Source organism: Lolium perenne, chromosome 4 (genome assembly GCF_019359855.2).
Source record: "Lolium perenne isolate Kyuss_39 chromosome 4, Kyuss_2.0, whole genome shotgun sequence".
Classification (NCBI taxonomy): Eukaryota; Viridiplantae; Streptophyta; class Magnoliopsida; order Poales; family Poaceae; genus Lolium; species Lolium perenne.
Window position 1 is genome coordinate 122,694,762 of NC_067247.2, and position 72,089 is coordinate 122,766,850.

General features: G+C 42.0%; 1 protein-coding gene across 1 annotated transcript; it reads left to right on the forward strand.

Moving 5' to 3' along the window:
- Positions 1–10,662: 10,662 nt before the first annotated feature.
- LOC127293792 (exocyst complex component SEC3A) lies at positions 10,663–23,204 on the forward strand. Its single transcript, XM_051323452.2, has 25 exons — positions 10,663–10,943; positions 13,083–13,159; positions 13,461–13,541; positions 13,643–13,710; positions 14,098–14,200; positions 14,357–14,520; positions 14,758–14,875; positions 15,046–15,150; positions 17,443–17,544; positions 17,630–17,767; positions 18,117–18,245; positions 18,339–18,419; positions 18,517–18,591; positions 18,765–18,938; positions 19,020–19,170; positions 19,260–19,324; positions 19,509–19,679; positions 19,785–19,864; positions 20,076–20,157; positions 20,387–20,484; positions 20,577–20,685; positions 20,775–20,843; positions 21,865–21,930; positions 22,508–22,597; positions 22,793–23,204. The coding sequence occupies exons 1-25, from the start codon at positions 10,772–10,774 to the stop codon at positions 22,901–22,903; spliced, it is 2,679 nt and encodes an 892-aa protein (XP_051179412.1). The 5' UTR covers positions 10,663–10,771; the 3' UTR covers positions 22,904–23,204.
- Positions 23,205–72,089: the final 48,885 nt, after the last annotated feature.

A 72,089-nucleotide genomic window follows, 5' to 3' on the forward strand; every position in this document is an offset into this window, starting at 1 on the left:
CCTAAGAAATTGATTAGAAGAAAGAAAAATGTGGTTGCAGTGTGTGGTTGTCTAGGAACAAGAAAAAAAATAAAGGAGGAGGAGGAGGAAACGGAAACGGAAAGGAGAAGGAGGAGAAGGAGGAAACGGAAACGAAGAAGACGAGCTTTGGGTGTGTGACTGCAAGCTAGTGCAGTGGTGCTTGGTGAGAGCACTGCTGCTTAGCACCACTGGCGGAGCTATGTTCACTTCAGGGGCGCGGCCCCCTCCCCCCAGGCCATGATCATTCACTGAAGAAATAGCAGGGATTTGGCCCATTCGCCCCCCCCCCCCCCATTTTGGCGGTCACACCGGCAAAAATCAGGTGCGAGTCTGGGAGAGAGTAAAAGCAAACAGTGTGCAAAGTAAACAGAGAAGGAGCTGGCTTTGGTTCGATGGGACTGCATTTGGCAAGGCATGTCGTGTGCGTGCGTGATGGGCGAACTCGAAAATGGTATACCCAATGTTCAAGAAATCGTTAATCTTAACTTATCGGCCAGCCTCAAAATGAAGATTAATCGCTTATCGTCCGATTAATCGATTTTATCGGTTGCCCATTTATCAGCTTAATTTTTTGTATATTCTAATTTGCAGCACTCAATTTTGTATAATATGCTATGTAAAAATAATATTGGAGCATTAAGCAGAAGTATTACCTTGATTATTTGCATTTGAATCAATCAAAATGAATAATTTGAGCTAATGCACAGTTGTACAAGACCATAGGAAGAAAATAACGACTGCCATACAAAATTTCAGTGAAATTTCACGGACAATCAGCCGAAATATCTGTCACTAGAGTGAAAATCGTGCGAAATATCGGCCCTCAGACGGAAAATCGGCCGAAATATCGGTGCAGCGATAAATTAGCCGATATGATGAAATCTTATCGGTTACCACCCGATTCACGATAAATCGGGTGATAAATCGGTATCTCGGCCGATTTTTTAAACAGTGGGTATACCTATGTCGATCTGTGTGTATAAAACTTGTGTGACGTGTCGACGCGCCAACAATCTACTCTCACTCAGGTATAACTATAACTGAACTATATTTGCACGTGAGATTCGTAATGGTGAAATATACCACACATAAAAAGCCAGAACAATTTTCTCAGATAGGGCACTGTCACGCCTGGCATGCGATCTACTCCTTGCTATGAAAATTGCAAAAGACAACCACCACAGTTTTCGGACCGGATTATGTTTTTTTTCCACGAAAACGCAAAAATCTTGCGTTTCGATGCATTGATAGATAAGAAGGTTATATGTACAAGTCTTCCTCAAGAAAAAGAAAAAAACTAATCTAGGGGAGTATATGGCGAACACACCGGGATCCCGCGTCCGCCCATTGCCGCGCCTCGGCCACAATGTCGTTGAACAAGGATGTTTCCGAAGGCCGTGAGTTGTCGAAGACCGCCGCGTTCCGGTGTTTCCAAATCCACCATACGGTAAACATGATAATCGACGAAGTGCCCTGATATGTCTCCAACGTATCTATAATTTCTGATGTTCCATGCTAGTTTTATGACAATACCTACATGTTTTGCTCACACTTTATAATGATTTTATGCATTTTCCGGGACTAACCTATTAACAAAATGCCGAAGCGTCAGTTCCTATTTTCTGCTGTTTTTGGTTTCAGAAATCCTACACAGGAAATATTCTCGGAATTGGACGAAACGGAAGCCCACGATCTTATTTTTCACGGAAGGTTCCAGAAGTCCGAAGGGGAGACGAAGATGGGCCAGGGGCCCCCCACACCATACCTGGGTGCGAGCCACCCCTTGGCCGCGCCACCAGGTGGGGAGGGCACCCTGGTGCCCCTCCGACGCCGCCCTTTCGCCTATATATTCCTCGCGACGCGAAAACCCTATAACAATCGACGATATTTCACGAAGAGTTCCGTAGCCGCCGCCATCGCGAAGACAAGTTTCGGGGAACAGAATCTTTGTTCCGACACACCGCCGGGACGGGGAAGTGCCCCCGGAAGCCATCTCCATCGACACCACCGCCATCTTCATCGCCATTGCTGTCTCCCATGATGAGGAGGGAGTAGTTCTCCCCCGAGGCTGAGGGCTCTACCGGTAGCTATGTGGTTCATCTCTCTCTCCCATGGTGTGATCTTTATGTGATCATGAGCTTTGTATCACTATTAATCTATGTGCTACTCTAGTGATGTTATTAAAGTAGTCTATTTCTCCTCCATGATGTAAAGTTGACAGTGTGTGCATCATGTAGTAGTTGGCGTAGGTTATGATTGTAATCTCTTGTAGATTATGAAGTTAACTATTACTATGATAGTATTGATGTGATCTATTCCCCCTTTCATAGCTATTGGTGACAGTGTGTATGCTATGTTAGTACTCGGTCTAAATTGCAACGGTCTATTATGCACTCTAGAGGTTACTTTCAAATGAACTCCGGACGTTGTGGAGCTTGTTTACTCCGGCTTGAGGTGTGCTTCTGTAGCCCTACACATTGAATGGTGTTTGTTATCTAACAAGAGGGTGTTTAAGAGTAGCATTTATTTATTCAGTTATGTGATCATTGTTGAGAGTGTCCACTAGTGAAAGTATGATCCCTAGGTCTTGTTTCTAAGCATTGAAACACTGTTTCCAACAAGTTCTGCTACATGTTTGCTTGCTGCCATTTTTATTTCAGATTGCAATTACTACTTATAATCATCTATATTACTTGTATTTCACTATCTCTTCGCCGAACTAGTGCACCTATATATCTGATAAGTGTATTAGGTGTGTTGGGGACACAAGAGACTTCTTGTATCTTAATTGCAGGGTTGCTTGAGAGGGATATCTTTGACCTCTACCTCCCTGAGTTCGATAAACCTTGGGTGATTCACTTAAGGGAAACTTGTTGCTGTTCTACAAACCTCTGCTCTTGGAGGCCCAACATTGTCTACAGGAATAGAAGCGTGCATAGACATCAAGCTATTTTCTGACGCCGTTGCCGGGGAGGTAAGGTAAAAGGTATTCACATCCTCCGACTACTAAGCTATTTCCTAGCACTGTTGCCGGTGTGTGAGTGCTCGAAGCTATTTCCTTTAGATCCTGCAATTGCATCTTTTTGTTTCTTGTTTTTATTTCACTAGTTAGGCTTAATGGAAAACAACAAAAAAAATTAGAGATCTTTATGAACTTTATATTGAATTAGGACATGATGTGTTTGAAGAGAGAATTAAAAAACCCATGAAACTTTGTTTGCAAAATAGTTGTAGCAATGTTATTAGCATGAACTCTTTGAACACTATTATTGTTAATGCTATGGAAGAATTTAAGCTTGGGGAAGCTGGTTGTGATATTTTTAGTCCCCCAAGTTTTGAGGAGAAAATTTTCTTTGATGATACTTTGCCTCCCAAATATGATGATTATAATGATAGTGGTATTTTGGTGCCACCTACTATGGAGGATAAAGTTTATTATAATTATACCATGCCTGCAATTTATGATGATTACAATGATGGTTGTGATAGTTTTACTCCCACTATTACTAATAAAATTGATTATACTTATGTGGAGAGTAGTGATACTTTTATGCATGAGAATAAGAATGCTTTATGTGATAGTTATATTGTTGAGTTTGTTCATGATGCTATTGGAAATTATTATGAGAGAGTAAAATATGGTTGTAGAAATTTTCATGGTACTAAAACATCTCTCTATATGCTGAAAATTTTGAAGTTACTCGTGTTTTATCTTTCTATGCTTGTCACTTTGTTCTTCATGAATTTATTTGTGTACAAGATTCCTTTTCATAGGAAGTGGGTTAGACTTAAAAGTGTTTCTTATTTCATTTTGATGCTCTCTTTTGCTTCAACTCTTATTTCTTGCGAGAGCATCATTAAAATTACTGAGCCCATCTTAATGGCTATAAATAAAGCACTTCTTGGGAGATAACCCATGTTTTTATTTTGCTACTATTTTGTTGTGTCTTGGAAGTTGTTACTATTGTAGCAACCTCTCATTATCTTTATTTTATTGCATTGTTGTGTCAGGTAAAGTCTTTGATAGTAAGGTTGATACTAGATTTGGATTTTTGCGCAGAAACATATTTCTAGCTGTCACGAATTTGAGTAGATGTCTCTGTAGGAAACTCAGAAAAATCTGCAAAAATTCATGAGTGATCCTCAGATATGTACGCAACTTTCATTAAATTTGAGCTTCTTCATCTGAGCATGTTAAGTGCCTCTAAAAAATTCGTCTTTACAGACTGTTCTGTTTTGACAGATTCTGCCTTTTATTTCGCATTGCCTCTTTTACTGTGTTTGAGTGGATTTCTTTCCTCCATTAAATTTCAGTAACCTTGGGCAATGTCCAGAAGTGTTGGGAATGATTGTGTCATCTCTGAACATGTGAATTTTTGATTATGCACTAATCCTCTAATGAGATTGTTTTGAGTTTGGTGTGGAGGAAGTTTTCAAGGGTCAAGAGAGGAGGATGATATAATATGATCAAGAAGAGTGAAAAGTCTAAGCTTGGGGATGCCCCCGTGGTTCATCCCTGCATATTTCAAGAAGACTCAAGCATCTAAGCTTGGGGATGCCCAAGGTATCCTCTTCTTCATCGACAACTTATCAGGTCACCTCTAGTGAAACTATATTTTTATTCCGTCACATCTTATGTGCTTTACTTGGAGCGTCTGTATGTTTTTATTTTTGTTTGTGTTTGAATAAAATTGGATCCTAGCATTCCTTGTGTGGGAGAGAGACACGCTCCGCTTGTTCATATGAACACTGGTGTTCTTAGCTTTACTTTTAATGTTCATGGCGAAGGTTGAAAACTGCTTCGTTCATTGCTATTTGGTTGGAAACAGAAAATGCTTCATGTGGTAATTGGTATATTATCTTGAATAATTTGATATTTGGCAATTGTTTTGAGCTCTCAAGTAGATCATGTTTAAGCTCTTGCACCATGTAGTTTAAACCTATTAGTGGAGAACTACCGTAGAGTTTGTTGAAATTTGGTTTGCATGATTTGTCTCTCTAAGGTCTAGATATTTTCTGGTAAAAGTGTTTGAGCAACAAGGAAGATAGTGTAGAGTATTATAATGCTTGCAATATGTTCTTATGTAAGTACGAGTAAGTAAAATGCGAGAGTAATAATTGCAGCGAGTGGCTCAATCCTTTTTAGCACAAAGGACAAGCCGGTTTGTTTACTTATAATGACCAAACGTTCTTGAGGACACACGGGAATTTAGTCTAGTGCTTTCGCTTCATATATTTGATTAATCTTCATTGTTTTGATAAGTGTTGTGTGGGTGAACCTATGCTAATGCACCGCCCTTCCTAGGACTAATACATACTCGTGATTATACCCCTTGCAAGCATCCGCAAATACAAGAAAGTAATTAACATAAATCTAACCACAACCTTAAACTCTGAGATCCTGCTATCCCTCCTGCATCGATATACCAACGGGGGTTTAGGTTTCTGTCACTCCGGCAACCCCACAATTGGCAAACGAATACAAGATGAATTCCCCTAGGCCCATAAAGGTGAAGTATCATCTAGTCGACGTTCACATGACACCACTAGAAGAATAACACCACAACTTAAATATCATAACATTGAATATTACCCAACATAATTCACTACTAACACTTAGACTTCACCCATGTCCTCAAGAACTAAACGAACTACTCACGAGACATCATATGGAACATGATCAGAGGTGATATGATGATGAATAACAATCTGAACATAAAACTTGGTTCAATAGTTTCACTCAATAGCATCAATAACAAGTAGAAATCAATACCGGGAGAGTTTCCCCTATCAAACAATCAAGATTCAACCCTAGATGTTACAGCGGTGACGATGTGCAGCGGTGGAGATGGCGGTGATGATGATGGAGATGATGGTGATGATGATCCCAATGATGTCCAACTCGATGACGATGACGATGGCGTCGGTTTCCCCATCCGGGAGGGAATTTCCCCGGCAGATTTCAGCCTGCTGGAGAGCTCTTTTCTCTCTGGTGTTTTCCGCCCCGCAGAGGCGGCTATGACTCTTCGCGACTATCCTCTGGAGCTTAGCTTTTCGGGACGAAGAAGTACGCGAAGGAGAGGAGGCCAGAGGGGGCTGTGGGCCCCCTCCCCACAAGGCGGCGCGGCCAGGCCTGGGCCCGCGCCGGCCTATGGGGGGGCCCATGGCGGCCCTCCTCGGCTCCTCCTTTTGGCTAGCTTCGTCTTCTGGAAAAATAAGATTTTCTGTGTAATTTCCGTCAATTGTTGGTCTTCCGAAATATTGCATTCTGACGGTCCTTTTTCCAGCAGAATCCTGACTCCGGTGCGCGATTCTCCAATAATCATGAAACATGCAAAATAGATGAAATAACATAAGTATCATCTCTAAATATGAAATATATCAGTGAATAACAGTAAATTACGATATAAAATAGTGATGCAAAATGGACGTATCAGCCGGCTGCTCCTGGCGGATCCGGCGGAAGTTCTGAAGCACAAAAGGAACATGTTAGAAAGAAATACTCGTGGTTATACCGGTAAAAGTTTCCCGAAAGTCCCGAGGTCTTACTCGCAGCGGAGGAGAGTTGTTGCGACTGTAAGGGGCCAGCCCGTACTTCCCGCTGGAGCTCAGCGGGTTTTGGCAAATTTGCTTGGCCTTAAGGACCAAGTCAGTGGGGCTCAACCGGTGAGTCCTGATCCTTGTCAGGTCCGTTGGTCCCGACATTTGGCTGATCTTGTGGGCGCGCCGCTGAAGGGGCACCTCCCGGCGCGCGAGAAAAACGCGGAACAGATCCTCTGCGCAGAGGTTGGTCTCCTTCTTGTTCGTCTCGATGAAGGAGGCGATCCGGACGGACTCCTGGTCATCCTTAGGGTTGTGGAGCCAATTCCTCATGCTGGCAGGCCCAGGAACATACGCTGGAAGGTTGATGAAGTCTTCCGAGCCGATGTTCCGGACGTAGAAAAATGTTTTCTGCCAAGTCCGGATAGATTCCAGACCTGACAGTTTGTAGAAGGTATCCCTTGGGCGGGGTGAAAGGATGCAACCCCCGCACCGGACGAACGGTTTGGGGGCCGGAAGTTTCCTATCTTGGATATAATTCTTCCGGAGGTAGTAGAAATAAGAGAAGTTATCTACAGAGGGAGTGATACCGACGTATCCCTCCATGAAAGCAACGAAAGAAGAAAGATAAAAGATAGAATTGCCCGGAAGATGATGGGGCTGAAGTTCAAAAAAGTCAAGAAGGCTCCGGAAGAAATCCGAAGCCGGAAGGCCTAAACCGCGTTCAAAATGAGCGGTGAAGACGACGTGCTCGTTGGGCTCGGGCTCAGGCTGCCGCTCCTTGCCCGGAATACGGCACCAGACCCTTCCGGTATTCTCCGGGATCGGTACAGCCAGTCAATCTCCGCTTCTGTCACGTTGGAGACCATCCAGGCGCCCCGCGTTTAGGAGTCCAGATCTATGCCGGCGCCCTGAGCCGAGCTACCGGCATCGTTGCCCATCTGGGCCAGATCCACTTCAAGCTCAGCGGTATGGTTGCTGCTGGAGCCGGATGACGAAAGGTACTCTTCGGAAGACATACCGGTCTAAGGTTCCAAAAGCTACCCACAAACAGATTTCCCAAGATCTAGCCTCGCGCGAAGATCTACGAGTAAGAGAAAAAGCAATAGAAAAGGAAAGGTAAATACCCTACCGTCCCAGGAATAATGCGACAAAAGGGGGAAGAAGAGTCTCGTTTGCGAAACTGACCTGAAGGCGGCGGAGAGCGATGATGACGGTGGTCGCCGGAGACGGGCGAGCTTGCGGACGGTGGCGATGAACAGAGAGGAAGAAGAAGGAGTGCCGTGAGGTGCTCGGTGCAGGAGAGGCGAAGGCGCGCAGAGAATCTCTGCGGAGCGAAGCACAGCGGAGTTTCTGCGGAAGTTCGCCGGAGGGCAAGGCTCTAGCGGCGAACGACGGCGGCGGGAGCGCAAAGGACGAGGGTAGTGAAGTGCTCGAGGAGTTGGAGAATGCGAAGAAGAAGAGGAGGTGGAACCGCATCGCCCTTAAATAGAGGAAAAGTTAGTGGGCCAGAAACCGCCAGGCCGCGGCGGTTCGCTTCGTGGGCCGCCACGTGGCGCGGTGATACACGCGCAAAAAACAGGATCCCACAGGGAGGCCACACGGATTCGGAACGGCAGCAGGGATCCGGTGTGGCGCCATAAATGCTAGCGCAAAAGTCGAAGGGAAGTGACCCCTGACACTGCTGCGCCAGAAACAGTGCGTATGTCTCTGACAGACACTGTTTCCGAGTTATTCTCGACTTCGTCGAGGAAAGATTTAATGACAAAGATACCGGAAAAGATCGGTACGATGAGATAAGTTCGGCAGAGACGCCGGAAAACTTGAACTGGATGCCGGAAGGTTTAAACCGGTACCTTGAGTGATGGGAACCTGGCATGGTCCATTGGATAGGATCCACCGGACTATACCAGCTTCGGGGACTAATGTTGGAGGGATGAACCCCGGTATGCCAAAGGCATGCCAAACCGGATGGTTTGAGTTATCGAGATACCGGTTTAAACATTGTTCCGGGCAATGAAGTTAGGCTTGGGGCTAAGTGAATCTACGCCGGTATCCCAGGAGGGGCACACCGGAATAAGCTAAGGAGGTACCGGATTACCGGTATAGGCTACACTGTAGCACATCGGCAAGCTGGTCAAAGATGCTCTCAAGAGCTAGATGACGAAGATGAGCGAAGCGCTTCAGCTTTAATCGAAGTCATGGGGCCAAAGCAGATGGTGACGTAAAAGGTACCGGAGGATGTCACCGTTCCTGATTAAAGGTCTACCGGTGTCACATGGGCCAAAGTGGCTTTGTAAAGTAGTTTGTCTAGTCAAAGATGCCATTAGGGTTTCCTAGGGTTTCTTCCCCTGTAAGCCACCCTCTCCCCTATATAAGGAGAGGGAGCACACCCATACGCGGGTAACCTGATGAGCACTAGAGAGACAGTTCATCATCTAGCTGTAGAAGGATAGTGCTTGCACTGTACATCGTCAACCACTGGCTAAGGCCAATTTCATCAATAAAGATACCAGAATCCATCCGGAGTTCATCCCATCCTTACCAAAACCCTTCCCCGAATCCTCTAGCGCACATTCAGCCCCAACATAAGACATCATATGGCATCTGTCTGTTCACCACGACGACATGAATTGAAAGGTGAATTTGACTTGATCACAACAGAGTTGTGGGAATGACACTAATGTTCCCACTTGAGTTAAGTTAGGAAAATGAAGCGTCTTTGATTACTAAATGCTTATGAAATAAAACTGGCTTTATGCAAATGAATCTAGAGCTTAGAACCCTCTTACTAAAATTGTTAGTATTTACACTAGTGTTAGTTTGCGAGTACTTTAAAGTACTCATAAGTACTCATGGCTGTGTCCCTGACTATTCAAATGTCCAGACTATGAAGAGAAGCAGCATGACGTCTACGATAACTAGGATCGTCTTCTAACGTCAAGCGTTGCGTGTGAAATAGAGACTTCTACTACGTATTTCCGTTATGTGTGTTGTAATTGATCCTTAGATCAACTATTGTATTAAGACTGGATCACGTGATCCTTTGATGAAAGACTATTATGGTTTGTAATGAATGATGTGCTGTGATATGAACTTATTATGTCTCGCAAAAACAATCTTCCTGGGATTGCGATGTATGGCATAATAGGCATCTGGACTTAAAAATCCGGGTGTTGACAAAACCTCGCCGAGCTCCGCAGGACAGAGGCGTTCGAGGAGGAGCAGCTCGCCGCAGACGCCCTTTAGGCCGAGTAGCTGAACTGAGGCGGAAGTTGCGGAGGCGGAGGCGACAGGGCGTGCACTAGAGCGTCAACGGCAGGTGGCAGAGGCGACATGGCGCGCTAGAGCGTTAGCAGCGGCCATGGCGGAACTCCGGGAGGAGCTCGCCGAGGCGCGGGCAGCGGCCATGGCAGATCTCCGGTGGCGGCTCCTCCGTTGCTGGCGGCCCCACCCGTGGACGCCGTGATCCACGACAACGAGGATGACCACCTCCGCTTCTAGTTTGGCTGCGACCAGCGGGCTCCGCCTGCGGAGGAGGAAGCTCGTAGACATGCGTTCGCCATGAGTTGGGCGTACCTGTGCTCCGACGTGGATTCGGTGGCACGGAGGGGACCGGAGCTCGCGCGGCAGGAGAACCGTGAGCTGGTGGACGCCATCACCGCTAGGGACGAAGCGGTGACGGCAGTGGCTAGGGACAAGGCCCGCTACCACGCCGATATGGTGGCGGCGGAGAGAGTCCACTGGAAGTCCTATCTGGCGGAGGCTCTCGAACGCCGCATGCGACAGGACGAGGTGTCTGATCGGTGGCGCATATTTAGGCCGTGTTTGCGTGGTCGGATGCATTTTTTAACCGTGAATCGCTTAGCATCCGTTGCGTTGAACACAATTTATGTCGCCTTGGACATGCGCTGGCGCTGCGTATCGGAAGAAACAGAGGATTTCCGACTGGAGCCACGGGAGCCCGAGTGAGTCGCGTCCGGTTCCACCGCAAGTCCCAACCAGGTCAACTTGAACCCAGCCCGCGGCTCCCTCGCCTCGCCTCAGCCTGTCCTAAAGGAAGAAGAAAATGATTTCCTGACTATACTAATCACAGCACGCTGCTCTTCTCTTACCAACCAGTTCCGTTCCCCTGACCCCTTCCGCTCCCCCCCACCTGCTCCCTCCCATCAGATCGGCGGGCCGGCGAAGAGGAGCGGCGCGCGTAAGAATGGCCAAGTCCAGCGCGGACGACGCGGAGCTGCGCCGGGCCTGCGCGGCGGCCGTGGCCGCCTCGGGCGCGCGCGGCGAGGAGGTCACCTTCTCCATCCGCGTCGCCAAGGGCCGCGGCATCTTCGAGAAGCTCGGACGACTCGCCAAGCCACGCGTACTCGCACTCACCTGTCAGTTGCTTCCTTCCTTCCTTTAACCCCCCCTCTCCCCCCTCGCGCTGGTTGCTGCCTAGCTTGCTGCGCGCTGCTTCGATTCTGCTTTGCTTCCTGCTGCCGCCAGGGTTGGGCTTGGCTTGGGGGTAGCCGCTTAGCGCGGCGCTGATTTCGTTGACTAGAGAAGGTACCTACTTCAACCAGCAACTTGTTTGGTGCTGTATTTTGCTGTTCTCCATTTATGACTCTTATTAGGAGGCCGTTGCTGTGATCTTGGTAGCTTGGATCGAACTAATGATTGTACCTGCGCTTGGTCTGGTTCTATAGATCACTATGCCTGGCGCTGGTTTCACCAGAGTATCTAGATCCATTTCACCTATTTGACGCGGTCAGCTCAAAATAACCAAACCTAGTCAACTTTCATGCATGTCGCACTGAAGCAAGCCCTAAGCAAAATCCCAGCGCATGCTGCAAGCCTGCAATGACACATAACTAAATATATATCTGAACCTGGGGCTGCAGCTGATGCACTCGAAGTAGCCTACATTCACTCACTAGCCAGATCCATCCAGTGTGCACACACACGAAGAACTTGCCACTTATTACAGCTCTCACCATCCAGAGAAACTAGTACATGGGTCGGTTGCAAAAACTTAGCAATGCAGCAGATTATAGCTAGAGTCGGCCGAGCTGTGTGCTGGAGCTAATTAGCTAAATCCATGTGAGCCACAGTTCGTTCGAGCTAGTGCAGTTGGTCAGAGATGACAATGAGCACTCGCAACATGTGAGACGAGATGGTCATCGTTGTTAGAGGGCAACCTATCAGGCGCACAAGCCTCAAATCGGTACACAAACTCATCCAACACGATTCCGTCCCACCTGCCCTGCATGGACAACGGCTTCTGCCTGCTCTGCAACATAAAAATAAACATGTTTGTGCACTCGACTTGCCAAAATATATCATTTGCAGTGTGCAGTAACAAGGAGCAGCATAGTTATGAATGGAAAAAATTACTAGAGGTCAAACTGACCTAGCAGAAAGGAAATAAAGGAAAATTTTCAAGAAAGTTCCCAAGTCAGCCCATGGAAGCATTCCAACATGAATGCCTTGTATTGGGATCAAATCCAGAATGTGTGGATGGCGTGTAACGTGCCATTGTTGGTCTTAGGGTGCATGAATGGGATTGGATGGCATCAGATAATTATTTTATTTGTTCACCAGTTGGGCCTTGTGCACCTGATTTGTTGCACTGTTAGAAAGTCTCTGCCATATTTTCTCACAAAGCGGGTTAGGGACTTGGAAGGTACATATTTTCTACCCGTGGATGAAATTGATCGACCCAGGAGTTCTCCAGTCCAGATTACCCAGACAGTCTCTTTCAACAATCCGTAGTTGAACGATCCACGCTAGCATAGGGTTCCCAAACTGGCCTTCAAAATTTATTCATATAAGTACAGGATCCGAGTTATGTTTCCCCACATAGTTTCTATTTTGGTCTTTTGACAGAGACTGCTGGGTTGCTTGTAGGATTGCCAGTGCAATTTTGGGTTCACAACATTTATGGTAGGATTAAAAATTTAAATACATAAATCCATATCTTAGTCAGGAATTTGTCACATGGAACTGTTCGAAAGGAAGACGATGATCTAGATGGCTCTGATCCCAGTGGTGACTTCTTTTTGTTTGAAGCACACTATTGAGTGCTCAGAGTTGGTTTGGATTGGTTCAGTGTTGTGTCACAATGGGCGGCATGTTCAAATCGCATAATGTAATTTCTGTTTGGTGCGCTTCACCCTTAGTTGCTGTTCAATTGTTGGTCCCAGGAGAGATTCGCTGCAGCAGGTTAATCGGATTGATTCAAGAATATAGTCTAATTCGAACAGATTTTCTTTTCGGAGTTAATCCCTGCCTCACTCGTTAACTGCAATCAGTTAGCTGTACGTCAGTCACGGTTGTCCGCACTTAAGATATGTACAAAAAGATGCATTGTTAGTTTCTTTAGTGGTGGAGATTGGTTAATATTTTTATTTATCAGCTGTAGCTTTGATGACCTTTGATTATGGCTCAATTGCTCTGTGCTAGGAAACTTCTAGGTAATAACTATTCTATTATACAAGATTTTACAACACCTGCTAAACAGTACCAACTTCATGCAGCTAAACATTCATCAAAAGGCGAGGCAAATAAAGCTTTTCTCCGAGTATTGAAATATTCATCAGGGGCAGTTCTCGAGGTTCGTTTCACAGTGTCTTGCGTAGTGGCATTAGTTATGTGATAGCTTTATACTGTTGTCCACCAGATTAAAAACTGTTTGATTTGTCTAGTATTTTTTTGCTAATGGTGCATATGCACATTTACCTTTCAATCATTGTCTACCTTATGATTCATGATAGTGCATGAACATTCCTACTATCTGATTATAATACGCATCATCAACCAACCGGATAACGGATTTGCACTATGTTCTGTGGTGGTACTTCTCCTCCACTCTTTCGGTCTTCTGATAGAAACTTAACCTGACCCTTTTGCTTCAGCCGGCCAAACTTTACAAGTTGAAACATCTTACAAAGGTGGAGGTTATTTCAAGTGATCCTAGTGGTTGCACATTTGTTCTGGTACTTCAGCTCCCCCTTGCATTCTTCTTCTGTTCAGTAGTTAAAGAGCTATTTGTTATATCCACTTCTAAGTTCTAACTCTTTGATAACCTGCACTGCAGGGGTTTGATAACCTTAGGAGTCAGACTGTTGCCCCTCCACAATGGACAATGCGAAACATTGATGACAGGTTGTTTCCTAGAAAGTTTGCTCTGTGGTGTTAGATTTGTTACTTTTGGTTAGCTGGTTTTGCCTCCTATTTTAAATTTAGCAAACAATAAATAGAGTTCTCTTTCTTAAGTGCTATCTACTCTGCTTTTAACTATTATTTTTCAATAACTTTTTTGCATCTTCTTTGCGCTGTATTTGCCTGGCACTATATATAAACTGAACTGTACATATGTAATGTCTGTTTGCTTTCTATCGTCATGTTGAGCTACCCAGTCAGGTTTATACATTACAAAAGACTAAAAGTAAAAGACTAACATGTGTCCATGTGGATGGTAAGGTTAAGGTACATCACATTCATGTGTTGACCTAGGAGACCTTTGACAATTGATTGTTATTTATTTTGCAGAAATCGCCTACTTTTTTGTATCTTGAACATGTGCAAAGAGATACTTAGTTATCTTCCGAAAGTTGTTGGGATTGATATTGTGGAGTTAGCTCTCTGGGCAAAGGTGCATATAAAACTTTGTTTCCTATTACCAAGACCTGCTTATGACCTTCCCTTGTACCCGCCGCCCTCTCCTTTCAAGCTGACGATAGTTTTTTCTGTACAAACTGAGGCACTCTAATTGTTGCCGGCTTGATATTTTTTAAATTATCTTTTGTAGGAAAATGCATTGACACTAGATAACCAAGTGAGTAACCAAGATGGCCAAGAAACATCTGTTGTTACTCAAACTGAGAGGAAAGTAACAGTAACAGTTACTGTCGAAAATGATCTTGTGTCTCAAGCAAAGGATGAGGAGGAGGACATGGAGGCACTTCTCGACACGTAAGAACCCGTTATATCTTACATTGAGTTTTCTTTTCCAATTCACACAGATTCTCAAACCGTATAATGTAGCTATTACTTATCATATTAATTTTTTGTAGCAAAGTTTTTCTGTCAAGCTTAATTTATGATATTTAAAGCTGCATATCTACTAATTAATTTATGTTCTATTTCTTGTTTCAACGTAGCATTGCTGACTTCTTGGCAGCACATATTTGACATGTCTAGATGATGCAGGTATGTTATGGGAATAGGTGAAGCCGATGCTTTCTCTGAGAGATTGAAGCAGGAGCTTGTTGCTTTGGAAGCAGCTAATGTCTATCAGTTACTGGAAAGTGAGCCTTTAGTAGAGGAGGTATATCATTCTATATTATTTACTTTCTGTCATCAAATTTCTTTGCAACGCTAATGGATTTTCTGTGGTATCAAACTGCCCTGCTGTGTATGTCACTTATTTAAAATCATGATTGTTGATTCTTCTATCACACTTTTATTCCATTGACTGACAACTGCTTGATTTTGCAGGTTTTGCAGGGTCTGGATTCTGCTAGTGCAGCCATAGATGATATGGATGAGTGGTTGCGGATTTTCAATCTGAAGCTGAGACATATGAGAGAAGATATTTCATCGGTATGCTTCATAAAATCTATATGATAAGTTGTAGATGTCATTTGGAAGTGAAGAATATACCAATCCATCCAATTGACATGTTTGGCAACCACAATATTACTGAGTCGAGTTCAGAATTGGCCCTTTTGCTTTGACTCCAAGGAATGTAGCTAGTTGGCTGGAGTATGGTTTCTGTGGCAACTAGTACTAATCCTGAACAGTTGCTAGTATGATATCAAAATGGTTTGGAGATTAAATTATCTCGAAGCAAACACTTAGCACTCTTGCAGAATATACCATGAACTGAAACTGTCTAATTTTAGTCATTAGCTGGCATGTTCTGCTGGTTTCCCCCCTTTGATTTTGGATGCTATGGTCTGGCTTAGTAAGGGTCCAAAGACCGGGTAGGGGCTCGCCCTCATCTAGCTGCCACATTGCCTGTTTCCTGCGATGATAACAGGACAGGCTTAATTGAACTATTGGTTCTTCATTGCTTGATTAAAAGGCTTACACGGTAGCTGTTTAGAAATATGATTGACTTGATACACATAGACAATTTGACTCCTAACCCAACCAGAAACCTGACCTTTCCAAGTGAAAAGTACTCCTTATAATTTTAATCATGTTTGTACAGATACATACAAAGAGCAAATGTATCAAGCACAAAGCAAGGTAGCTTTTTTAGAAAATGGAAGCTTTATTACCCCTGGCCTCTGCACCAACTAAGGATGCACGCAGCCAAATTATTACAAAGACCAAACAAAAATCTCACCAGAAAGTGCCAAGATAAGCGGTGAGTTACATATCGCGTAAAAAAATCAAAGCCTGGAACTATCAGTTCCTGCACAAGAAGCTTGCACTGGAAGTCTTCGAGCTGGTAAGACACTTCTGATGTCTTTGCCTGAAAGAGCACAGACCACTGCCACTCCTGGTGGGCATTCCGTCATGACTGGACCGTGTGTTGCACTGTTGGTGTTTGTCAGCACCAAAATTGGACAGTACTAAGTACGAAATTTCGAAGAATAAAGCTTGGAAGAGATTCATGTTGTAGGAATGTTTGGTTTTTGTTGACGCTGTCGGTCGTGCTTGGGGACGTGTTTGCTGTCTGGCTCATGCACCCCTGCCCCTTGGAGAATAGCAGCAGGTGGCGGGCGATCAATGAGGCAGCGTCCAGGTGTCCAGCGGTGTTGCGGGCTGGTGGCTAGTGCGGGCTGCGGTGCCTAGGGTTGCCTGTGGTGCTAGTAGTGGTCGGGTGGGTAGTGGCCGAGTGGGGAGGAAAGCCGAGATGTGTATGGCTGTGGCCTGTGGGTTGGGCAGCACGGGCCTAATTTGCGATGGACTTATGGGTGGGTTCAGGCCTCGGATAATTATGTTTTGGTCGTTTTGGTTAAATCGGTTACCGGAACTTGCTTACCGAATTGAATTGAATCATTCATATCTGCTACCCAAATTAATTTGTGTCTGGTCTCAGTTTTTTTGTTTCTCTTCTCGGCCTTTTTGGGTTCAGTTTTCGGTCATCGGCTTTTCTGCCCACTCCTAACTGCCACTCGGCCGACCCCGACACAAATCACTAGTAAACTCTTTCCTATGACACTTTCTAAAGACATATATGAGGCAGAAGTGTGTGAGTCCACTATAAGGCTGCAGCCTCATATGTGTGCCTTTCTTAATGCATAAGTATAAGGCTGCTAGTTATAGCATACATCCTTGCAGAGCTCGTGTTCATAACAGTAGATTATTTCTAGTCCATGGAACTTCGCTTATGACACTGAAATGTGATTCCACCCAAAAGAATTAGTGTAAACCTTACTATTTCACAAATCACAGCTGGCAGTAACCTGTTGAAATATATGAGCTGCTTTAACCGTCTTAATTGCTCCAACTGGTTTATCCTGTTACTGGCAGTAACTTTTTTCGATATACATTACTGGCAGAACTGCCTCCTTGTACTTGTTTCATACTCTGGGAAAGATCCTTTTTTGGGTATGACCATGGGACACTTGTAATCAGTTTCAGGCTCCCTCAAAATGTGGAGAACACAACTTTGAATAACAAGGAATTAATCCTTTTCCCATTGTCCCAGTTGCAAACAGAGCATTCTCATTTTTGTTTTGTGATCCTGTGTGACATTGTGTTATGTGTTTGTTGGTTCTATCGGTGAACTGTAGTCTGTGACATTTCCCTTACCAGTATCTGTAAGAAAATTTATTTAACATATCTCACAAATAGTGAAAGATCCATGTTTTATTGTTATTATAATATCAGCTTGCTATTTTGTTTGACAATATTCCTTATTATGCTCATATTTTGCAGATTGAATCGCGTAATAATGGCTTGGAGATGCAATCTGTAAATAATAAAGGACTTGTCGAAGAGCTGGAGAAATTGCTTGAGCGGCTGCGAATTCCACAGGAGGTATGGTTCAGAGAGGAAGGATATTCATCTCCCATAGTGAATTTATGATGTCTAATATTCATTATTTCATTGAAATAAAATGCAGTTTGCAGCATCATTAACCGGAGGTTCATTTGAAGAATCACGGATGCTGAAAAATGTTGAGGCTTGTGAATGGTTGACTGGGGCCATTCGCTCCCTTGAAGTGCCAAATTTGGACCCCTCCTATGTTAACATGCGGGCTGTAAGTTATCTCCCGCTGTACCCTTGTTTCGGTTATTATAGCATTTCTTCATAGTTTTTTACCAAGCCCAGTACATTTTTTTTTATCATGTTAATGATGGAATAGTGACAACCTGAACATCGAATAAACCGTAGCTGCAATTTGAATTGGTTATATTGGCAAAGGAACAGAGTTGCAGAAGCTTTTGATACTAAAATATTTTGTCTCAGAATACCATTGATGGGTTGAGTATTTGGGACCTGATGTTTCAGATGAGCACCCAATTTAAGTTTTACGTCCGTTGCATTAAGTTCATGTATGATTCTGCAACTCCAAACCAGAAATAAAGTAACTTCTTAAATGCTTTCAGGTTAGGGAAAAAAGAGCAGAACTGGAGAAGCTGAAATTAACTTTTGTTCGACGAGCATCAGAGTTCTTGAGGAACTACTTCTCTAGCTTGGTGGACTTTATGATAAGTGACAAAAGCTACTTTTCTCAGGTTTCGTGATAGCCTCATTGTTTGCAGTAATTTATTACATCTTCCACTTTTTTGGGTCGGATGACTTAGATATTCACTTTGAACTGAAAGTAGCGAGGGCAATTGAAGCGGCCTGATCACGCAGACCTAAGGTACAAATGCAGGACTTATGCCCGACTTCTTCAGCACTTAAAGGTCCCAATCCTCCTAGTTTTCATTGCTAATATGTCAGATTGTTATATATTCACATCAGTCCCATTTCTCACATTTATGGTTGCTCATTTGTGCGCAGAGTCTGGACAAGAGCTGTTTAGGCCCCTTAAGGAAGGCATACTGTGTTTCTCTTAATTTGCTACTTCGTCGAGAGGTCAGGGGAATATATGTTTCCTTTGCACTTTTACATTCTACCTACTGTTTTTAGTTTTGATATGCTCATTTTGCACCTTATCTTCAGTTATGCTCGATTTATAATGTGCGTCAAGCTCTTCCAGTTCGCAAGTTGTATACTATATAATTGTTTTTTCATGTAATTTGATTCAGGCACGTGAATTTGCCAATGAACTTCGTGCAAGTACCAAAGCACCCAAAAATCCAGCTGTTTGGCTTGAAGGTTCTAATAGTGGTGGCCAGAATGGCAGTAGTGCTGATACTTCAACAGTATCTGATGCATACTCAAAGATGCTTACAATATTTATCCCGCTTCTTGTGGATGAGGTTATACTTATTATCCTTGAATGCAGCTACTTATTATACTTGTTTGGCTTTCAGACAAACTAATGAATATTACATTTGCAGAGTTCCTTTTTTGCACATTTTATGTGCTTTGAAGTACCTGCACTTGTTCCAGCTGGTGCTCCTAATGTTAACAAGAACAGATCTGGAGCAAATGACCCAGATGATGACGACCTGAATCTTATGGATCCGGATGGCAATGATATCAAGCCAGGTACTGTTCTCATCCTGTGCTGAGGAATGTACACACTCCTTTTCTCTCAAATAACTATAGTGTGCAATCTGTTACAATTCTATTTCCAGATAATACATCTGTGGAACTGGGTACACTGAATGATGCTCTTCAAGAACTACTTGATGGAATCCAGGTATATTTCATGATATGTTGAAACGGAACTAGAACAAAAGAAAATTCAGTTTCTAAGACCAAAAGGGAGTAGTTCTATTATGCAAGTCAAATGCACAATCCGTTTAACATAACCAGCTGCTTATGAAGTATTACACCCTCCTTTTATTGATTGAAGAGTATAATTTTATTCCCGTCTTTTCCAGGAAGACTTCTATGCTGTTGTAGATTGGGCATACAAGATTGATCCCTTGCGTTGCATTTCAATGCATGGTATTACAGAACGTTACCTTTCGGGTCAGAAAGCTGATGCTGCAGGATTTGTTCGCAAACTACTTGATGACCTGGAGTCAAGAATATCAGTACAATTTGGCAGGGTTAGTGCTCCTGTTGAGGCTGAAAAGCTACATTATAGTTATTTAGTAGAGATTAGCTTTCTGTCTACTCCTTACTGATACCTTTTGGTTCTAATCTGATTCCAGTTCATTGATGAAGCGTGCCATCAAATTGAGCGTAATGAAAGAAATGTGCGTCAAACGGGAATTCTAGCTTACATCCCGAGGTACTTAACTTGATGAATTGGCATTATAAAGGACAATATGCATATACATTCCTCATCCCTAATAGCATGGTGCTATAATTTAATGCTACTTTAGATATTTGGTTACAGACATACTGATGGAACCTTCTTTGCTATAGTTGTTTGTTTTGTATCTATTTGCTAACATAAACAAACTAAGATCTGATCATTTTATGATCTTCTCTTTATTTAGATTTGCTGTCCTCGCGTCACGGATGGAGCAATATATTCAAGGACAATCTAGAGACTTAATTGATAAAGCATACACAAAGCTAGTGAGTATAACTTCTTCTAGTATTGCAACTAATTTTTTCGGTATTCTCTATGTTGCTAGTAAATTTATGCCTTATTGATTGAACTAGTTTCAGTCCTATTTTGCTTTTAGGAAATCGCCAGTTTGTACTTGCATATTTTGTAGGTGTATAAATTATACTTCCCTTGATAAATATATATTTCACTAGTCTGTTGATTTATGAATGAATTGCTCCTTGTACTGTGGTATAGGTTAGCACAATGTTCACAACTTTGGAGAAAATTGCACAAGGTGATCCTAAAACTGCGGATATTGTACTAATCGAGAATTATGCTGCTTTTCAGAACAGGTTACTCTTCATTGTCTCTTAAATCTTAGCCGATTATTTTTAGCATCAAAGGTCGTTCTAGGAGACTAACGAAATACTTGTGTTTTATGCAGTCTTTATGACCTGGCTAATGTTGTGCCAACTCTTGCGAAGTTCTACCACCAGGCTAGTGAATCTTATGAACAAGCCTGCACTCGCCATATCAGCTCGCTCATTTATCTTGTAAGTAAACACAGTTAAATTCTACTTGCCATGGATTTTCCTTTCTTTCTTACTTTCAAATCTAAGATCATCCTTATTTTTGTTGGCAGCAATTTGAGAGGCTGTTTCAGTTTTCTCGAAAAGTCGATGAATTGACATACACAATAGCTGCTGAGGAGGTGAGCTAACTTCGTAACATAATTTCTGTTTTGGACTTTTAAGTGCTCTACTATCCTCCATGGTTTCCAAACCTAGCTAGCAATCCTGAACCGAACTTATTTTGTTTAAGCTGGCATGCTTGAGGGATTAGAAAATGTGCCTTTTTAGTCTGCTACGAAACACAGTCTTCACAATACTTGTTGCATTTAGAGATACAAAATTCTTGCAACTATCATAACCATTAGGGTTGCACATGCAGGATTCCGCATATCCCGCAAAAGTCATTGTCTAGTTTAAGTTGTGCTGCAGCCGTCGATCCTAACTCTGGATGAATTGCACTCATCGGAAACCAATCCGTCCCGCTAGTTCTACTGCTTGCAGCCCTAATAACCATTAAGTTGATGGGTTTAATAGGATCCAGTTGGTTCCTGCCCTATTCAGCAGTTTCAAAGGTTGTTATCAGTTAGTAGTAATGCTTGGACAAGTATAACAATTAATCTAGTAACGTAATCTGTCAATAGTTATAGGGAGACTGCCCATGGCCATATAACACAACAAAACTGAAGGATTTGTGGTGGTTGTTGGGGGTTGAGCAGAGTAAAGTACTGAAGTATCCCATCAACAATGCAAATGAGTACAAGAGAATTTTCCAATCCCAAACTGTAAAACAGCCTCCTAGGAGGTGTGAATCTGTAACAAACTCTTCCATGCAATGAAAAGAAACGCATGCCATTGCGTTTTCTCGATTTGTTTTTAGCTAAACCTAAGGGTGGCCTCCGGACCCTGTAGGGGGCAACCCCAAATGTCATGCCCAACCGGAAAATCCCTCTTCTGCTTTCAAGCAAACCAGTTGTGGAAAGGTCTCTTGGCATGGATAGCCCTGACTTGAGGAGACCAAGAAGAAACGAAAAGGCCACGGGTTTTGTTACATAGTTATTCGCATGCTTTTCCTGCATTCTGTTAAGTTCTGATTGCTTGATATCCAATATCCCTGCCATTGTTTTAACGGAATGACTATTTTTTCTATCTTGAACTCCACAGATCCCTTTCCAGCTTGGGTTGTCAAAAACTGATCTAAGGAGGGTGCTGAAATCAAGTTTATCTGGGGTAAGTAGACACTGAAGTTGTTTCACGACTGCAATGTATTTCTGTGCTTTCTACTAAACAAATTGTAGAGAGCAGAAACTCGTCATTGACGTTTTAAAAAAATGATGAGCTTTTATGCCTGAGTGGTAGATAGGGTTGTCCTCGCATGTACTTCCATACCAATAACAGATTTTTATTTCTTCAAAATAGAAATAGCCCAAAGACTGAGCATCTTGCCATCGTGATTGGGGCCATTCATTTTTGGTCAAATGAAACTGGCATGTTCTTTTGGAATTTGCATGTTCTGAATGGTCGATGGTTTAATTCGATATGTACAAGAGCATGCAGTGTAATTCTGTTGATTTGGAAGGGTTCCTATTGTGTTGTATTTGGGTTCCTAACTCATTTTTTCTGCACTTGGTGCATGCCCTTTTCAAATGTGGCTTAAACATGTCCAGTATGTTTCACAGTGCATATTGGCCATGCCATAAATATTTGGAATATATTGATCACAGTTTCATGCCTCATATTCTATTTTGCTCAGATGGTGGTGTAACATGTCGACAATGTTTCCTCATGAAATTCTAAAACTGTGCAGATTGACAAATCGATTGGTGCCATGTATAGGAGATTACAAAAGACATTGACTTCTGATGAATTGTTTCCCTCGCTATGGGATAAATGCAAGGTATGCGGCTTAATATTGCCCTATTAATTTGCTTGTTTGAAATTATGGATTGGTTTATGATTTTCTAGAGCAGCAAGGTCAATCATTAGAGTTATGTGACGACGTGGGTTTAATACACAGTACGGTTTGTTTAGGAGGCTGCAAAATGTTATGATCACTCATGTTTTTTGAATGTTACCTTCACGATGTTTGCAGAAAGAGTTTTTGGACAAGTACGAGAGCTTTGTCCAGATGGTAACACGAATCTATGGAAACGAGCCCATAATGCCGGTTGCCGAAATGAGGGATGTCCTCGCCACCTTTTAGATACAACGAGTACAGTGCCATGTATCATTTCACAGTGCAGTAGCTAATCTATATTTAATTCATTCTATTAATTTTGTAGATCCACTTTTTCTTAGGCCTTGTTAGAGTTCTGTGTATGTTTCCTTGTCAAATTGTATGTGCGTGTGGCCCTTGTATAGAAGAGGATGTGAGCTGTTGCATCCTTAAATCAGGATCTCAAACCAGCTTCTCTGTTGGTGCAAAGGAGTATGAATGTAACAAGTCTGGAGAAATGTGTGCATGATTATCAGGAATACTGAAACGCCAAAAAGTTTCTTGTTCACGTCTCTCTTGTGAGTTCCTCTGCTCTGAATTCCTGGTGTGCGCGTAAAGCTAGCAATCCAACTTTACTGTGGCCAGCTTCACTTGGGCAAAGGTTCACGTTGGTCTTCTTTATTTTGTTTGCGCTGATAGACATTAAGCTGCCTATTGACGGCTAACATATCAGATTGGCTTCATTGACTTGGTACATTCAGAAGCTGAAATGCCCACGGTTGAGGTCGGTGACTGATTGAGATGTGATACTTCATTTTTGACGCCGTGAGTGAAAGACAAAACAAAAACTGGGACAAAAGGTAAAACAAGCTCAACAGTGCTTGAAATCAATCATGGTTCATTGGTTTGTCACATGGCAAACCTCATGATCTTACGATCCGTTGTTTTTTTTTTGTCTATCACTGGTTCACTTCTGCATGCCTGCATGGCTCGCTGGTCCATCTCGAAAAATAAGAAAATAATCCCATTCGAAAAGTTGAAGAGAACAAAAAAAATCCCTCTTCTGGACACGAGGACATGCAAAAAAAAAAAAAAAAAAAAAAAAACACACACACACACACAAACTTGAGTGGCTGGAAACGGTAACCAATGTTTCTAACTTGAAAACCATTTACAAAGAAATCAAGAAAGTGCCATGTACTGTAAACGAGAATACAGGAAGCAAGAGGGAGTAGCTTTCTTTCCTGAGACAAATGCCTCGATTTGTTCAGACGGGAAGTTCATGGATTTCGGGCGTGTCATCTAATATGTGTAATCATCACTTAGGAAAGCCCCACCACAGAAAAAATAAAGAGAAACTCGACCAAGAAAAATATCGAGATGGCAATGACCAACATAGGAGGAAGAAGCAAAGAAGACCATGAGATAAATGATGGAGAGGAGAAGCTGCCTGGCAAATGCTGAGCTGCCGGCGGAAGAGGGAACTGCAGATCTGGAAACTTCTAAGTATAAAAGCTCGAGTAATCTAGGGCTAGGAGCAGTTTGCTCTCTGAATTTACATTCTTTGTCCCTTAAACAGCACGATGCACTGATGTTAGTTGAGCGACATAGTTTGTTCGTTCCTGCCAGATCAATACTGATGTTAGTTGAGCGACATAGTTTGTTCGTTCCTGCCAGATCAATATATAGCTCTCGGAGGATGATAGTCGAACAAACAAATTACGTCAACAACTCTCCATTTGCGATACTCCTACATAAGAATCACAAAATGAAGTCAACAAGTGACCCCTGGTGCTGCTGCATTCTTGGATGCCTCCCAAACTCAGACCTAAAATGTGAGCTCCTACTACACAATGGTGGCCCAGTTTCACATCCATTGCCAAAGAAATTCTATACTAGCTTGTACATGTGGTTGGTATGCATGATATTTCCTCCGTCCCATCAAACTTATCTAAAATTTATCTAAACACTGAATAGTATCTACATACATCTAAATTTTGACAAACCTTCAACATGTCTCATGGGATGGAGGAAGTACTTGATATGTATTGCCTCTTCTTTGCGAAAGTTCACGCTGAGCTTTCTCCCGAGTTGATGAAGCATCTCATTCCAACTGCCCCTTTTAAGAGAAGGCTCGGACATCACCATCTTTAAGTGAATTTAGTCCATGAAACAACTATGCGATGTATATATGCAGAAATGAATGTGCCTCGAGAGCAATTTAGAGGCTTAATTACCACGTTCTGCGTTGAATTAAAAGCGGGGTTGGAGATGCCTGTTGATAAAGGAAAGTCTCTTTTAGGGATATGACATTTTGGCTCACGGGAGTAAATGCTCCCATCATGGAAAACGAATTTTAAAACGTCTAAAACATTTCTTTTTGAGAATTACATATATGTATCCTGTACATGTCATGAAACATTTAGTAAGAACAAACATATGTAGAGCCGTAGGTAAAAGGCAAAGAAAAAGTATCGTGAAAAGTCATTTTGTGGCACTAATTCTTTTTCTTTTTCTTTACAAAGGTCGCGAAAACTACTACTTTCGTTCTACTGAATAGGATTATATTTTTTTCAAAAGAAAAATTAAGTAAAGTTTGACCAAGTTTTTTTAAAAAGTAATTAATATGTGCAATCCAAAATCAATATCGTTATATACATCACGAAATATATTTAAATATGATATCTATATAATACCATAATTCTTAATAGTTATTTCTAAAAAAATTGGCCAAATTTTACTTAGGTTGACTTTTATAAAAATGTAGGCTTTATTCAATGGAACTGAAGGAGTATCTTTTCTTTTCCGTGAAACTTTATATGCACGCATAAAATATGTAGATGTAGACCCCATATGTTTTCACAAAACTTCGACGTTTTGATATGTGTTTTCCAGAATGGGCACATCTAGTTGGCATGCGTGGTACTTGTATCAGCAGATATTTATATGCCCATTCTTTGCGAAAGTTCATGGTGAGGTTTCTCTCAGGTTACTCAAGAATTTGCTTCCGACTATTCTTTATAAGAAAAGGAACGACGTCTTAAATCAAATCTAGTCGAATGCAACAACCATACCATGTATGCAGAGATCAATGTGCCTCGAGACGGACTTACTAGTTTAACATGTGCTGCATTGAATTTGAACCAGCTTTGGACGTACCTTTTCAGTAAAGAAAATTCTCTTTTAGGCGACAATCTCATATCTTGGAGTGCTCGAAAGCAAGTCACAATGTCTAGGTCAAGTACTGAAACTTAGTATAAATCTTTGAAAAATGCAACAGATGAAGTAATATGGGTTCCGACTTCGTTGATTGGATTGGGAATAGAGCATCCGAAGGCAGCATCCTTATGGTGCGATAATCTTGGTGCTACATATTTATCATCTAATCTGGTGTTTCATGCTAGAACAAAGTATATAGAAGTGGATTATCATTTTGTCCGAGAGAGAGTTGCTAATAAGCAGTTGGATATCAGATTTGTTCCTAGAGGTGACCAAGTTGCTGATGGTTTCACCAAGCCTTTGTCGGTTCGACAAATGGAGGTATTTAAGAAAGGGAAAACTCCAAGCAATCCGATATTTAAGATCGGAGAATAGCTTTAATAACTTTGACATAATGTTTGGATCTCAAATATACTACCTTGATTTAACAAGATGACCTAGAATGTCACTAGATGAAACTACAACACATGTATCCACTAATCCCTTAGTGAGGCAACAAAAGAAAGGTAAAAACCAAAGTAGATATTGAATTTTGTGACACTATTCAATCACTACCCCCATGTTACTCCATCTAACACACACGTTCCCCACAAATCTTCTCTCATACAAGTTGGATAAAAACAAGTACTTAAGAAGGGGTACATAATATGCATTTACTTATTCATCTCAGACAAAAGAGGATTCCAATCTCAAATATCAACTCATAGAAAAGAGACCCAACACAAAAGGAATTACATAGATGATCATAATCATGTTGGGCAACTCATATGGTGCTAATACAATGGTAGAACAAGAGAGAGATAGACCACGGTACTGCCAGAAACCCATAGTCCAGAGGTGGACTACTCCCTTCTCATCATGGTGGTGTTGATGCAGATTGAAGGGGTAGGAGATCTCTCCGGCGGCGGCTCCGTCAGAGGTCCCTCCTCCAATCTTTGCTGGTGCTGACTCTATTTCAGTATATTAGATCTATGCTTTGCCTCCTTTCCGATACGCGGAAGAGGTCTTTTATTTAGGGGTTTTTAGGTCAAGACCATCATCTGGGCTCTTGATGGACGACTTAAGATGCTCGAGGAGGCAGAACCCATAGGCTTCCTCCCTTCCGGGCTTCGTTTTGCATGATTTCAAAGCTTCATATCAGTCTTCGTAAAATATTGATCCTCGAAAAAGCTAAGATCCATTTGACTCCGTATAAGTCATTAAAAGTAAAAAAAATACACAATACGTGAAATTCCTGTTCTGCAGAGTTATAACCAAAATAAAGGGAATCATTGAAAAATCCACAAAAATAATAAAATATTGATGTAACCTTATATGAGATACAAATATGAAGAAATATGTGGCATTAAACTACAAGTTCATGTATGCATTTTAGATGCATCAGCGGTGATCCTGTCCAATGTCCATGTGGGAAAAACTCCATGTCCTATGAAGATTCTTCTAGAAGAAACAAAGAAAGGCTCCGATTTTCTATAAGAGTCTATTTGATTTAAAGTATTTCCATGTAGAATTTACAGAATTATATTCCATAGACATTTTCTCTATGATAGTTGTTTGATTTGTATGATTGATTTTTATAGGAATTTTTGTAAGCAATCCTTTGCACTAAATTTTATAGGAAATCTAACATCCACTCATATGATTCTATTTGATTTAATGTATAATTTATAGAATTAAATTCTAGAGATATTTTTTCTATAATACTTGTTTGATTTGTAGGATTATTTTTCAGGAATTTTTCTAAGCAATAATTCGCATTAAATTTCCTAGGAATCTAACATCCACTCATACCACTTCGTTTTATCCGCTCATAGCTCAGAGCCATTTGGTAGAACAAACAATTTTCCCAAAGAACTCAGATCATTTGCGACCTATAAGAATCTTAAAATGGTGCACGACGCGGCAATGCAGTGTTCCTGCAATCCTAGATGCCTCCCAAAATCAGACCTAAAATGTTTGCTCCTACCACACAGTGGTTGACCAGTTTCACATCCATTACAAAAAGAATTTCTATACTAACTTGCATATATGGTTGGTGTGCATGGTACGTGGATATGTATCTTGCTTCTTCTTTGCTAAAGTTCACGGTGAGCTTTCTCACGGGTTACCGAAACATTTGCTTCCAACCGCTTCTTATAAGATAAGGAACGACATCTTAAATTGAATCTTTTCGAATGCAACAACCATGTCATGCATGTATGCGGAAATGAATGTGCCTCGAGACCGACTTACTGGTTTACTACCATGTGCTGCATTGAATTTGAACCAGTTTAGGATGCCTACTAGTACGAAAATAAAAATCTCTTCTAGGCAGTTTCTGGACTTTTTATTCTTCTTTCCAACAATCAATTCTTGTTACTGGTGGTCGAGTTACATATTTTCTTCATTAACCCATGTGTTCAAAATCTCTTGTTGTAGAACTTTAATTACCACCTTGAGAAGCATGCTTAATTTACTTTACTAGGGGGTGAGTACACAAGCGTTGATTTGCGTACATGCACTTTACACGTACAATCATACAGTAGTCCCCAACTGTAACATCTCAATTTTTAAAACAAAGAAGAAAAGGACTTTCACTTATTTCAAAAATTGGAGCCAACAAATTTTTTTGATTACTTTCTCTTATATGTATAATGTACATACAGGTGTGTGGGGTTTTTAACCTACATATTTGTTTGCAGTGTTTTGAAATGTTTCGAAACCCTAAACCCTACCCTTCTCAAAAAAATAAGGGGAACTTTTAAAAAGAAAATAAAATCCAAGGTGAGGCATATGTGGGCTTATGGCCATTTCTCTAATAATGGCCTATGCCCTATTTACTTTACCCCAAATGGTGAAACCCTCCATCAACCAACCAATATCAAATGAACCCAAAACCATGATCTTTTGGATCAAAGAAGAATAAAGAAAAACAAAAGAAAAATAAAATAAAACTACATATGGGCCTATGGCCATTTTTGAAAATATTTAACCTAGGACATATTAAATTGTGCCAATGGTTTGGAAACTCATCTAAACTCAAAAAAAAATCCCTTTTGCATGAAAGAAACCAAAATCAAATCAAAGAAAAATCAAAATCAAGTGACATGTGATAATGGTCACATGTGACAATTTTAACATCTTACCCACTTTGAGCCCTTGGATTAAGAGATTCTTAAACCAAACTCTCCCAACTCTTTGCACCTCATCCAAGACCTCATCAAGATGAACACTTTTGATGTTGACCACTTTGACCAGTTCCTTTTCTATTGATTATTATAAGGATGCAAAGTGACAATGTTGAATCAGATTCTAGATTCCCCCCCAATTTTTAGAATTTTCACGAACCACTTCCAAAACCCAAACCAAGACCACCAATGGTTGACAAACATTGTTTAGATCACTCCTATGTAGAAATTTGGCCAAATCCAAAAACAAATGAGACCTTTGCTTGTCATATATGTGGAGCACATAGAGTAAAATTAGGGTACAACCACTATTTCCAACAACTATGTACCTCTCACCCTCTCTCTCTTTGGCTCATCAATAGTGCTTTATACCTCTAAATGACCTCACCTAGTATTGCATGGTCACCATCACACCAAGCCATGCCAAGGACCTTGCCTATGTCACATACACTTTTGACTTTAATCAAATGTGCACACCCTAGCCCTCTCCAACCATGCCCACCTTGTCAAATAGACTCACCTCACCACACTCAAGCTTGCAGCACTCTTAGACCAAAAGAAATATTGCACAAAGGACCATGCCAAGCCCATGCCATTGCAAATGACATCACCATGCCAACCCTTGTCCTCCTCCCTCTCTGGTCACCCTCACCTTGTCATTTGGACTTGACACACCTCACCAAGCACAACCATGCCAGAGTTGACCTCAGGAGAAGCCCTGAACCCCCAATGCCACACCATGCCATCCAATTGAGCACCACCATGTCATCACCTACCCCTAGTCCTCTCCTCTCTCTCTGACCATGTCATCTAGCCTCTCCTACCACTGCTGAGCATGCTAGACATCATCCCAAGTCAAGAGGAACAAGACAATGCCCTGGACGCGATGTGATCACCACGACCAGGCGCGCCAGAGCGTGCACTGGCACGTCCCTGGACGCGCCAGTACACGGCCGAGCCTCGTCGCTGTCGTCCTCCTTGATGTCTACGGGAGCTTCTATTCTTGTAGACAGTGTTGGGCCTCCAAGAGCAGAGGTTTGTAGAACAGCAGCAAATTTCCCTTAAGTGGATCACCCAAGGTTTATCGATCTCAGGGAGGAAGAGGTCAAAGATATCCCTCTCAAGCAACCCTGCAACCACAAAGCAAGAAGTCTCTTGTGTCCCCAACACACCTAATACAATAGGTGCACTAGTTCGGCGAAGAGATAGTGAGATACAAGTAATATGGATGAGTGTGAGTGGTAATAGCAATCTGAATAAAATATGGCAGTGAGTAAACATTCAACAAAACAGTAAACAAACGGAGATTCGATGCTTGGAAGCAAGGCCCAGGGATCCTGCTTTCACTAGTGGACACTCTCAACAACGATCACATAATAGGACTACTCTACACCCTCTTGTTGGATGATGAACACCACGAATTGCGTAGGATTACACGAACCCTCAATGCCGGAGTTAACAAGCTCCACAATATTCAATGTTCATATTTAAATAACCTTAGAGTGTAAGATAGATCAACACAATCACACCGAGAACTAACATAGCATGCACACTGTCACCATCATACTATGAAGGAGGCATAGATCACATCAATACTATCATAGCAATAGTTAACTTCATAATCTACAAGAGATTACAATCATAGCCTACGCCAAGTACTAACACGGATGCACACACTGTCACCATTACACCGTGCATGAGGAATAGAGTACTTTAATAACATCACTAGAGTAGCACATAGATAATATTCAACTTGATCACAAAGAGAGAGAGATGAACCACATAGCTACAGCGGAGCCCTCAGCTCCGGGGGTGAATTACTCCCTCCTCATCATGGAGGCAGCGATGGCGGTGAAGATGGCGGTGGAGACGGCGGTGGAGATGGCTCCGGGGGCAATTCCCCGTCCCGGCAGGGTGCCGGAACAGAGAGTTCTGTCCCCCGAATTGGAGTTTCGCGACGGTGGTGGCGCCCCTGGAGTCTTTCTGGAGTTTCGTCAATTGGTACTGCGTTTTTAGGTCGAAAGGGGTTATATAGGCGAAGAGGCGGCGCAGGAGGGCTGACAGGGTGGCCTCACCCTAGGCCGGCGCGGTCAGGGTCTAGCCCACGCGGCCCTATGGTGTGGGGCCCCCCTGGCTCCTCTCCGACTCTTCTTCGGTGTTCTGGAGCCTTCCGGGAAAAATAGGAGGTTTGGCGTTGATTTCGTCAATTCCGAGAATATTGCCCGAACAGCCTTTCTGGAACCAAAAACAGCAGAAAACAGCAACTGGCCTTTCGGCATCTCGTCAATAGGTTAGTTCCGGAAAACGCATAATAATGACATAAAGTGTGAACAAAACATGTCGGTATTGTCATAAAACAAGCATGGAACATCAGAAATTATAGATACGTTGGAGACGTATCAGCATCCCCAAGCTTAGTTCCTACTCGTCCTCGAGTAGGTAAACGATAAAAGATAATTTCTGAGGTGACATGCTACCAACATAATCTTAATCATACTATTGTAAAGTATATGAGATGAATGCAGCGATTGAAAACAATGTAAATGCAATGAGTAAACAATTGAATCATATAGCAAAGACTTTTCATGAATAGTACTTTCAAGACAAGCATCAATAAGTCTTGCATAAGAGTTACTCATAAAGCAATAAATTCTTAGTAAAGGTATTGAAGCAACACAATGGAAGATTAAGTTTCAGCGGTTGCTTTCAACTTATAACATGCATATCTCATGGATAGTTGTCAATGCAAAGCAATATAACAAGTGCAATAAGCAAGTATGTAGGAATCAATGCACAGTTCACACAAGTGTTTGCTTCTTGAGGTGGACAGAGATAGGTGAACTGACTCAACAATAAAAGTAAAAGAAAGGTCCTTCAAAGAGGAAAGCATCGATTGCTATATTTGTGCTAGAGCTTTGATTTTGAAAACAAGAAACAACTTTGTCAACGGTAGTAATAAAGCATATGTATCATGTAAATTATATCTTACAAGTTGCAAGCCTCATGCATAGTATACTAATAGTGCCCGCACCTTGTCCTAATTAGCTTGGACTACCGGGATCATCGCAATGCACATGTTTTAACCAAGTGTCACAAAGGGGTACCTCTATGCCGCCTGTACAAAGGTCTAAGGAGAAAGCTCGCATTGGATTTCTCGCTATTGATTATTCTCAACTTAGACATCCATACCGGGACAACATAGACAACAGATAATGGACTCCTGTTTTATGCATAAGCATGTAGCAACAATTATTTTTCTCATTTGAGATTGAGGATATATGTCCAAAACTGAAACTTCCACCATGGATCATGGCTTTAGTTAGCGGCCCAATGTTCTTCTCTAACAATATGCATGCTCCAACCATAAGGTGGTAGATCGCTCTTACTTCAGACAAGACGAACATGCATAGCAACTCACATGAAATTCAACAAAAGGTAGTTGATGGCGTCCCCAGGAACATGGTTATCGCACAACAAGCAACTTAATAAGAGATAAAGTGCATAAGTACATATTCAATACCACAATAGTTTTTAGGCTATTTGTCCCATGAGCTATATATTGTAAAGGTGAAGAATGGAAATTTAAAGGTAGCACTCAAGCAATTTACTTTGGAATGGCGGAGAAATACCATGTAGTAGGTAGGTATGGTGGACACAAATGGCATAGTGTTTGGCTCAAGTATTTTGGATGCATGAGAAGTATTCCCTCTCGATACAAGGCTTAGGCTAGCAAGGTTGTTTGAAGCAAACACAAGCATAAACTAGTACATCAAAACTTACATAAAAGACATATTACAAGCATTATAAGACTATACATCGTCTTCCTTGTTGTTCAAACACCTCTCTAGAAAATATCTAGACTCTAGAGAAACCACTCATGCAAACCAAATTTTAACAAGCTCTATGTATTTCTTCACTAATAGGTGCAAAGTATATGATGCAAGAGCTTAAACAAGAGCACAACAATTGCCAAGTATCAAATTATCCAAGACATTCTACCAATTACTACATGTAGCACTTTCCGTTTCCAACCATATAATAATTAACAAAGCAGTTTCAACCTTCGCCATGAAAATTAAAAGCTAAGAACACATGTGTTCATACGAACCAGCGGAGCGTGTCTCTCTCCCACACAAGCATTTATTCAAACAAAAACAAAAACGCACACAGACGCTCCAAGTAAAGTACATAAGATGTGACCGAATAAAAATATAGTTTCAAGAGAAGGAACCTGATAATTTGTCGATGAAGAAGGGGATGCCTTGGGCATCCCCAAGCTTAGACGCTTGAGTCTTCTTGAAATATGTAGGGGTGAACCACCGGGGCATCCCCAAGCTTAGACTTTTCACTCTTCTTGATCGTAGTATATCATCCTCCTCTCTTGACCCTTGAAAACTTCCTTCACACCAAACTCGAAACAAACTCATTAGAGGGTTAGTGCACAATCGAAATATACATGTTCAGAGGTGACATAATCATTCTTAATACTTCTGGACATTGCACAAAGCTACTGAAAGTCAATGGAATCGAAATATCCATCGAACATAACAAAACTGGCAATGCGAAATAAAAGGCAGAATCTGTCAAAAACAGAACAGTTCGTATTGACGAATTTTATTGGGGCACCAGACTTGCTCAAATGAAAATGCTCAAATTGAATGAAAGTTGCGTACATATCTGAGGATCACTCACGTAAATTGGCTTAATTTTCTGAGTTACCTACAGAGAATTTAGCCCAGATTCGTGACAGCAAAGAAATCTGTTTCTGCGCAGTAATCCAAATCTAGTATGAACTTTTCTATCAACGACTTTACTTGGCGCAACAAAACACAAAACTAAGATAAGGAGAGGTTGCTACAGTAGTAAACAACTTCCAAGACACAAATATAAAACAAAGTACTGTAGCAAAATAATACATGGGTTATCTCCCAAGAAGTTCTTTCTTTATAGCCATTAAGATGGGCTCAGCAGTTTTGGTGATGCACTCGCAAGAAATAGTATTTGAAGCAAAAGAGAGCTTCAAGAGGCAAATTCAAAACAAATTTAAGCCTAACATGCTTCCTATGCAGAGGAATCTTGTACACAAATGAATTCATGAAGAACAAAGTGACAAGCATAAGAGGATAAAACACGAGTAACTTCAAGATTCTCAACATAAAGAGGGGAAACTTAATATTATTAAGATGCATATAACCATATTTCCCTCTCTCATAATAACTTTCAGTAGCATCATTGATGAAATCCACAATATACCCATCACTTAAAACATTCTTATCATGGTTCATATGCATAGAAGTATCATTAATTTTGGCATAAGGAGAGTTCTTTTCATTAATAGTAATTGGAGCAGGATTATTATCAAGAATTTGAACATGGTAAACAAGTTGCATATTAAGGGAATTGTTTTTGGTAACCCAATCATGACTATGACAAGTTTCATAAGGATAGTTAGAACCTATATCATAGCATTCTTTGTAATAATCATCAGAGATCGGAGGCACAGTGTCATCATAGGAAATAGAATAGTTATCTTTCACAGTCGGTTTATCTGTGTCCACACCATCATTGTTATTAGAAGGAGATGTATCAAGAACATAATGACCAGTAGCTAAAGGATTTTCAAACACCTCTTCCCCAAGCTTAGAGCTTTCTATATCATTATGGGAGGAAGCATGGATAGCACTGACACTATGGCAATTATTATCATCATCATTTTCAGAATTAATTTCCCAGAGATTTGCAATATCAAAAGTAGTGTGCTCATTCAAATCATGATTGCTAATGTATGTAAAGGGCATAGGAAGATCATCGTATTCAGATTCATTATCACAATAATCGTTAGGAGCAACATACTTACGGTTACCTAGCGTTATCTCATTCACGCGGGGATACGCCGTTACCTCTTTCTTTTTATTCTCCTTCTTCTTCTTCTCCTTCTTCTTCTTCTTCTTCTTCTTCGTTCCTTTTTTCTTCTTCTTCTCTTCCTTCTCCTCGTTCCCTTCTTTAGGAGGAAGAGGCTTGAAGGGTGGCTTGTCCGCATAACCTGATTTACTTTCAGAAACAATAGAAGAAACTTGGGAGGATCCCTCCTTTTCATTAATTAGTTGAAAACACACAGCGGTCCTATCATATTTTGGCAAGGTGTCATCTTCTAAAATATTTTGTATGTAAGTATTTGTATGGCTATTATCAATGCAATAAGAAAAACACCCATGCAGGACATCATCAATATCAAGATCACTCATATGTAACAAAGAGATTTTTCTCGACAGTTCTTCACACCCCAAAAATAAAGTAAGTTCATCATGCTGATTAGGAGTAATTTCATCATCACAATACAAATTTGCAGCACTCATTGGGTTCAAATTATCATTGGAGGAGCATTGAAAATTAAAATGACCCACTTCATGGCAAACTTCACAAATAAAAGGATAGAGGGCACAAACTTTTTTACCAAGATCATTTAGAGCCCTAAACCACTTTCTAGTTTTTTCATTAGCATGATGGATACAATATTCATCTTCGATTTGATTAATTCCACAAGGTCTATGCATTCCACAAAAATTAACATGCTTATAGGAAATAGCATTCTTAAGAGTTTGAGCATCTTTATTGCAATCATTAACAACAATTTCATCCTTCATACAAGCCTCTTTAAAAGGTTCATGATACTTATCAAAATTCTTCCTAGGCAATTCAAAATGAGAGGCAAAAGCTTTATAAAGATTCGCAGCAACTTGAGAGTCAAGACCATAGGTAGCACTCATATTTCGAAATTTACCAGTATCTATAAAAGTTTCAATGCATTCATAATCATAGTTTATACCTGATTCTTTACCTTTGTCGTTCTCCCAATCTTCAGCGTTCTCCTGAATCCGATTAAGAAGGTCCCATTTAAACTCTTCTTTATTGCGCGTGAATGATCCAGAACAAGCAGTATCCAGCAAGGTTTTATCTTGAAAAGAAAGTCTTGCATAGAAATTATCAATGATGATATTACCAGGAAGCTCATGATTGGGGCATTTGAGCATTAAAGACTTCAATCTCTCCCATGCTTGGGCAATACTCTCTCCATCATGAGGCCAAAAATTATATATTCGGTTTCGGTCTTTGTGAATTTCACTTGGAGGATAGAATTTAGAATAAAATAGAGGCACAATATCCTTCCAATCAAGAGAATGCTCATCCTTCAGCAGTTTATACCACTGCGCCGCTTTACCAGACAACGACATAGAGAATAATTTCTTCTTCACTTCATCCATAGAGATACCTGCACACTTGAATAACCCGCATAATTCATGCAAAAGAGTAAATGATCTCCAGGATGGACAGTTCCATCCCCTTCATAGCGGTTATCCACAACACGTTCAATAATTTTCATAGGGATTTTATATGGAATACTTTCAGTAGGTGCATTTAAAATATCACAAGCATCATTAGAGTTATTGCATATGGGAGATAAAGTATTATCAGAGCAAATTTTCTCCCCTAAAGATGGGAAGCTAAAAAGATCACAAAAACTAGCTTCCCCAAGCTTAGACTTCTCCATAGCATTAGCAGTAATTGCATTCATACTAATAACATCGCTACTAGCATGCAAATAAGGTTCCATAGGTTTTTTAATTTTCGCATCAAACAATTCTAAATCAGGAAAAAGATTAAAAAGCTCACCAATTTTTTTGTTGTTTTCCATTATGCCTAACTAGTGAAAATAAAAACAAGAAACAAAAAGATGCAATTGCAGAATCTAAAGGAGATAGCTTCGAGCACTCACACACCGGCAACAGTGCTAGGAAATAGCTTAGTAGTCGGAGGATGTGAATACCTTTTACCTTACCTCCCCGGCAACGGCGCCAGAAAAGTGCTTGATGTCTACGGGAGCTTCTATTCTTGTAGACAGTGTTGGGCCTCCAAGAGCAGAGGTTTGTAGAACAGCAGCAAATTTCCCTTAAGTGGATCACCCAAGGTTTATCGATCTCAGGGAGGAAGAGGTCAAAGATATCCCTCTCAAGCAACCCTGCAACCACAAAGCAAGAAGTCTCTTGTGTCCCCAACACACCTAATACAATAGGTGCACTAGTTCGGCGAAGAGATAGTGAGATACAAGTAATATGGATGAGTGTGAGTGGTAATAGCAATCTGAATAAAATATGGCAGCGAGTAAACATTCAACAAAACAGTAAACAAACGGAGATTCGATGCTTGGAAGCAAGGCCCAGGGATCCTGCTTTCACTAGTGGACACTCTCAACAACGATCACATAATAGGACTACTCTACACCCTCTTGTTGGATGATGAACACCACGAATTGCGTAGGATTACACGAACCCTCAATGCCGGAGTTAACAAGCTCCACAATATTCAATGTTCATATTTAAATAACCTTAGAGTGTAAGATAGATCAACACAATCACACCGAGAACTAACATAGCATGCACACTGTCACCATCATACTATGAAGGAGGCATAGATCACATCAATACTATCATAGCAATAGTTAACTTCATAATCTACAAGAGATTACAATCATAGCCTACGCCAAGTACTAACACGGATGCACACACTGTCACCATTACACCGTGCAGGAGGAATAGAGTACTTTAATAACATCACTAGAGTAGCACATAGATAATATTCAACTTGATCACAAAGAGAGAGAGATGAACCACATAGCTACAGCGGAGCCCTCAGCCCCGGGGGTGAATTACTCCCTCCTCATCATGGAGGCAGCGATGGCGGTGAAGATGGCGGTGGAGACGGCGGTGGAGATGGCTCCGGGGGCAATTCCCCGTCCCGGCAGGGTGCCGGAACAGAGAGTTCTGTCCCCCGAATTGGAGTTTCGCGACGGTGGCGGCGCCCCTGGAGTCTTTCTGGAGTTTCGTCAATTGGTACTGCGTTTTTAGGTCGAAAGGGGTTATATAGGCGAAGAGGCGGCGCAGGAGGGCTGACAGGGTGGCCTCACCCTAGGCCGGCGCGGTCAGGGTCTGGCCCGCGTGGCCCTATGGTGTGGGGCCCCCTGGCTCCTCTCCGACTCTTCTTCGGTGTTCTGGAGCCTTCCGGGAAAAATAGGAGGTTTGGCGTTGATTTCGTCCAATTCCGAGAATATTGCCCGAATAGCCTTTCTGGAACCAAAAACGGCAGAAAACAGCAACTGGCCTTTCGGCATCTCGTCAATAGGTTAGTTCCGGAAAACGCATAATAATGACATAAAGTGTGAACAAAACATGTCGGTATTGTCATAAAACAAGCATGGAACATCAGAAATTATAGATACGTTGGAGACGTATCACTCCCCTCCCTATATCCTTGCGCACGCATGCTCGCCTCGCCGTCAGCTACACCGTAGACATGCCCACCTGCCCGCGCTAGCGCTGTAGCCGACGCCCCCGACGATGACCTCTGCCACGGTACTGAGAGGACAATGACATCGCCCGCACGCCCCCGACCTCCTTCTGCTGCACAAGGACGCTCCCCAGGACCGCCATGACATCGCCAACGCCTCCGCATCAGCGCCCCTCCTCTCATTCCATGTAGACGCGTCGACGATGATGACCTGCCGCACCCCCTCGGCCACCTCGCGCCCCTATAAATAGAGCCTTCCCCTTCCTCCTCTCAGCACACCAGTCACCTCCCCTCCTTCTACTGAGCATCCTCGAGCACTTCCCCCTCCCCAATTTAGCCGGAGTAGCTCCAATTGCATCGACGATCGCCGAAGCCAGTAGCAGACGCCGCCGTCGATTTCGTCCACCCCCGGAGCTGCCGGACCACCCTCTGCCTCGCCATCTTCTCCTCGTTCGATCGCCCGCCTCGCCGAGTCCTGCCTGAGCCCAGGTACGCCGCCGACGACCCTCGCTGTCACCGGTATGGTTCGTGCCCGTCCCCTTCTGTCGAGGAAGGAGACGAATCACGGCCGCTCGATCTCCCTCTAATATAATGGTCCTCGTTGATCCATACCGTTTCGGCTGTTAAGTGCCACTGACGCCTGGGCCCCGCCTGTCAGGCGGCCCGCTAAGCGCTAGAGCGAACCTAGGCCGGCCCATTTGTTGGAGATATGCCCAAGAGGCAATAATAAAAGTGGTTATTATATATCTTTGTGTTTATGATAAATGTTTATATACCATGCTATAATTGTATTAACCGAAACATTGATACATGTGTGTTATGTAAACAACAATGAGTCCCTAGTAAGCCTCTTAACTAGCTTGTTGATTAATAGATGATTAGTTTCATAATCATGAACATTGGATGTTATTAATAACAAGGTTATATCATTATATGAATGATGTAATGGACACACCCAAATTAAGCGTAGCATAAGATCACATCATTAAGTTATTTGCTATAAGCTTTCGATACATAGTTACCTAGTCCTTTCGACCATGAGATCATATAAATCACTTATACCGGAAAGGTACTTTGATTACATCAAACGCCACTGCGTAAATGGGTGGTTATAAAGGTGGGATTAAGTATCCGGAAAGTATGAGTTGAGGCATATGGATCAACAGTGGGATTTGTCCATCCTGATGACGGATATATATACTCTGGGCCCTCTCGGTGGAATGTCGTCTAATTAGCTTGCAAGCATATGAATAAGTTCATAAGAGACCTCATACCACAGTACGAGTAAAGAGTACTTGTCAGGAGACGAGGTCGAACAAGGTATAGAGAGATACCGATGATCAAACCTCGGACAAGTAAAATATCGCGTGACAAAGGGAATTGGTATCGTATGTGAATGGTTCATTCGATCACTAAGTCATCGTTGAATATGTGGGAGCCATTATGGATCTCCAGATCCCGCTATTGGTTATTGGTCGGAGAGAGTTCTCAACCATGTCTACATAGTTCGCGAACCGTAGGGTGACACACTTAAGGTTTGATGTCGTATTAGTAGAACTTGAATATGGAATGGAGTTCGAAGTTTTGTTCGAAGTCTCGGATGGGATCCCGGACATCACGAGGAGTTCCGGAATGGTCCGGAGAATAAGATTCATATATAGGAAGTCATTTTATAAGTTTGAAAATGATCCGGTGAATTTATGGAAGGTTCTAGAAGGTTCTAGAAAAGTCCGGAAGAAATCACTTTGGAAGGCGGAGTCCCGGAGGGACTCCACCACCCATGGCCGGCCAACCCTAGAGGGGTGGAGTCCCAAGTGGACTCCACCAAGGGGGCCGGCCACCCCCCCTCATGGAAGGGTGGGAATCGCACTTGAGGTGGGAGTCCCACCTTGGGTAGGTTTCCCTACACATGGAAGGTTTTGGGTTGGGGTCTTATTCGAAGACTTGTAGTCCAACACTTGGGGGTTCCACCTATATAATGAGGGGCCAAGGGGAGGGGGCCGGACACCACAACACCACCACCTTGGCCGCACCCCAAGGAGGCCGGCCACCCCCTCTCCCAAACCCTAGCCGCCCCACTCCTCCCCTTCTCCCGCACCACTTAGCGAAGCTCCGCCGGAGATCTCCATCGCCACCGCCACCATGCCGTTGTGCTGCCGGATTCAAGGAGGAGCTACTACTTCCGCTGCCCGCTGGAACGGGGAGAAGGACGTCGTCTTCATCAACACCGAACGTGTGACCGAGTACGGAGGTGCTGCCCGATTGTGGCACCATCAAGATCTTCTACGCGCTTTTGAAAGCGGCAAGTAATCGTCTACCGCAGCAACGAGAGCCTCCTCTTGTAGGCTTTGGAAATCTTCAAGGGTTAGTCTCGTTCATCCCCTCGTTGCTACCGTCTTCAAGATTGCATCTTGGCTTGGATTGCGTTCTCGCGGTAGGAAATTTTTTGTTTTCTATGCTACGAATCCCTACAGTGGTATCAGAGCCGTGTTTATGCATAGATGGTTGCACGAGTAGAACACAATGGTTTTGTGGGCGTTGATGCTTATGTTGTCTTTAGTTTGAGTACTTTGCATCTTTGTGGCATAGTGGGATGAAGCGGCTCGGGCTAACTTTACATGACCGCGTTCATGAGATTTGCTCCACGCTCGACATGCAACTTGTATTGCATAAGTGGCTTTGCGGGTGTCTGTCTCTCCTATATAGTGAAGATTCAGTTTACTCTTCTATTGACAACACTAGTATCACCGTTGTGGTTCATGTTCATAGGTAGATTAGATCTCACTCGAAAACCCTAAACCACGTAAAATATGCAAACCAAATTAGAGAACGTCTAACTTGTTTTTGCAGGGTTTGGTGATGTGATATGGCCATAATGTGATGATGAATATGTATGAGATGATCATTATTGTATTGTGGCAACCGGCAGGAGCCTTATGGTTGTCTTTAAATTTCATGTTGAGTAGTATTTCAAAAAAGTTGTAATAGTTGCTACATGGGAGAACAATCATAAAGACGGCGCCATTGACCTTGACGCTATGCCGACGATGATGGAGATCATGCCCGTTGATGATGGAGATCATGTCCGTGCTTTGGAGATGAAGATCAAAGGCGCAAAGACAAAGGGGCCATATCATATCACATATGAATGCATGTGATGTTAATCCTTTTGTGCATCTTATTTTGCTTAGATCGCGACGGTAGCATTATAAGATGATCCCTCTCACTAAATTATCAAGATAATAAAGTGTTCATCCTTAGTAGCACCGTTGCCAAGACTTGTCGTTACGAAGCATCTCGTGATGATCGGGTGTGATAGACTCAACAAGTGCATACAATGGGTGCAAGTCAGTTTTGCACATGCGGATACTAAGGTGGCCTTGACGAGCCTAGCATGTACAGAGATGGTCTCAGAACACGTGATACCGAAAGGTAGAGCATGAATCATATGATTGATATGATGAACACTTTGAGTGTTCGCCATTGAAGTTACATCTTGTCTCGTGATGATCGGACTTGGTGTGGTGGATTTGGTTCGTGTGATCACTAAGAAAATTCGAGGGATATTGTTTTGAGTGGGAGTTCACCTAGTTTTGTTGAATTAAAATTTGAACTCAATTTTTCATAAACATTAGTCTAAACTATTGCATATATATGTTGTAGATATGGCGTCCCCAATCAATTTTAACCAGTTCCTAGAGAAAGAAAAGCTTAAGAGCAACGGTAGCAACTTCACCGACTGGTTCCGTCATGTGAGGATCTTCCTCGCTGGTGGAAACCTGCAATATGTGCTTGATGCACCTCTAGGTGACCCTCCTGCAGAAACTGAAACCGATGAAGTAAAGAATGTTTACGCGACTCGGAAAACTCGGTACTCTCAAGTTCAGTGTGCCATCCTATGCAGTCTGGAAGCCGATCTTCAAAAACGTTTTGAGCACCACGATCCTCATGAGTTGGTCAATGAGCTGAAAGCTATCTTTGAAACTCATGCGGCCGTGGAATGCTATGAAGCATCGAAACACTTCTTCAGCTACATGATGTAAAAAGGCAGCTCTGTTAGTGAGCACATGCTCGCCATGACCGGGCATGCGAAGAAACTCAGTGACTTGGGAATAGTGATTCCTAACAGACTGGGGATTAATCGTGTCCTTCAATCACTGCCACCTAGTTACAAGAACTTTGTGGTGAACTACAATATGCAGAACATGAATAAAGAGTTACCTGAACTCTTCGCCATGCTAAAATCTGCTGAGATTGAGATCAAGAAAGAGCACCAAGTGTTGATGGTCAACAAGACCACCAGTTTCAAGAAACAGGGAAAGTCTAATTCCAACCCCACTGGTCTCAAACCCTAATTCCTCATAGATCATCTGCAACAAAAATGACAGGGCAGTAACTTTTCAAATTTCAAACAATTATTAAAAATCAACCATAATGAGTTTTGAGGTGATTTCAATTCTCATAAATCACATTTCAAAAACTCTAATTGTTTATGCAAAAACATGATATAGTTGTTGTAGATGATCATGGGCTAGAATAAAAAATTGGCTATGTAGTCAATACTAGCCCATTTAAATTATTTTCAAACTTAGGATTTTAAATCTATGAGGTGTAGCACCTCATTTAAATCATCTTCCCAAGTAATGTGAAGTAAAGTGATGACCTTAGTTGCATGGTCTCATACTTGCTTACTTGAGGATATTAAATCAAAGTAGGATTTAAATTACATGAGGTATAGTACCTCATTTAAATAATTTTTCTCAAATGATAAATGTGAAGTATTGACCTTGGTCAACATGATCTCACACTTATTAATTGGGGAGATTAAATCTTAATAAGATTAAATGAGAGGAAATTATTTCTCTTACAAGTTTATTAAACCCAAAGTCAAACCCCCTTGTGATAAAGTTGTGATGCTAGAATAGCTTGTGTGAACCACTTGTGTGATTAGTCTAGCCCTTAAGATTTGATTGGTGATTGTATACTTCGTATTCGTTTATAGACGCTAGTACCGGAGACTATCAAGAGGAGGAGGTCTTCTACCAAGAGGAAGAAGAGGAAAGCTTTGATCACTGTACCAATCAAGGCAAGCTATACTCTTGCAAGATACCTTGGTGCAAGCTCAACTTGAGCAAAGCACTAATACCCTTTTACTTTGTGCTTTACTTTACAAGTCCCAGTTTTTATCTCTCAAAGCTTTTACTTTGATTTTCAAGTCTTACTTTTATAGTTAACTTGAGTCTAGGTAAGGTAGTGCAAGAATATCAAAGTTAGTCTAGAAGAGCTACAAGCTAGATTAGCACCCCTCATGACTAGTTGCTAGTGCTATACTAAAAGTGACTACTCTAGCTGGGAACTTGTGAAACTTTTGAATTTGAAAACCTTGGAATGATGAGTCATTCCATTGAAAGATTTTGAAGGTGATTGTGACTTGAATGAAATGGTGGTTTGATGAAAACTGATGATTGGGTTCGGATGCGATACCATTCCAATTTTTGAGTACCCCCACAATACTTGATTATGGGTAAGGCTTTAGCTGGAAATTTACGTGTCTTAGTATGGGTTCCCTCTGAACAAGCGTCATAGGGGTTATGCCGAGGCTGCCTCCATTGAAAGTGAAATGACGTGAAATGAGGTGAATGTCCTACCCAAGCCCTGTGTAGTTCCCAGGTTGGCGGTTTGCTATCACTGGGAGGGCAAGCTCATGGGGAGAGGTGCCTATACTAGGGTATATAAGTGAAAGGTTAATGGTTGATGATCCGCATACTGAGTTATGATTATTCAGGGTTATCCCTGACGGATGTAATCAAATGTTGTGGCACAAGTGTGCAACCTTTGCAGAGTGTAAACCTATTCGAATAGCCGCGTCCGCGGTCATGGATAGTTGGAAAGGCCATACTGTTCCGTCATCAGAACTTTTCAAAAATGTGAATGGTGACTTGTGACTTGAGTTTGAAACGTGACTTTGACTTTGAATCACAACAGAATTGTGGGAATGACACTAATGTTCCCACTTGAGTTAGTTAGAAAATCAAAGAGTCTTTTATTACTAAAGTGCTTATGAAATAAAACTGGCTTTATGCAAATGAACCTAGATCTTAGCACTTCCTTACTATAGTTGATAGTACTTACATTAGTATTAGTTTGCGAGTACTTTAAAGTACTCACGACTGTGTCCCTCGCTATTCAAATGGCCAGACTATGAAGAGGAGAACCAATACCATGAAGATGGATAGCAGGACGTCTACGATAACTAGGACTACTCCTGACGTCAACAGTTGCCTGTGGAGCAGATGGACCGCAACTGCTACTTTGCTTTCGCTATGTGTTTTATAATTGGATCTCTAGATCCACTATGTTGTAAGACTGGATCATGTGATCCCTTGATGTAAGACAATTATGGTTTGTAATGAATAATGTTCTGTGATATCAAGCTATTATGTCTCGCAAAAACAATATTCCTGGGATTGCGATGTATGACATAATAGGCATCTGGACTTAAAAATCCGGGTGTTGACAAGTTGGTATCAGAGCCATTGTTTGACTATAGGAGACCCTAGTTAGAATGGACGTCTGAAAAATTTAGTTTCAAAACAAATGAAGTGAATATTTATAAAAACTTATTCTCACTCTTATCCTTGAGATCTTTTTTCAAAATGAGAAATCCATGCTCTACTTTTCCTTGTAATCCTACATAAAATTTTGCACACTTGATCACTTCTCTAACTTACTCATCCTAATTCTTCACAGATGGAGTACACCTGTGAGTCCTATCAGCTTGGCCATGGAGGAAACCTAATGTTCGAGAAGGATTTGAAACAACTGGTTGAATATCTAGGACGCCCGTATCCCGAGTTCTTTGGAGTGCCACTCAATAATCAGTCGGGAGGACAACCTCAGTGGGAAGTTACTGCAGATCTGAGAGGAAAGCTTGGAGCCCCAATTTGGGAAACCATATGGTTTTCTGTAACAGGGAACACTTGGAAGGATGGAATAGCCAAAGCCATGCAGGAAGCAATTGCCCATCTGTGTGAACAAAATGTGAACAAGCTCAAGAACACTCGCTTCATTTACTACCCAAGACATGACCCCATGGGAAGGCCAATAACCATGCCACCGCACCCGGAGATGAACCACTATGTTACATACCTGGACTTCATGTTGTACAAGACCCGCAAAGAGTTGGACAACGCCCACGCCTTTCGCCAAGCACATTACCCATGAAGACGAAGAATCTAACATTCCGGATGAAGAGTAGTATCGCTAGAGCACTTTCGTAGGTGTGAGTTTGTATCAGGATCCCTTGTATCGTAGAACGAATGAATGGTTCTTAAAACCACCGGTGTGATTAGTTATGTAATGTGTGATGCTTGGTATGAATGAAAAAGTGTTGTTGGTTTTACCCCCTCAACACTACTCAAGTTTTCAAGTTTTGAACTTTTTTTTGAACTTTAAACCAAACAAACCATAGAAATTTCCCTCTTATCTTATCATCTACCTCAATGTTCAGATGGCCCCACCAACCCGCAACACCAACCAGGATGCAATGATGCAGATGCTCCAAATGATGATGGCAGATAGAGAAGCCGAGAGAGCTGAACGACAAGCCAATATTGCTGCACTGCAACAGATAGCCCAAAACAATCAAGGCCATGGAAACCATGACCACCTTGGGTCAAAATTGAAGAACTTTCAGAACACCAACCCTCCCATGTTCAGCAAGACCGAGGATCCCCTAGATGCTGATGATTTGCTCCAGACAATGGAGAACAACCTGGAAGTTGCGGGAGTAGAAGCCGCAGAAAAAGTACAGTTCGCCACCCACTACCTGTCAGGACCTGCCAGAGCCTGGTGGACAAGTGCCCGTGCAATGAATGCGGGACAAATAACGACTTGGGAAGACTTCAAACTCAAGTTCAGCAAATATCATGTACCCCAGGGACTGATCAAGAAGATGAGAGACGAGTTCCGGGAACTCAAACAAGGACGGATGTCCGTGGTGGAATACCGCGACAGATTTCTGACTCTGTGAAGGTATGCCCCGGATGAGACAGACACCAACGAGAAACAGAAGGAAAGATTTCTGAACGGATTGCATGATGAGATGCAGACTGTGTTAGTGAACATCCCGTTTGCTGACCTCGAAGCTCTGATGGACTCTGCCATCCAGATGGAAGGAAAACTGCACCAAGCCAGCGAGAACTGCAGGCGAAGAATGATGCACCAAAATGGACCCAGTAATGCACAGAAGTACCGCAACAATTCAAGTGGAGGATTTGCCCCAAGACACAACAAGCCGCCTGCTCAGACATACCGCCCAAACTACTCCAACAACAATGGAGGACCCCCGAAGCCCGGAGGCAACAACAACAACAATCACAACAACAACAACAACCACAACAGCAACAACAACAATGGTAACAACAACAACCCAACACTGGCCCGAGGACTGGAAGCAATGCCATCCCCGTCACCCCAAAGGACAAGTCAACTGTGACTTGTTATGAATGTGGAACTGTGGGTCACTACTCCAATGAGTACCCCAAGAAGCTTGCCAAGACAGCCCCCAATACCACTGCACCTGCCTAGCAACAGCGCCGCTTCGCAGCCAGAAGGAACCAGAACAACCGCAATGGCCGTCTCTACCACATGAGTGCCACAGAAGCTCAGGAAGCACCCCAGGCCATGCAAAGTATGTGTTCCTGTTAATCCAATTGCTCAATCTCTCTTAGGAACCTAACTTTTCTTAAATCTCGGGACGAGATTTTGTTTAAGGGGGAAGGATTTGTAACATCTCAATTTTTAAAACAAAGAAGAAAAGGACTTTCACTTATTTCAAAAATTGGAGCCAACAATTTTTTTGATTACTTTCTCTTATATGTATAATGTACATACAAGTGTGTGGGGTTTTTAACCTACATATTTGTTTGCAGTGTTTTGAAATGTTTCTAAACCCTAAACCCTAACCTTCTCAAAAAAATAAGGGGAACTTTTAAAAAGAAAATAAAATCCAAGGTGAGGCATATGTGGGCTTATGGCCATTTCTCTAATAATGTCCTATGCCCTATTTACTTTACCCCAAATGGTGAAACCCTCCATCAACCCAACCAACATCAAATGAACCCAAAACCATGATCTTTTGGATCAAAGAAGAATAAAGAAAAAGAAAAGAAAAATAAAATAACACTACATAGGGGCCTATGGCCATTTCTGAAAATATTTAACCTAGGCCATATTAAATTGTGCCAATGGTTTGGAAACTCATATAAACTCGAAAGAATCCCTTTTGCATGAAATAAACCAAAATCAAATCAAAGAAAAATCAAAATCAAGTGACATGTGATAATGGTCACATGTGACAATTTTAACATCTTACCCACTTTGAGCCCATGGATTAAGAGCTTAAAACAAACTCTCCCAACTCTTTGCACCTCATCAACCACCTCATCAAGATGAACACTTTTGATGTTGACCACTTTGACCAGTTCCTTTTCTATTGATTATTATAAGGATGCAAAGTGGCAATGTTGAATCAGATTCTAGATTCCCCCCAATTTTTAGAATTTTCACCAACCACTTCCAAAACCCAAACCAAGACCACCAATGGTTGCCAAAAATTGTTTAGATCACTCCTATGTAGAAATTTGGCCAAATCCAAAAACAAATGAGACCTTTGCTTGTCATATATGTGGAGCACATAGAGTAAAATTAGGGTACAACCACTATTTCCAACAACTATGTACCTCTCACCCTCTCTCTCTTTGGCTCATCAATAGTGCTTTGTACCTCTAAATGACCTCACCTAGTATTGCATGGTCACCATCACACCAAGCCATGCCAAGGACCTTGCCTATGTCACATACACTTTTGACTTTAATCAAATGTGCACACCCTAGCCCTCTCCAACCATGCCCACCTTGTCAAATAGACTCACCTCACCACACTCAAGCTTGCAGCACTCTTAGACCAAAAGAAATATTGCACAAAGGACCATGCCAAGCCCATGCCATTGCAAATGACATCACCATGCCAACCCTTGTCCTCCTCCCTCTCTGGTCACCCTCACCTTGTCATTTGGACTTGACACACCTCACCAAGCACAACCATGCCAGAGTTGACCTCAGGAGAAGCCATGAACCCCCAATGCCACACCATGCCATCCAATTGAGCACCACCATGTCATCACCTGCCCCTATAGTCCTCTCCTCTCTCTCTGACCATGTCATCTAGCCTCTTCTACCACTGCTGAGCATGCTAGACATCATCCCAAGTCAAGAGGAACAAGACAATGCCCTGGACGCGACATGATCACCACAACCAGGCGCGCCAGTGCGTGCACTGGCACGTCCCTGGACGCGCCAGTACACGGCCGAGCCTCGTTGCTGTTGTCCTCCCCTCCCTCTCTCCTTGCGCACGCATGCTCGCCTCGACGTCAGCTACACCGTAGACATGCCCACCTGCCCGCGCTAGCGCTGTAGCCGACGCCCCCGACGATGACCTCTGCCACGGTACTGAGAGGACAATGACGTCGCCCGCACGCCCCCGTCCTCCTTCTACTGCACAAGGACGCTCCCTGATGCGCGTGAGACACACGTCCGTTGGGAACCCCAAGAGGAAGGTGTGATGTGCACATCAGTAAATTTTCCCTCAGAAAGAAACCAAGGTTTATCGAACCAGTAGGAGCCAAGAAGCACGTTGAAGGTTGTTGGTGGCGGAGTGTAGTGCGGCGCAACACCAGGGATTCCGGCGCCAACGTGGAACCTGCACAACACAATCAAAGTACTTTGCCCCAACGTAACAGTGAGGTTGTCAATCTCACCGGCTTGCTGTAAACAAAGGATTAGATGTATAGTGTGGATGATGATGTTTGTTTGCGAAGAACAGTAAAGAACAGTTGCAGTAGATTGTATTTCAGATGTAAAGAATAGGACCAGGGTTCACAGTTCACTAGTGGTGTCTCTCCCATACGATAAACAGATGTTGGGTGAACAAATTACAGTTGGGCAATTGACAAATAAAGAAGGCATAACAATGCACATACAAATATCATGATGAGTACTATGAGATTTAATCAGGGCATTACGACAAAGTACATAGACCGCTATCCAGCATGCATCTATGCCTAAAAAGTCCACTTTCAGGTTATCATCCGAACCCCTTCCGGTATTAAGTTGCAAGCAACAGACAATTGCATTAAGTATGGTGCGTAATTGAATCAACACAAATATCCTTAGACAAAGCATCGATGTTTTATCCCTAGTGGCAACAGCACATCCACAACCTTAGAACTTTCTGTCACATCGTCCTGCATTTAATGGAGGCATGAACCCACTATCGAGCATAAATACTCCCTCTTGGAGTCACAAGTATCAACTTGGACAGAGCCTCTACTAGCAACGGAGAGCATGCAAGAACATAAACAACATATATGATAGATTGATAATCAACTTGACATAGTATTCAATATTCATCGGATCCCAACAAACACAACATGTAGCATTACAAATAGATGATCTTGATCATGATAGGCAGCTCACAAGATCTAACATGATAGCACAATGAGGAGAAGACAACCATCTAGCTACTGCTATGGACCCATAGTCCAGGGGTGGACTACTCACACATCGATCCGGAGGCGATCATGGCGATGAAGAGACCTCCGGGAGATGATTCCCCTCTCCGGCAGGGTGCCGGAGGCGATCTCCTGAATCCCCTGAGATGGGATTGGCGGCGGCGGCGTCTCTGGAAGGTTTTCCGTATCGTGGCTCTCGGTACTGGGGGTTTCGCGACAAAGACTATATGTAGGCGGAAGGGCAGGTCAGGGGGCGTCACGAGGGGCCCACATAGTAGGCTGGCGCGGCCAGGGCTTGGGCCGCGCCGCCCTGTTGTGTGGCCACCTCGTGGCCCCACTTCGTTTCCTCTTCGGACTTCTGGAAGCTTCGTGGAAAAATAGGCCCCTGGGCGTTGATTTCGTCCAATTCCGAGAATATTTCCTTACTAGGATTTCTGAAACCAAAAAACAGCAGAAAACAGCAACTGGCTCTTCGGCATCTCGTCAATAGGTTAGTGCCGGAAAATGCATAATAATGACATATAATGTGTATAAAACATGTGAGTATCATCATAAAAGTAGCATGGAACATAAGAAATTATAGATACGTTTGGGACGTACCAAGCATCCCCAAGCTTAGTTCCTACTTGCCCTCGAGTAGGTAAACGATAACAAAGCTAATTTCTGAAGTGACATGCTATCATAATCTTGATCATACTATTGTAAGCATATGAGATGAATGCAGCGATTCGAAGCAATGATGAAGATAATGAGTAAACTATTGAATCATATAGCAAAGACTTTTCATGAATAATACTTTCAAGACAAGCATCAATAAGTCTTGCATAACAGTTAACTCATAAGCAATAAATTCTTAGTAGAAAGCTTTGAAACAACACAAAGGAAGATATAAGTTTCAGCGGTTGCTTTCAACTTCAACATATTTATCTCATGGATAATTGTCAACACAAAGTAATATAACAAGTGCAATAGGTAAACATGTAAGAATCAATGCACACAGTTGATACAAGTGTTTGCTTCTGGGATAGAAAGAATAGGTAAACTGACTCAACAATAAAGTAGAAGATAGGCCCTTCGCAGAGGGAAGCATGGATTACTATATTTGTGCTAGAGCTTTTCATTTTGAAAACAAGAAACAATTTTGTCAACGGTAGTAATAAAGCATATGTGTTATGTATAAGGTATCCTATAAGTTGCAAGCCTCATGCATAGTATGCTAATAGTGCTCGTACCTTGTCCTAATTAGCTTGGATTAACACGGATTATCATTGCATAGCATATGTTTCAACCAAGTGTCACAAAGGGGTACCTCTATGCCGCCTGTACAAAGGTCTAAGGAGAAAGTTCGCATTGGATTTCTCGCTTTTGATTATTCTCAACTTAGACATCCATACCGGGACAACATAGACAACAGATAATGGACTCATCTTTAATGCATAAGCATTCAACAACAGTTAATATTGTCATAAGAGATTGAGGATTTGTGTCCAAACTGAAACTTCCACCATGAATCATGGCTTTAGTTAGCGGCCCAATGTTCTTCTCTAACAGTATGCATACTCAAACCATTTGATCATGAAAATCGCTCTTACTTCAGACAAGACGAACATGCATAGAAACTCACATGATATTCAACAAAGGTAAAATTTGATGGCGTCCCCAGAAACATGGTTACCGCTCAACAAGCAACTTATTAAGAAATAAGACACATAAGTACATATTCTTCACCACAATAGTTTTTAAGGCTATTTGTCCCATGAGCTATATATTGTAAAGGCAAAGAACAGAAGTTTTAAAGGTAGCACTCAAGTAATATACTTTGGAATGGTGGAGAAATACCATGTGGTAGGTAGGTATGGTGGACACAAATGGCATAGTATTTGGCTCAAGGATTTGGATGCACGAGAAGAATCCCTCTCAATACAAGGCTAGGCTAGCAAGGTTGTTTGAAGCAAACTCAAGTATAAAATGGTGCAGCAAAGCTCACATATGAACATATTGTAGCTATTATAAGACTTTACATTGTCTCCTTGTTGTTCAAACACCTTAACCAGAAAATATCTAGACTCTAGAGATCAATCATGCAAACCAAATTTTAACAAGCTCTATGTAGTTATTCATTAATAGGTACAAGGTACATGATGCAAGAGCTTAAACATGATCTATATGAGCACAACAATTGCCAAGTATCACATTATTCAAGACATTATACCATTTACCACATGCGGCATTTTCCGTTTCCAACCATATAGCAATGAATGAAATAGTCCAACTTTCGCAATGAACATTAAAGATAAAGCTAAGAACATATGTGTTCATACGAAACAGTGGAGCGTGTCTCTCCCAAACAAAGAATGCTAGGATCCGATCTTATTCAAACAAAACAAAAATAAAAACAAACAGACGCTCCAAGTAAAGCACATAAGATGTGAAGGAATAAAAATATAGTTTCACTAGAGGTGACCTGATAAGTTGTCGATGAAGAAGGGATGCCTTGGGCATCCCCAAGCTTAGACGCTTGGGTCTTCTTAAAATATGCAGGGATGAACCACGGGGGCATCCCCAAGCTTAAACTCTTCACTCTTCTTGATCATATTGTATCATCCTCCTCTCTTGACCCTTGAAAATTTCCTCCACACCAAACTTAAAACAAACTCATTAGAGGGTCAGTGCATAATTCATATATTCAGAGGTAACATAATCATTCTTAACACTTCTGGACATTGCACAAAGCTACTGAAAGTTAATGTAACAAAGAAATCCATCAAACATAGCAAAACAGGCAATGCGAAATAAAAGGCAGAATCTGTCAAAACAGAACAGTCCGTAAAGACGAATTTTTTAGAGGCACTAGACTTGCTCAGATGAAAATGCTCAAATTGAATGAAAGTTGCGTACATATCTGAGGATCACGCACGTAAATTGGCAGATTTTTCTGAGTTACCTACAGAGAACCATACCAAATTCGTGACAACAAGAAATCTGTTTCTGCGCAGTAATCCAAATCTAGTATTGACTTTACTATCAAAGACTTTACTTGGCACAACAATGCAATAAAATAAAGATAAGGAGAGGTTGCTACAGTAGTAACAACTTCCAAGACTCAAATATAAAACAAAGTGCAGAAGTAAAATAATGGGTTGTCTCCCATAAGCGCTTTTCTTTAACGCCTTTCAGCTAGGCGCAGAAAGTGTGAATCAAGTATTATCAAGAGACGAAGCATCGACCTCAAAAATTTTCTCACAAACAAAACTTGTTGCAGAGGGTACCTTAGATGCTCCATTATCTAAATTTCCCATAGTGGTACTAAGGGTTTCATCAATTTTAGGCTTATAATAATTCTTTGGCTTAGGCACCTTAGAGACATACATGAATTTCTGCTCCTTTCCCACATAAGCTTTCTCTTTGAATTTAAGAGAAGAAAAAGTTGAACCCAATGTTCCCATAGCTTCTTCAAGTTTACCAATTCTATGGGTTTGATTATCATGGATAGCACAAGTTTCTAAAGTAGCAATTCTTTCATTAATTCCTCCTAGGGATTTATCAAGTTTATCAGTACTATCAAGTAATACCCCCAGTTTAGTCTCAACACTTGGAAGATTTTTCTCTATGGCTTCCAACTTTTTCATGACATCCTCAAGAGAGATTTCAATTTTAGTTTCATTAACAGGTGGTATTCCAACTAGACTCTCAATGATGCAACTAGCTTCTAAAGCAGGAGTACCTAGGAAATTACCCCCCGAAAGAGTATCAAGAACATACCTATTCCAGCTAGATATACCAACATAAAAGTTCCTGAGTAGGATAATTGTGGAGTGTTTCTTAGTAAACCTATGATGAGCATCACTAATTCTATACCAAGCATCTTTAAAACTTTCTCCACCTTGTTGCTTAAACGAACGAACTTCAACTTCAGGATTACTCATTTTAGCAATAGTAAATAAAGCAAACTAGATAAAGTAAATGAAAGTAACTAATTTTTTTGTGTTTTTGATATAGAGAACAAGACAGTAAATAAAGTAAAACTAGCAACTAATTTTTTTGTGTTTTGTTTTAGTGCAGCAAACAAAGTAGTAAATAAAATAAAGCAAGACAAAAACAAAGTAAAGAGATTGGAAGTGGGAGACTCACCTTGCAGCGTGTCTTGATCTCCCCGGCAACGGCGCCAGAAAACAGTCTTGATGCGCGTGAGACATACGTCCGTTGGGAACCCCAAGAGGAAGGTGTGATGTGCACATCAGTAAGTTTTCCCTCAGAAAGAAACCAAGGTTTATCGAACCAGTAGGAGCCAAGAAGCACGTTGAAGGTTGTTGGTGGCGGAGTGTAGTGCGGCGCAACACCAGAGATTCCGGCGCCAACGTGGAACCTGCACAACACAATCAAAGTACTTTGCCCCAACGTAACATTGAGGTTGTCAATCTCACCGGCTTGCTGTAAACAAAGGATTAGATGTATAGTGTGGATGATGATATTTGTTTGCGAAGAACAGTAAAGAACAATTGCAGTAGATTATATTTCAGAGGTAAAGAATAGGACCGGGGTCCACAGTTCACTAGTGGTGTCTCTCCCATAAGATAAACAGATGTTGGGTGAACAAATTACAGTTGGAAAATTGACAAATAAAGAAGGCATAACAATGCACATACAAATATCATGATGAGTACTATGAGATTTAATCAGGGCATTACGACAAAGTACATAGACCGCTATCCAGCATGCATCTATGCCTAAAAAGTCCACTTTCAGGTTATCATCCGAACCCCTTCCGGTATTAAGTTGCAAGCAACAGACAATTGCATTAAGTATGGTGCGTAATGTAATCAACACAAATATCCTTAGACAAAGCATCAATGTTTTATCCCTAGTGGCAACAGCACATCCACAACCTTAGAACTTTCTGTCACTGTCCCAGATTTAATGGAGGCATGAACCCACTATCGAGCATAAATACTCCCTCTTGGAGTCACAAGTATCAACTTGGCCAGAGCCTCTACTAGCAACGGAGAGCATGCAAGAACATAAACAACATATATGATAGATTGATAATCAACTTGACATAGTATTCAATATTCATCGGATCCCAACAAACACAACATGTAGCATTACAAATAGATGATCTTGATCATGATAGGCAGCTCACAAGATCTAACATGATAGCACAATGAGGAGAAGACAACCATCTAGCTACTGCTATGGACCCATAGTCCAGGGGTGGACTACTCACACATCGATCCGGAGGCGATCATGGCGATGAAGAGACCTCCGGGAGATGATTCCCCTCTCCGGCAGGGTGCCGGAGGCGATCTCCTGAATCCCCCGAGATGGGATTGGCAGCGGCGGCGTCTCTGGAAGGTTTTCCGTATTGTGGCTCTCGGTACTGGGGGTTTCGCGACGAAGACTATATGTAGGCGGAAGGGCAGGTCAGGGGGCATCACGAGGGGCCCACACAGTAGGCCGGCGCGGCCAGGGCTTGGGCCGCGCCGCCCTGTTGTGTGGCCACCTCGTGGCCCCACTTCGTTTCCTCTTCGGACTTCTGGAAGCTTCGTGGAAAAATAGGCCCCTGGGCGTTGATTTCGTCCAATTCCGAGAATATTTCCTTACTAGGATTTCTGAAACCAAAAACAGCAGAAAACAGCAACTGGCTCTTCGGCATCTCGTCAGTAGGTTAGTGCCGGAAAATGCATAATAATGACATATAATGTGTATAAAACATGTGAGTATCATTATAAAAGTAGCATGGAACATAAGAAATTATAGATACGTTTGGGACGTATCACTCCCCAGGACCGCCATGACATCGCCAACGCCTCCGCATCAGCGCCCCCTCCTCTCATTCCCTGTAGACGTGTCGACGACGATGACCTGCCGCACCCCCTCGGCCACCTCGCGCCCCTATAAATAGAGCCTTCCCCTTCCTCCTCTCAGCACACCAGTCGCCTCCCCTCCTTCTACTGAGCATCCTCGAACACTTCCCCCTCCCCAATTTAGCCGGAGTAGCTCCAATTGCATCGACGATCGCCGAAGCCAGTAGTAGATGCCGCCGTCGATTTCGTCCACCCCCGGAGCTGTCGCGACCACCCTCTGCCTCGCCATCTTGTCCTCGTTCGATCGCCCGCCTCGCCGAGTCCTGCCTGAGCCCAGGTACGCCGCCGATGACCCTCGCTGTCGCCGGTAGGGTTCGTGCCCATCCCCTTCTGTCGAGGAAGGAGACGAACCACGGCCGCTCGATCTCCCTCTAATCTAACGGTCCTTGTTGATCCATACCGTTTCGGCTGTTAAGTGCCACTAACGCCTGGGCCCCACCTATCGGCCGGCCCGCTGAGCGCTAGACCGAAGCTGGGCCGGCCCATTTCTTTTCCCGCGCTAGCCCGTTAATTTGAATTCGAATAAATTCATTTCAGTAAATTTGCATACTGGTACTTTACTAGAATTTGAATAAAACAAAATCCACCGATCCAAATTGAGTGAAACCAATTTTGGGTGAAAGCTAATGAATAGATCTATCCAACCCCACTGGTCTCAATCCCTAATTCCTCATAGATCATCTGCAACAAAAATGACAAGGCAGTAACTTTTCAAATTTCAAACAATCTATTATATACTAAAAGCAATATGCGGAACTAAAATAGAGACACCACGTTAATCCACATCACTTAAATTAATTTTAATAGTTAGATCAAAAATTTGTGGCTAGGATTTAACAAACTATTAATAGTTACGTAACTAAAAAGCAGTTCAGTTTATCCAAGTTAACACAATAAACATAAAAGGAAACTACCATATTCGATCAACGCGAAAAAACCCAGATCCTAGAGGTATCATGTCCGTATTGTTTAAGCAAATCTTTTTACGTAACTGAAAAGATCTCATGTTCATGCAGTTTAAAAAATCAAGGAGATAGAGACCATCTCTCTCACGTATTGGCTATTCACGTGGCATATAGTTTGTTGTTCTTAGAAAAAGATGTATCATGTACGTGTTGCTTAGTAAAATAAGGAGACAACATCTTTCATTTCTATCTGATCGGCACCTGCATGAAAGAAAAAAAGTATTTCATAGGACGACGTGGGCGTGCAAAGAAAATCTTAAAAGAAATCTGAACGGAACCTGAAAAGAAAATCTGACCGACCTCCAGTATTTCATGGCACGTGCCAAGCAAGGCGACGGTCAAGTTTAAAGAACAAACAAATGTAATCGCAAGATAAAAATCATATATTTTTAAACAAAAAAAATGCAAACTTATATATGAATGAACCTAAGCTGCGACCTTTAAAAACAAACCACGTACCTTGCCTAGAGCTAGAACAAAAATTACAATATGATGATGTTTGAAATAGTTGATCCTGGATGGATCAAAGGGATATGGTATCTAATAGCACTCATGAATTGTATAAAAGTAGACTAAAAGGACCAACGTTAAAAAATAAGAGAAAAACTTAGCATATCATACATAGAGCATTTAAGTTTACTAAGATTCAAATGATTGATTTGTATATAAGAAAACCGGGTCTCTTCGATTCCACCGAGATTTGTGTTAAACCATATGAGTATGGAAAAAAGTAAAAAAGAAAGTGCAAATATATATGCTTTAAGAAAAAATCCTCCAAAATATGCAATCCACGTTGTTTTAGATTTTCCACGCATAGTGAATTGCATAAAATGAAAAATCTGTGGCGAGTGTGCATGAAACGGACACTTCTGAAATTTCTAATCAACAAAAACCGGTTACTACAATACTTGAAGGAAGAAATACGAAACTAAAGTTGAAAACAAAAGATAAGTTCAAAAAAGTTTGATCGGAAAGAACAATCATTGATAAGAGTAACTTAGAAAGTATTTTAGGGAAGAGGTTATAAGAGATAAATCATTGGATTGAGATCCGGTGCCTTGCTTAAGACAAGGCACAAATCAACAGTAGCATGCCTTGACCTCCATTTCTTGCATGATGAGGACATCCCTACTTCACCACTACCTCCGTCATTGATAAATGAAGATAAACCTGCTGTAAAGCTCAAGTCCAATGAAGTTCGGATTGGACCAATTACAAGAGCTCGTGCGAAGCTACTTAAACAACAGGTGAACTTATTTCTAAACGATACTTTGATTGATGAGAACTTTATACTGCCTAAGTCCTATTACTTATGTATCATCAGGTATCAAGAGGAGACGAGCATCGCACGAGGAGAGGAGCAGCTGGACATGAAGACGGACGTCAAGATGGCCGTGAAGCTGGACATGGAGCTGGACATGAAGATATCTCATGGACGCGCGAGGGAGGAGCGGGAGGCATGCGCGAGAGGAGAAGAAGACGTCCAGGCCGGTCCAGAACCCGGTCAGACCGGCCGCCAGACCGGATCGCCCGGTCCCTGGCCCGGTCGACCGGTCGCCAACCGGCCGCCAACCGGATGAGTTTTATCGTACCGGGCAAAAACCGGAAAAATGCGAAGTTTCCGGTTGCCGCCCGGTTGACCGGACCACAGACCGGCCCGCCCGGTCCACAGCCCGGTTGACCGGATTCCAGACCGGACCAGTCCGAGTCTGTCTGGACCAGATCTATTCTAGGTCGGTTATTCTTGTATCTTTTCGACCAGAACTCGTCCCGGACGCCTATATAAGTGCCTTGGACGACCCCCTAGCTGCTTTAGACAAAGTTTAAGATAAACCCTAGTTCATAGTTGTTTGCTAAGCAAAACTATTGTTCCCCAACTCTCCAATTCGTTGCGATCTGAAGTTTTATGCTACTGAAAGTTTGTGTGATCTGCTGTTCCATTGGGGATTAGAAGATTGCAATCTACCGCTTCGTGGTCGGCGGCTACGTGCGCAAGTGTGTGGAGTTGCGAATATCTTGCATGGTTGAGAGCTGTTGCGTTGGCATCAGGAATCAATCGAGAGACTTCGTCGGCGTCATACAAGTTATCCTCCTCATTATCATCGATTCTGTCCGCTGCTATCATCGTGTGCTCATCACCACCCGTCGCTTACTGAGAAGATCGGGCAACCCCTTATCATCTTGGTATCAGATTTCCAGTTTTCCTCGGTAAGCCATCCACAATCCACCCCATAGTTGAGTTGTGAGTGTTTCCTATCCAGAAAAAGCCATAAAAAGTTAGGGTTAGGGTTTGCCATAGCCTTAGATTGCACTAATTTCGAGTTTTTAGTTGCTTTTCGTAGTTGTTTTTGCGTATCTTTTCTTTCTATCTAGTATTTTAGGGTTTGAGTTTACTCTATCATCTTGTGTTACTATATCTAGTGGTGTCAGTTTTTGGTTACTCCGAGTCCACATAGCGTACAGTGTGCTTGTTCCCAACCATAGACACAGCCTATCGATATAAAGTGACTAGGAACTTCCCCAGAAGAGACTAGTTTTACCGCTCGACAGGCTGCTCGTTAGGTTATCGGTGCTTTGCATATTTCTGTTGGCCGTGTTATCAAGGAGTTGTGTCATATATCAAAAAAAAAAACAAAAAAAAGAGAAAATTGAAAAGAAGCAAAAGGAGCTACATAGCTGCGTGTGTTAGATAAAAAGAAAAATCCAAAAAGAAAAGTGAAGTGCTAGTTCAATCAAGTGAAGGCCTAAGTTTACTTTACTGCACCCGTAGTTGAGCAATCTTGTGCCTGTCTCGTTGAGCTTTGCTAGCGTCTCTCTAGTGCATTGCAACTTTTTCTACATATAGTTGCATTGCCCCATTATATCGCCTTGTGTGAGTATCATTGGTTGTCTACGGTCAGCGCTAGAGCTTGTTATTGGTGCAAATAGGTAGCCTACCTACAGCCCCACATATATCCTGCTTTGTCGTGTGATTTGTTCTTATACCCTTGATATTCGCTTCGCTACATCCGTGCACTAGTCCGTCAATCCAAGTTGGTAAGCAATACTAATTCACTTTGGAGCGGTAAGATTCACCTTTCTTATCAGTTTTGAGTGAGTTGTGAGAGTACCACCAAAGATTTTGTTTAGTGCACTAACCTACTAATCATGTCTTCTTCTGAGTTCAATGTGATGCAGAAAAAGGATCCGTCCACGCCGGTTACTTGGATGGAATATGAGGCTCTTCGTGATCACCTCACACGTGAACTTCGTGGTGCTACGGAGACATTTGATACTGAAATTCAGGGTGTCAACTTGAAGGTCGATGAGGCTACTACGGCTATTAACACCGTTCAGACATCGATGACGACTCTTCAAGCATCCATGAATACTTTGACGCAAGCTGTCCAAGATATCCGTACTATGGTACAACAACAACCACAACAACCACTTGATGAAGATGGCAGTGTCAATGGTGACAATGCGGATGCTGCTGCTGCTCAAGGCATGGGACGTGGTGTTGGTCGTGGTCTTCCACATGGCGTCAATCGCGGTTTTGTTGAGATTGGAGCCCGCCGTGTTCCTCAACAACAAGACGATGGTTTGGGTAAGCCCAAGTTCTCAATTCCCAGATTTGAAGGAGGTACTGATGTTGAAGAATATCTTACATGGGAGCTGAAGATTGAGAGACTATGGCGTTTACATCCTGATTATACTGAAGATAGGAAGATCAAACTTGCTTCCTCTGAATTTGATGGCTACGCATTGCGTTGGTGGGATGCTCTTGTTCAGAATCGAGAAGACGATGGTGAGCTGCCTATTATCACTTGGCGTACTATGAAGGCGGCAATGAGAGCTCGTTTTGTTCCTACCAATTACTTGAGTTCTGTGTTTGATAAGTTGACCCAATTGAAGCAAGGTGTTATGACAGTTGATGCTTATTATATGGAGATGGAGATGCTTATGCAGCGTGCCCGTGTCCGTGAGTCTTTGGAGATGACACTACAGCGTTTTCTCAATGGACTCAAGTTTAATATCAAAGGCATTGTGCATCATCACAAATATGCTACCATGAATGAGTTACTACATCATGCAAGAGAAGCTGAGTCACAGTTGGCTGAAGAAGCGCAACAGAGGGGCCGTGCTACAGGCGCAGGGCGCTACACGCCTAGGCCGCCGCCTTCTATGGCGCCATCTACGCGTCCTATGGATGTTCCTTCTTCGTCTAGCAAGCCGGTCTCCAATGTGTCTAACACAAAGAAGCCCGTCCCTGCAGCAAGTGGAACTGGTTCTAGTATGTCTACAGCGTGCAACCGTGATATGCTTTGTCATACATGTGGTGGCAAGGGTCACTTCAAGAAGGATTGTCCTAATCGCAAAGTTATGATAATTAATGAGGACAATGAGTATGAAACTGGAGATGATGTTGATCCAAATGCTCCAGATGAGGATGATTATGATAGTGATGGTTTTGATGCTTATCCTTCTGAAGCTCAAACTATTGTTGTCTCGCAGCGTGTTCTTAATGTGCAGTCAAGTGCATCTACACAGCGCTGTAATTTGTTCCAAACAAAGGCACTAGTTGGTCCTGATAAGGCTTGCAAGGTTATTATTGATGGCGGAAGTTGTCGCAATTTAGCAAGCAAAGAGTTATGTGCCAAGCTGAAACTGAAGTATCTACCGCACCCGCATCCATATTATATTCAGTGGTTGAGCAATAATGGTGAGATGAAGGTGAGCCACATGGTGCGTGTTGATTTTGAGATTGGGCCGTATAAGGATTCCATTGACTTTGATGTGGTTCCTATGACGGTTTGCCATCTACTGTTGGGCCGGCCATGGCTCTATGACCGTTCTGTGCAACACAATGGCCGCGCCAATACATATCACTTGGAGTTCAAGGGCAAGAAAATTAACTTACAGCCTATGTCACCACAGCAAATTGTCAATGAGTCTCGTCAGAAGATTGAAGTAAACTTGGAGGATGCATCCATAGATAGGCGAGAGAATTGTAATGCCGTGAGTGATATAACGAAAAGTTAGAGAGTGAATTCCTTAGTCTCATTAGCCACCAAACAAGACATGAGAGAATTTTGTGAGGATCCTACAGCCATGCCTATTGTGCTCATGTACAAGGGTACGGTTTTGGTTTCTAACGACATGACCCCTCTTCCTCTTGGTGTTTCTAATGTTTTCCAGGAATTCAGTGACGTGTTTCTGGAAGAGGTACCCGCAGGACTTCCACCATTGCGAGGTATTGAGCATCAAATTGACTTGATCCCCGGAGCATCGCTGCCCAATAGGGCGCCATATAGAACGAATCCCGAAGAGACGAAGGAGATACAGAAGCAAGTACAAGCGCTACTCGACAAAGGTTATATCCGCATAAGCCTTAGTCCTTGTGCTGTTCCTGTTATTCTTGTTCCTAAGAAAGATGGTACATGGCGTATGTGCGTAGATTGTAGAGCGATAAACAACATTACTATTCGATATCGTCATCCTATTCCCCATTTAGAGGATATGCTAGATGAATTGAGTGGTGCTGCTGTTTTCACTAAAATTGATTTGCATAGTGGTTATCATCAAATTAGGATGAAAGAAGGGGATGAGTGGAAAACCGCCTTTAAAACAAAATTTGGTTTATATGAGTGGTTAGTAATGCCTTTTGGTTTGACTAATGCACCTAGCACTTTCATGAGACTGATGAACCATGTTTTGTGTGATTTTATTGGCAAGTTTGTGGTTGTGTATTTTGATGACATATTAATTTACAGCCGCAATGAATCTGATCATATTATACATATTCGACATGTTTTGCAAGTGTTGTGTGATAGTAAACTCTATGGTAATCTTGAGAAGTGCACATTTTGCAAAGATAAGGTCATATTTCTGGGTTATGTTGTCTCTAAGCATGGAGTAGAAGTAGATGTGTCTAAAATTGAAGCTATTCAAAAATTGGCCTACTCCCATGAATGTGAGTCAAGTTAGAAGTTTTCATGGTCTAGCTGGGTTTTATAGAAGATTTGTGCCCAACTTTAGTACTATTGCTACACCTTTGAATAAGTTAACTAAAAAGGGTGTTGTCTTTGAGTGGGGCGCAACCCAAGATCATGCATTTGATGAACTGAAACGATTGTTAACTTCTGCACCGTTGCTTGCACTTCCTGATTTCAATAAGCAATTTGAGATTGAATGTGATGCTAGTGGTATTGGAATTGGTGGTGTGTTGATGCAAGAGGGTCGCCCAATTGCATATTTTTCTGAGAAATTATCTGGTGCTAAGTTGAACTATCCTATCTATGATAAAAAATTGTATGCTTTAATTAGAGTTCTTGAGGTTTGGCAACATTATTTGTGGCCAAAGGAATTTATCATACATTCTGATCATGAAGCTTTGAAATATCTGAAAGCCCAATCTACTTTGCATAGGCGTCTTGCTAAGTGGGTTGAGTTCATTGAGTCTTTTCCGTACATTATTAAGCATAAGAAGGGAAAAGATAATATTGTTGCTGATGCTCTATCTAGGAAAATTATGCTATTGACTCATCTTGATGTTAAAATTCCTGGATTAGAGGTGTTATGTGATTTATATGCGATTGATCATGATTTTGCTGAACCATACCGCTTATGTGTTATTGGTAAAGCATGGGAAAAATATCACATACACGATGGGTTCTTGTTTAGAGCTAACAAACTATGTGTTCCAGAATCGTCTGTGCGTTTGCTCTTATTGCAGGAATCTCATGCTGGAGGTTTGATGGGTCACTTTGGGCGTGAGAAGACGCTACTCATGCTCGCTGATCATTTTTATTGGCCAAAGATGAGGTGGGACGTGGACAGGTATGTGAAGAGGTGGATTACTTGCAACAAGTCCAAGTCCAAGCTGAAGCCTCACGGTTTGTATACTCCGTTACCGACACCTACTACACCTTGGGAGGATATTAGTATGGATTTTGTGTTGGGTTTGCCACGTACTAAGAGAGGCCATGATTCTATATTTGTGGTAGTGGACAGATTTTCTAAAATGTCACACTTTATTGCCTGCCACAAAAGCGACGATGCGTCGCATATTGCTAACCTGTTTTTCAGGGAGATTGTTCGACTACATGGAGTCCCGAAGACTATTGTTTCTGATCGTGATGTGAAGTTCATGAGCTACTTCTGGAAGACCCTTTGGGGAAAGCTGGGTACAAAGCTACTGTTCAGTACTACTTGTCATCCTCAAACTGATGGTCAAACTGAGGTGGTGAATCGAACCTTGTCACAACTGTTGAGATCCATGATCAAGAAGAACCTGAAGGAGTGGGAAGAGTGTTTGCCGCATGTAGAGTTTGCTTACAACAGGGCGGTACATTCTACCACGGAGCTGTGTCCTTTTGAGGTGGTGTATGGTTTCAAACCCATTACTCCACTTGACTTGTTGCCTTTGCCCATACATGAGAGAGTTAATATGGAGGCATCCAAGAGGGCAGATTTTGTGCGTAAGATCCATGTGAAGACTAAAGAGTTGATAGAAAAGAAAGGCAAGAGCAATGCTGCAAGGATGAACAAGAAGCGCAAAGAGATGTTGTTCAAGCCTGGTGATATGGTCTGGGTACATTTTCGCAAGGATAGGTTCCTGAAGCTGCGGAAGTCTAAGTTGAAGCCTCGTGGTGCTGGTCCTTACAAAGTGCTTGCCAAGATCAATGATAATGCATACTCGATAGATCTTCCAGTTGATGAGTTTGGTGTCAGTAATTCTTTCAATGTTGCTGATTTGACACCATATGACGGAGAAGACCTTGGATCGTCGAGGTCGACGCCTTTTGAAGGGGGGGGGGGAGATGATGAGGACATCCCTACTTCACCACTACCTCCGTCATTGATAAATGAAGATGAACCTGCTGTGAAGCTCAAGTCCAATGAAGTTCGGATTGGACCAATTACAAGAGCTCGTGCGAAGCTACTTAAACAACAGGTGAACTTGTTTCTAAACGATACTTTGATTGATGAGAACTTTATACTGCCTAAGTCCTATTACTTATGTATCATCAGGTATCAAGAGGAGACGAGCATCGCACGAGGAGAGGAGCAGCTGGACATGAAGACGGACGTCAAGATGGCCGTGAAGCTGGACATGGAGCTGGACATGAAGATATCTCATGGACGCGCGAGGGAGGAGCGGGAGGCATGCGCGAGAGGAGAAGAAGACGTCCAGGCCGGTCCAGAACCCGGTCAGACCGGCCGCCAGACCGGATCGCCCGGTCCCTGGCCCGGTTGACCGGTCGCCAACCGGCCGCCAACCGGATGAGTTTTATCGTACCGAGCAAAAACCGGAAAGTTGCGAAGTTTCCGGTTGCCGCCCGGTTGACCGGACCACAGACCGGCCCGCCCGGTCCACAGCCCGGTTGACCGGATTCCAGACCGGACCAGTCCGAGTCTGTCTGGACCAGATCTATTCTGGGTCGGTTATTCTTGTATCTTTTCGACCAGAACTCGTCCCGGACGCCTATATAAGTGCCTTGGACGACCCCCTAGCTGCTTTAGACAAAGTTTAAGATAAACCCTAGTTCATAGTTGTTTGCTAAGCAAAACTATTGTTCCCCAACTCTCCAATTCGTTGCGATCTGGAGTTTTATGCTACTGAAAGTTTGTGTGATCTGCTGTTCCATTGGGGATTAGAAGATTGCAATCTACCGCTTCGTGGTCGGTGGCTACGTGCGCAAGTGTGTGGAGTTGCGAATATCTTGCATGGTTGAGAGCTGTTGCGTTGGCATCAGGAATCAATCGAGAGACTTCGTCGGCGTCATACAAGTTATCCTCCTCATCATCATCGATTCTGTCCGCTGCTATCATCGTGTGTTCATCACCACCCGTCGCTTACTGAGAAGATCGGGCAACCCCTTATCATTGCCGCTGGATCGAAAATCAATGGCTGGATGAGTATACACAGTGCGTCACTACAGTACCATCTACAGTGTACGTGCTACAGTACACCTACTACAGTACTGTCTGCAGTGCATGCGCTACAGTACGTTCCTGCAGGGCTCAGATCTTGTTCGTCCATTTTCGATCTAACGTCCAGAATAGCAAGGCACGGTACTATTCATCCATGCCTTGTCTCAAGCAAGGCACCAGATCTCAGTCCTAAATCATTCAGGTACGAGTAAATGATTTCTAAAAAAAAATTCCTCATAAAAATACTTCATCAAGCTTCACTGAGGTCAACAAATTCCTCATATCTTTACCTTATCCATAAATTTTAGTAGAAATCTTACAGTTGAGTCCAATGTTTTTCTTTCTAAACGGTGTATATTCCTACGATTTACACCTTGGGAATGAAGGCTAAAACAAATACTCTTTTGAAATTTAGGATTATTTCTTAAGATTTGAAGTTCGATTTAGAGCAGTATAGGGTGGTAAATTTCATGTTAATATTTATATTTGTATATCATAATTTCACAATTAATATTGAAATGGTTGGCACGATGTGGTATAGTAATTATTCACCCGCAATTTAAAGACGGTTAAAATAATTTTTCTGTGTTTTTTATTGACCATGAAATTTGTTGTCACTAGATCCATATTTATTCTAATATGACATATAAGTGTTCATATTTTTCTAGACCTTTTTACATATTTATTCACAAATAAATATTTTTATAAGAAAATGATCTCTCGATTTCTAAACCATATTTTGTTTTCCACAAAGAGGGTAAGAGAAAATTCCATTTGTATAAGATGATTCATAAATATTACTTACTCATATCCATAATAAGTAGTGATTTTAGTTCAAATCTGACAAAAAGTAAACTAAAACCACAACACGTATTATGGATCGTATGGGGTAGTACTTTTACAGAAATTAAAGATGATGCCCTCGCATTTGCTAGGGCCACTATGCTAGTTATTAAAAATCAACCATAATGAGTTTTGAGGTGATTTCAATTCTCATAAATCACATTTCAAAAACTCTAATTGTTTATGCAAAAACATGATATAGTTGTTGTAGATGATCATGGGCTAGAATAAAAAATTGGCTATGTAGTCAATACTAGCCCATTTAAATTATTTTCAAACTTAGGATTTTAAATCTATGAGGTGTAGCACCTCATTTAAATCATCTTCCCAAGTAATGTGAAGTAAAGTGATGACCTTAGTTGCATGGTCTCATACTTGCTTACTTGAGGATATTAAATCAAAGTAGGATTTAAATTACATGAGGTATAGTACCTCATTTAAATCATTTTTCTCAAATGATAAATGTGAAGTATTGACCTTGGTCAACATGATCTCACACTTGTTAATTGGGGAGATTAAATCTTAATAAGATTAAATGAGAGGAAATTATTTCTCTTACAAGTTTATTAAACCCAAAGTCAAACCCCCTTGTGATAAAGTTGTGATGCTAGAATAGCTTGTGTGAACCACATGTGTGATTAGTCTAGCCCTTAAGATTTGATTGGTGATTGTATACTTCGTATTCGTTTATAGACGCTAGTACCGGAGACTATCAAGAGGAGGAGGTCTTCTACCAAGAGGAAGAAGAAGAAAGTTTTGATCATTGTACCAATCAAGGCAAGCTATACTCTTGCAAGATACCTTGGTGCAAGCTCAACTTGAGAAAAGCACTAATACCCTTTTACTTTGTGCTTTACTTTACAAGTCCCAGTTTTTATCTCTCAAAGCTTTTACTTTGATTTCCAAGTCTTACTTTTATAGTTAACTTGAGTCTAGGTAAGGTAGTGCAAGAATATCAAAGTTAGTCTAGAAGAGCTACAAGCTAGATTAGCACCCCTCATGACTAGTTGCTACTGCTAAACTAAAAGTGACTACTCTATCTGGAAACTTGTGAAACTTTTGAATTTGAAAACCTTGGAATGATGAGTCATTCTATTGAAAGATTTTGAAGGTGCTTGTGACTTGAATGAAATGGTGGTTTGATGAAAACTGATGATTGGGTTCGGATGCGATACCATTCCAATTTTTGAGTACCCCCACAATACCTGATTATGGGTAAGGCTTTAGCTGGAAATTTATGTGTCTTAGTATGGGTTCCCTCTGAACAAGCGTCATAGGGGTTATGCCGAGGCTGCCTCCGTTGAAAGTGAAATGACGTGAAATGAGGTGAATGTCCTACCCAAGCCCTGTGTAGTTCCCAGGTTGGCGGTTTGCTATCACTGGGAGGGCAAGCTCATGGGGAGAGGTGCCTATACTAGGGTATATAAGTGAAAGGTTAATGGTTGATGATCCGCATACTGAGTTATGATTATTCAGGGTTATCCCTGACGGATGTAATCAAATATTGTGGCACAAGTGTGCAACCTCTGCAGAGTGTAAACCTATTCGAATAGCCGCGTCCGCGGTCATGGACAGTTGGAAAGGCCATACTGTTCCGTCATCAGAACTTTTCTAAAATGTGAATGGTGACTTGTGACTTGAGTTTGAAACGTGACTTTGACTTTGAATCACAACAGAATTGTGGGAATGACACTAATGTTCCCACTTGAGTTAGTTAGAAAATCAAAGAGTCTTTTATTACTAAAGTGCTTATGAAATAAAACTGGCTTTATGCAAATGAACCTAGAGCTTAGCACCCCCTTACTATAGTTGATAGTACTTACATTAGTATTAGTTTGCGAGTACTTTAAAGTACTCACGGCTGTGTCCCTGGCTATTCAAATGGCCAGACTATGAAGAGGAGAACCAATACCATGAAGATGGACAGCAGGACGTCTACGATAACTAGGACTACTCCTGACGTCAACAGTTGCCTGTGGAGCAGATGGACCGCAACCGCTACTTCGCTTCCACTATGTGTTTTGTAATTGGATCTCTAGATCCACTATGTTGTAAGACTGGATCATGTGATCCCTTGATGTAAGACAATTATGATTTGTAATGAATAATGTTCTGTGATATCAAGCTATTATGTCTCGCAAAAACAATATTCCTGGGATTTCGATCTATGGCATAATAGGCATCTGGACTTAAAAATTCGGGTGTTGACACCAACTTTGGCGTCAAGAGAGTTTGCACCATGACACACCATATATAGGAATAAAGGGCATTCACACATAAAATAAACCACTGTCAAGTAACTAAACACGGTGCACGGAGATCTATTAGCCTATCGAGTACTTTTACCTAGTCGCTCTCTTATCTTATTTAGACTGCGCTTTAGCTAGAGGGCGACAATGACAAGAGTAATTACTACAACCATTTTCTAACGCCTTTTTGCAGTTTTTGCGGCGGCTCCGTGCCCAAGCAGATGACTCGACTTCAGGGAGACATTAAACTACGTGGACGAAACGACGCTTCGCTCCTGCGCGTCGCTCCCGCGGGCGGCGCCAGGAGCTAACCCTAGCCGCCGCCAGTCCCTCCCCACCTCTGTCCCTCCTCCTCGCCGCCGCCAGAGGGCGACGCCGGGCAAAGCCCCGGGTGCGCCGGCGGCGGCGGCTGTAATATCCCAGGTTTAGAGGCAACAAAATGAGAGAACTCCAAAGTGTGCATATATTGCATTCATGCATAGAAAATCCGGGGAATTTTCGCGCTTTCAAATAAAACTTACCACAGTAACTGAAGTTTCACTTGACTTGCTGGAATTGAAGTAGATCATCAAGTCAAGCGCTATAAACTTCACTGTGATCTTTGTTAAAACCTTATTTTGGGTAGATATGATTTGATCTATGGATTAGATCAAATGGAATTAGATTTACAACAACACATTCTTTAATAATCAAACCCTAACTTATTAACACTTAAAAGTTAGCAACTACCTTTGTGTGTAATTTAATTCATTTCTAAACTTATTACCAAATAAGGTAAACCACAGGGTCTAAAGTGCATAAAAGCCACACATTCTTATTTAAATCATAACTTATTAAATATATGGAATACCATAAAACTAAATCCGTTTGCATTACGAATTATAGTTCAAACTATTTGAATAAAACTAACTATGAGTATTTTGAAACTCATATGATCATGCCTTGGTGAAATCAAACACCAACTATCCAAATGTGAGAAATAACCCTCAACCTTGACCTTTTGACCAAATTATAACATAAATCCAATCATACATGATATGGTGCACTATTCACAAGTATAAAAGCATTCACAAGATATTTAGTAACAAATGCCACTTGGCTATCCAAGAATAAATCATATGAGAGGATAATGATCATGCCACATAGGATGAAAATATCTACATGACTTGCTTTCCAAGCTATGCCACCTCATGCTCAAAGGATTGCTATGGATGAGGGCATGACAACCAAGCACCTTACTCATCAAACCAAATCAAGAGTCACCACCTATGTGTCATGATACTAGAGCTTGCCCAAGCCTATAAATAGAGCCACACCCTTCATCCATTTGCTCATCAAGTACCATGATACATGGGAACAAACACATAGAGCCACTCCATGTGAATTAGCTAGGATCAAGATGAAGAAGCTAGGAGGTGGAGGCATACCACAAGATGTAGGTTTATCAGATTTCCTGAAGAACAAGCTACAGAAGATACCAAGGTAGAATTCCTAGGCAAACTATATATTTAGAGGATCATATCATCGTCTCTTGAGTAGGATCTTAGGAAATTCCAAGATATTAAGAAGTGAGAGAAGTTATAATACTAACCATAGTCATGTTCATACAAGAATATTAGGGAAGTACTAATCCTAGTTGTTCAAGTCAATATTTGATCTTGGAGGTGAGAACCCTATTCCAATAGCAATACCTTAGGAAACCAATTCTATAATCATCACAACTTGGTATTAATTATAAACCCTAAGAAATCTAGGATGAGTGTGATGAGAGGAATATTAAAGAGGGATTAGTGAGGTATGAGTGGATCTTGTCTAATGCATAATCATAACTTGTAGATATAGATGATAAGTTAAATCATATGATCACTAGATCTCATCTATCACATAAAATATTAAGTATATCACTAGTAGTTAATCCCAGACCAATCCTCATGTCTTGTATGGAGGAGTAACCCTAGCTAGTCAATAAAACACAATCAAAGCTTATGCTTATACCCAATTCAAACTTGTGTATCACATGGGTAATCCCAACTAAAACCCTAGCCCACATTTGAATCCAAGTATCATTTGGGATCATGAAAAGAATCCTGCCATGCCTCATGCCTATTTATACTTCAACTAGTGAGCATTACCAAAACCCTAAACCTTTTCACATGGGATCCATCCCACATAAAATAACATGTCCTAACTTGTGTATCATGGATCACAAGTATAAACCAAGCCATGTATACCTAAAGACTAAATTCCATTTGGTGAGTAGAGTGAAACCAATAACCAATTCCACTTTGATATCCAACCATGTTCTTAAATCTTTAGAAATCATTGACACATGAAATCATAACCATAAAACCATCTTCATTATACCCTTATTTTAAGTTCTAGCCATATTTAAAATACATATGAACCAGCAATATTGTTAAGTACATTAGCAAACCCTAATCATATGTTCATCATGCAAATGTTATAAATTTCAAATCACTTAAACAAATTTGGTTCCTAAATAAAAGGGCAATTTAAATGAATCCTAAATTCATAACTATTTTGAATTTGGAATTGTGTCTCATAAGAACACAAAATAAATCAATGGTTGTTTAAAAAACAAAACAATACAGTGAGTATCATTATCAAATTATTATGATATTCAAATACTTTAGAACCTGCAAAACAAAACAGAATTCAATTTGAATTCAAACAACAAAATAGAAAACAAAAAATAATAAACAGAAATTTGAAAAGGAAAAGAGAGGGAACTTACCTGGCTTACCTGGACCGCAGCAGCCAAAGCCAACCCAGCAGTAGCCCAAGTCGAAGCCCAGAAGCAGCCCATCCCACGGCCAAATACCGTTTCGCGTGCTTTAAAAATCGTGCGAGGAGAAAAGCCTTCGTCGTCGTCTCCGAGCATGACAGCGCGGCGGAGCCAGTAGGCCACGAACTCGGCGGCGATAAGGATGACCCCGGACGCCGCAGAAGAACTCAGAACCTCGCCCTACTCTTCTCGCGTCCGAGCCTATCCAAAAACATCTCGATTCGTGCTCGTTTGCAGTACCAACGACACCGCCACATCTCGGCCGTCGCCGACGGTGAACTTACCAATCCGACCTCGCCAAGCTCTATATAAATGCCTGGAGCTTCTCCAGGAAACCCTAGAACCTCGCCGCCCATCCATTTTCTCTCAGTCGCCCTCTATCTCTCACGCTCATCCACTCTCTATCGCCGGAGTCGAAGACGAAGCCGACGGAGGAGGCCACCCCAGCCTCCGGCGCGTGGTCCAGGAGGAGCGCCTGGACTCTAGGAGCATCTGGGGGGAACCCAGCAT

Bases quoted from the DNA above. Each gene is read 5' to 3' on its own strand.
- LOC127293792 (XM_051323452.2), top strand. From the start codon at position 10,772: ATGGCCAAGTCCAGCGCGGACGACGCGGAGCTGCGCCGGGCCTGCGCG. The intron at 18,420-18,516 runs GTCCCAATCCTC...ATTTGTGCGCAG, and splicing joins GACTTCTTCAGCACTTAAAG to AGTCTGGACAAGAGCTGTTT. The intron at 22,598-22,792 runs GTATGCGGCTTA...CGATGTTTGCAG, and splicing joins CGCTATGGGATAAATGCAAG to AAAGAGTTTTTGGACAAGTA.